Source organism: Artibeus jamaicensis, unplaced genomic scaffold (assembly GCF_021234435.1).
Source record: "Artibeus jamaicensis isolate MK-2021 breed Jamaican fruit bat unplaced genomic scaffold, CSHL_Jam_final scaffold_3151, whole genome shotgun sequence".
NCBI lineage: Eukaryota > Metazoa > Chordata > Mammalia > Chiroptera > Phyllostomidae > Artibeus > Artibeus jamaicensis.
The window spans coordinates 4,515,900-4,587,988 of NW_026522037.1; the positions used below are offsets into that span (position 1 = coordinate 4,515,900).

At 44.9% G+C, this 72,089-nt stretch overlaps 1 protein-coding gene across 2 annotated transcripts; it reads right to left on the reverse strand.

The window, feature by feature from the left end:
• Positions 1-1,185: 1,185 nt before the first annotated feature.
• CPEB4 (cytoplasmic polyadenylation element binding protein 4) lies at positions 1,186-57,846 on the reverse strand. Of its 2 annotated transcripts, XM_037127925.2 has the most exons (9): positions 55,292-57,846; positions 40,759-40,840; positions 21,489-21,539; positions 11,459-11,632; positions 10,390-10,479; positions 9,898-10,016; positions 9,276-9,390; positions 7,946-8,127; positions 1,186-5,555 (listed from the first exon to the last, which is right to left on the reverse strand). In XM_037127925.2, exons 1-9 carry the CDS (start codon positions 56,414-56,416, stop codon positions 5,328-5,330), a joined length of 2,166 nt encoding a protein of 721 aa, XP_036983820.1. In that variant the 5' UTR covers positions 56,417-57,846; the 3' UTR covers positions 1,186-5,327. The 2 variants fall into 2 exon arrangements, with proteins under 2 accessions (XP_036983820.1, XP_036983821.1); XM_037127926.2 differs by lacking the exon at positions 21,489-21,539 and having other exon boundaries at positions 55,292-57,845.
• Positions 57,847-72,089: the final 14,243 nt, after the last annotated feature.

A 72,089-nucleotide genomic window follows, 5' to 3' on the forward strand; every position in this document is an offset into this window, starting at 1 on the left:
GAAGGCTCGACGCAGGGCGCAGGGTCCGTGTCCTGCATCCCTAGCGTTCACTCGAAGCCTGGGGTCACTCTGCTCAGACCACAGGGGTGGGGGCCATTTGCAAAGGGACATTTTTGGAGGAGGGACATGATAAGAATTATCAGGAAGACAGACAGGGTGTCATGGAATGGCAGAGTCGAAGTGCAGGCCGCCGCCCCGCTGGGTGGCTCAGGGCGAGAGCCTTGCACCAACATGCCGAGGTTGTGGATTCGATCACTGGTCAGGGCTCCAATGAACAAGCAAATAAGGGGAACAACAAGTCGGTGTTTCTCTTTCAACCCTCGGGAACCCCTCTAGTCAGAAGGGTTGCATACTGGGAACGACGGTTTGGAAGCAGAAGACCTCTATATCCGTTTGTCTCAGAACTGTTGTTTTTCCTACTCTTGAGAATACCACAATCAGTGTAAAAAAAGAGCAGAAACTCAATTTGACAAAAGGGGATATTCTCCATTGTGATATTCTCTACTGTAATGAATCCTTCGGTTAAAAGTTTGAAAATGCAATTTAAAAATGCAGTACTAACACATCACAGTATTCAGCAGCAGTCCACAATGAATGAACCAAAGGTAAGACTTTCAATGCACACGCTACAGTGACGGCGAACATCCCCAAGACCACGCCCCATGATGTCAGGGCCTAGGGAGCAACCGAAAGCCAAAGGAGCCTCCTTGACTAAGAGCCCTTTGCAGAGTGGCCAGAAGTCCAGCGTCTTCGTCGACAAAGTCCCTCAAGTAAACCTCCAGAGAGTGACTTCCCCCATCCGATACACACCTGCGGCCTCACTCCTATTGGACAGTCAGCTGTCAGCAGACGGCAGAACCAACAGATCCGGGGCTTAGGCCTGGAAAACGTACTACAGACCCCGGGAAAGAGGCCTGCGCAGGGCCGCGTGGAACCGGCCGTGTGGGCCCCAGGCGAGGAGCCCCCACCACCCGGGGGCGCACTTGAGCCACGCGCAGGCGCACTCACCGCCAGTACTCGGGTGACCGGACCTCTCACGGCTTTGTTCTCTCCTGGCCCAGGAATATGTAAGTTCTGGATATTTTTAAAAGGTTATTTTCCCAACTATGGAAACAGAGCCTACTTAATGTTGAAAGTAAATAACTATATTAAAAGAACGCTGAGTTAAAAGTTTTATTCATTCAACATCTCACATTACAAATATTTAAAAATTATATGCATACTGGTATAAATAGTCATTTGCAAACTATTTAATAACATTAATTTTTCACTAGCACTTCAACAAATGAACTCTTTTAAAAAAGGAACTGTGTTATATAACTTAAGAGTAGAACATACAAAAATAAGAACTTAACGTGAAAATGACTTTAATAAAAAATGAATTACCCTTATTTAAAATGCTATAATAAATACTACAACGTCCCCATACACAGTATAAACTATATGGAAATTCAGCCAAGTAGTACAATTAACTGACGTACTTAAATAACTTTTCCTTCTGAAAATATGAGCAATACACTGGGGAAAAAAACATTAGGGATTAGTAAAAACTAGACACCCACTTGCTAAAAGTTTCACTTCCAAAAAATATAACAAAAATCTGATGCAAATTATAAAAACTAATTATACTTTAAATTTTAAAAATATAAAAAATAAAACAGTTGAATACAATATTGTCCCGATTCTTACAATGCTATCAATCACAGTAGCTTTAAAATAAGATAATAAAATAAAGCAAATGACCAAAACCTCTTTTATTCCATTTTTAAAAATAATCTCAAATTTACATTAGTAGAAAGATTGATTTCTGATTCTTTTCTTTAGAAACACCAGCAAGAAAGAGGAGTACTCTTAACAGTAGAAAATGACATTTTTAAATGTCTGCAATTAAAAACAAAGAATCACACTGCAAAGATCTTTCAAAAGTTTGAAATAAGTATTGCACATAACTTGAAGTTAACTTGCCACAATTCATCACATTCAAGTTTTAAATCACCTTTTAACAGAAGAGTCCACTCTTCAAAACAAAAGGGGCGAATGACCAAGTCTTGCCAACAGCACTCTCAAAAAATGCTAATTCACTCACCGCAAGTTTCACTTTGCATTCTGTAGAGGTCTGTGTATGGAGAAGTAGATATATTATACCAAAGCGTGGGGACCAGAGGGGGCAAGGGGTGGGGCCTTTACATAGAAAATAATCAGAAACACTTTATTTTACATTGCAAAAATAACCATGTAATTACTCCGTAACTACATTGTAAGTACATGGCTGGTGCCATGCTAAGTGCACTACAACTACATGCTTGGTAAATTGAAGTGATACCCTAAAATCTGTAAACTAATTACATGTTAATTATGTTTTGAGTTACATGGTAACTCCCAACTACAATCCCATGTAATCTGAAGGACATGTAATCGATAAAGTTCAGAGTAATAGATAATAATTGTTTATGCCCTGTAAATTGAAGTGTAACCAAATAATCTGTAAACACACTTGTCACACAATCACAAGGAAATATTAGTAGAATAGCGATTTCTTACATTAGTCATGCACACTAACATTACATACCCGCCCCACGGCAGGCTGTTTTAATTTTTCCTTATATATAATTTAAAAGAGCAGACATCTCGGAATCAAACACTTAAACATCAATTTATTAATATTAAAAATGGATAAACATTCACCAAAAATGTCTGCGTTATGAATAATTTTAAAAACTGAGTAAGAAGCTGTAGACAATTGTGTTATTTTAAATTTCTAACGTATGCTTAGGCATGTCGTTTTTGAGGAACTACAGTGTTGTCTGTCATTTTCATGCGAATTTTTGCTCATTAATTTGTGACGTTACATAGACTATTCCTTCAATTCTAGGTGCACCAAGGGCCGGTGCTGGGGAAGGATGTTAAAGCAACATGCTTTCTCTTCTCTGCAGACTCTGCAATAGCATCGCCAGTGCACGACACTCATAGTTTAAAATGTATGCAGAGCACTGAAATGTATAAAAAGCAGAATATAAGAAAATAAAATTTATTAAAATTATTTATATTAAAAAATGAAGTATATGAAGATCTCTCAGTAATAAAAGTACAAAAAGCTACTCTTTGCAATATGAAAAATTGAGGTATTGCATAAAGAGATATCCCGTCAGTGAAAAGTGTGCCTAAAAATGCTCACTGCTGGAAAAACAAGATATACAAAAGTAGTGCATGACAAATACACATTATGTGCATGACGAAATAAGTCAGCTACAAAACACTGTACCGAAAGTCAGCAGGTCATGTACAAAGGGGAAAATCATTATTCAAAGCTAGTTCTCAAACAGCGTTATTTCTCGTTAGCTCGTCACACCTGTTTACTGAGTGGGAACAGCACAAGAGCACACCCCAAGCCACCTACAAGCGTCTGAAAGAAGAAAGAGGCAAATGAACATTCCACTTAGAATTATGCAGTTCAGGAGAAAAGAAAAACGAGTCCCTGACCAGCTACACAAGAGCACCCTCCATCCGCATGACCGCTTTCGACCTTTGCAGGGAATTCTGGGAAAGCAGCTCCCGCTCCAGGCTGCACTGTCAAGACAGCAAATGTCTCCATTTTGACCTTTGGAACTTCACACGGACACAGTTCATTAAAGCCTGTATTAGAAATAAAGGACTGCTTTTCCTCAAGATAATCAGTAGGGGGCATCAGCCAGGTGGTTCCACCGTAGCGCTGGGGCAAGTCTTTGGTTTTGCAGGATCCGAGATGGTACTGTTAGGTAGCACGACTAGCAAGATTGCCATTAGATTTCCTTAAACGATGTTTTGCACACCGATAACAATCCTCTTAATGGTGGATCGGGCATTCAATGAGATAAAGTCAATTAAAATAAAAGTTACTTCCATGACCAAGGCTTCAAGAGACTATTTTAAATTTACCCCTGAAGCATACTGTTCAACGCATAATAACGCCTTTCAAAGCTAGATTTTATTTATAATAAAGCATGCATTACTGGATGAAGTTGGCACTTCAAACACTGACTATGTCCCATGCTAAGTTCTGAAACTGTAATGTTATTTTATTTTATAGGAAGAGTAAGATAAACATACGTATCTTTGCACAGATCTACACAGTTACTTAGTTCAACAGTGCAAAACACTTTGCAACTACTTAACTCTTTTAAAACTTTTTCCCCATTTTCTATGTTACAACTAAATTACAGGATACCCAAAGTAACTTTAAATCTAAAAGAAAGCCAATCAGCAGCCAATTTGTATATTGATTTCATCTTCCAGTTTTGGCTACAAGTGTACTGCACAACGCAATCAAAAATGATATCCTTGAGGTAACTCTAGATCCGCTATGTGTGTTTTCTGGACGTCAAAATGGAGAGCAAAGGCCGACACCCGATGAGCGTTAGAAAATTAGGATATAGAGTTTATACAGAACATCAAAAATAAAATCTATACATTAGGTCTTCAGGGGAGGAACTGCTACTTTTCCCGCCAGCTGTCGTTAATTCTAGCTTTGGTAGGTTTCCTGGGGCTGTGACCGGGTAAGTTTAAAAATAAGTAGGTGCACTCCCCTCGGTAGTAAATTTACCCAATTTTTACATCCTAGATTTCACAACTTGTTTGAAAGAAAATAAACCCAGCTCTGCCAACTTGACTCTCTGTTTCTGACGTGGAAGCAACTCGGAGGCAGAGGGAAGGGATATTCGGCCTCTCCACCCTCCTCCAAGTAGGCGATAATGCTGCTCCGATCTTGCTCATGCCTTTGCGTTGGCTTTCACAGACTCTGTCCCGTTAATGATTGTTAACTTCCTCCACTGCTGTTAAAAGTATATAAAGGGGATGGAAACAGAGGCAACCAAGGTGAAAGGAAAGAAAGAAAAAGGCAGAAGCGTCTCCCTGGGGACAACTGTGTCAGGATAGACGGATAGTGTTATTGTTGCATGGTTATTCTAATAAAAGTATTCTTATATATTATTAACAATAATTTAATTAAAAACCCAAAATACTCTATTGTTTCATTTCTCTCTTCATATTTCTCTCTCTCCTCTAGGAACGTGTTGCAGGAAGTTTGCACCCTCTTGCTCTCCAGCAAAACAAGAGAACAAAACTTCCGGGCAACACGGTGGCGATACAAACAAGGAGGTCACCCACACTGTGTTCGGGGACACGGAACCTACAAAACCCCTCTGTCCTAGGCCATTCCTTCCATCACACTACTGGTGAGTTACAGACTGCTAAGAAAGGGCATGCCGGCGTGAAGAGGCTGAGGGAAGGGTCAGAATTAACAGAGGAGTGCACTTATTCTGAGGCCTGAAAATGAGCACTGTAGTTCTCCTTTAGTTCCAGCGGAATGAAATATGTCGGGGACGGTCGCCGCCCTCCTTCACCAGGGGCTTGTGGAACTCCCTGCCAGCACGAGAGTGGATGGCAGCCCAGCAATATTCACAGTAATACTGCAGACAGGTGACGTTAGCGCAGAAGAACGGGGCGAACTTGCCCCCGCAGCGGGCGCCCTGGCACTCGTCACACAGCTGATCGTCCAAGACATATGGCTTGACTTCCACCTGCAACCGAGAACAAGAGAAAGGGGTTTGCGCTCCGCAGTGCCCGGGCCGGCAACTCCTCCAAGAGTGTGGGCACGTGTCCACCGCTGTCTGGGCGGACCTGCGCCGAGATGCCCGAAAGGAAGGGTCAGTAATTCTCTCACTGAACTATCTTTTAAGAACTGGGTCAGGTTTTCATACCCATCGCTTCCCATTTTCGTCTTATTAAATAAACAGTTTTCAAAGGAAAAAAGGCTTCCACCAGAAATACAGAGACGGCAACCGACCACGAGGAGGTGAAAGCCCAGACGCACACCGCAGAGCCTCCGCAGACGCACACCGGCACTTTAATTCGGGGTCTGGGTGTGCACTCCGTGTGGAGTCACAGCTCACACAGCACCGACTCAGCCCCCCGGTTCCACAACACCGCACCTCGGCACTCAGGCCAGAGGGAAGGCGCCTGCCTTCTGCGGCACACGCTCCTGAAATGTCACAGCACGAGGCCGGGGTTTCTATTTACAGCGTTCCATCTTGAGTTATAATCACCGCGCTGGGGCTCTGGGAAAGCCAGACGCCGCCCCAGGCCTCACAGTCCAAACCCCGAGTTCCTCTTTGTCAGTAAGAAGGGTTTACTTGAGTCTAAACGTCAAAGGTGCATTTATAAAACTGGGCCTGTTCCAGTATTCAATCAGCCGACCTGTCATTTGAGCCTCTCGAGTATTAAAAATAACCCAGCTATTAATTCACCGGGGAGAACAGAGTCAGTTGTTTTTAGTCTCGGAGAGACTCACGGTTGAAACTCCCTCATACCAGACTGTCACCACCGCTGGTGCCACCCAGTTCCGACAGGGAAGCCTGGCAAAGGGCAGCCGTGCCCGGAGCAGAAGCGCGATGTGGGAGACAGAGGAACGGGCATAACCAGCGCATCACCAGGCGCCCAGCCCGAGGCCAGCCCGGAACGTCTGCGGCGTGGTGAGAACACACATGGAAGGTTGCGGCTGTAGAGGAGCACCAACTAGGTCTGCGTTTCTGACCACCAACCTCACGACTCCGAAACCTAGGTCGGAGCGAAGCATCGGGCCGGGGGGCTGTTCACACAGATGCACGTCTTCCCCAGTGTGAGCAAAGCGTGAGCAGGCGCGTTTACGTCCCCTGTGGCTGACGAGGCTGCCTTCCTCCACGTTCACAACAGAGTCGACACCTTCCTCCCTGACCTGGTCACAGTACAGCATGATGCCAGCTACAGTCTCACATTTCGCACCACCGCGGACACAAGATACGTGAAATGAGACATCGGCGTCACGTGTGACGCGCTACTGACCTGCCGGTTTCCCATGCTGCACCGAGGGCAGCACAACGCGGTCAGCCAGTCCTTTCTGAGCACGAGGCCCCAGAGCGCTGGACAGCTGACTCGGTCCTACTGAAGGTGCCGGTCTACCACGATCAGAGCTGACACCAGAACAGAAATCAACACACTGCTTCCTTCCTGTCAAGATCTTTCCATGAAAAAACAGTCAGCTGACGGCCACATGTGTCCTCATGTGGCTGATGTACATTCTGCTGTCACTTCCAGTCTCACCACAACAAGGCCCGAACTGTCTTGCCTACTGGCAGCGGGTTCAGAGACCAGACCACAGACTCAGGAGGACGGGGCCTTCTGGTCCCAGGCACGAAAACACTTGTCAGATGCATGGAATGCAAAGGCAAGAAGTAAATCTGTGACTGCAAGACAGTAAGACACCTAGTGGAAGGCAGTGTTTCGAAGTCAACACATTAGGAGACAGAGGGAGGAGCCATCTCTGAGGTTTTCTCCAGCCTTCTGGCTCAGAAGGCAAACCCAACGAGGAGGAATCCGAGGTGCTGAAAACAGCTAACTGGCCACTGCCAAATTCCAGGCTATACACCAGAGTTCATGACTCTTACTTAATTTGCTATAATGAAATACTTCTAAGCCATGCAGTCCTAGGAGTCAATTTGCTCATCATTTGGTACACAGTGCGCTAGAAAACAGGGCTTGCTGAGGTATTCACAAGGTCCCAGGACAAAACACAGGAGAAGTCAGGAGACCTCAAGGGCATTTGTGTTCGCATGCCTGATACAACACAGTAGAAAGAATGTGGTGAATATTAAATGATCGACCAACTGAATGGATGCAGGTGATAGCTTAGGAAAAATTAAACCAACTCAAGGAAACGGATACAGCGTTCTGGATGGGCTACTCAAAAACTAGGAGACAGAAGACATTCCTGGGAAATTCCTAGACATATTACAGAACATACACCTAATTGGTTCTACAGCATAACTGTTCACTGTCAGTTTATTTTCATATAAAATCCCCTCGCTCCAGCCTTGGTAATGACACAGTTAGAGGGCCAGTTCTAGAACTCTCCAGAACGCAGTCCCGGACTCACCCGTTTATCTATCTCTCCGTGCTGCAGCTGAACAAAGCGGGCGCTGATAGCAGCTATGTAACTCTGCTGATTGGAGAAGGCGACTCGCCCCGCCCCTTTCGGGTACTTCAGCTCGGGGTCGGTATCAATCCCCGCATAGCACACACCTCCGTACAGCCGATCCATTATCATGGCGAGTTCCACTGTGTAAGAAAGACGCCAAGAGGGGACTTGAAATGAGGAAAACTCATCTGGCCTCCCAAAGGTTACGTCGAAAGCAGTTCACCTCCACCCTGAGCTCGCATCGTTACAATAATCACTGAAATCAAACATTATTACAGCCAGGTGTCCATTCATGTATTTATTTATTATGTCCTCACCCGAGGACATTTTCTCATTGCTTTTAGAGAGAGATATCCGTTCATCTTTTAACTAAGGGCAGGTGTTTTACTTACATTCTCTTAATCTTCAGAGAAACCCTATGAAATGGGCACAGGGAGGACGACCCATCAGCCCAAGGTCACGGATGGCTGAGCGGTCGGCTAGCCTTGGCACCCTGGCCTGTCTGCTCTGTACCCTGTTGCTGCCACGTACTTCCCAGTTAACAGGGCACGGCTTCATATAAAAAATCATTTGGACACTAGAAAACGTCAGAAGGCTCTTTCAAGGTCCTTCTTGTTTATCTCCATCAAAATCTTGTTACCTTTCCCTGCAGTCCACCTATTTGCCACTTTTTCTTATAAAACCTTGAAATAACGGACGTGTCGTCTTTGCCATTATATGCTACAATTCTGAAACTGCACTCTTGTTCATTTTATGGTCTTTATCTTATACTATTAAATCTCAAATGAGTTGTTTGGGGGTGAAATTTCTTCTGTAAGTGCTATGATGTGCGGCTGAGAACCCCATCATAGTTCAGAGCTCGGCCAGTAGCTGATGAGCAAACGAGCACGTGGGAAACAGACACCGAACGTCTCCACCGTCACCTGGCCCCGAAGTGTTATTTTTTTTTCAGATGACAGAGTTACGATCGCAGGCATCATGAGAAACTGCACAAGCACTTTGCACTGGTTATCATATGTTACCCTCGAAACAATGCCACAGAAAGTAGATACGCTTATTACTCCATTTGACAGATGGGGAAATTGAGAATAAGAAATTAAGTAATTTGTCCACAGTCATTCAACTATTAACTGAGAGCGGAGCACACGAATTCAGAGCCAGACACTGATTCCGGAACTCTCACTCTCAGACATTACCGCAAATGCTTATGGAGGACTTATTCTGAAAAAACCTTTATAAACTATTTCTCGTGCTGAAGGATAGAGAGGGTTTGTTTGCTTAATCATACCAGCTCGTAATGGTCGAGGAACACCACCAACAAATATAGTTTTTCGTGGGTCAAGAGGCTGTGAACCGTCCATCACGAAGTCACTGTCACTGAGATTCCAAGGCCGAATCTGGACCTAGGGAGGGTGCAAACCCAAATGCCTCATTCTCAGTACAATTTATGGGGAAAGAAGTTCAAAAGTGTTGCAGAGTACTTAAAAGCAATAATTCACATCATTACAAAACAATAAAGCTATAAAACTAAAAAAGATTTTAAAAGAGTATATACTCATCATTTCATTTTTAAGAGTACAGTGAACAAAGGTAGCAAGTTCACTGCCTACAATAAGCTAAATCTATTATTAATAGGAAATCCAGCTACTTTATCAAATGCATTACTAAGTGAAATCTTTTAATAGTAAAGATTTACCAGTATTTTAATGAACCAAAAACCTTATGTCAAAATCGCAGGCACAAATCGACAGAATGCCGATGTTGGGAGGCTGACAGCAATGACAAAACCTCGTCCCCAGCCCACTCACACACGTCACTGAACGGAAACATCGCGATGTCTGCGGGTGTTTCAGACCCAGCAGAGGCGGAGGCCGAAACCGGACGCTCCTCTCACGCTAGAGCGCACTTACCGGCTTGTCCTTGATGGTGGGACTTGAGACACACAGGTAGAGTTTTCCGTCTTCTTCGATACAAGCATCGATGAGGGCCTGGACAGAGCTTTCGTCTTGAAACAGCAGGAATGCGTAGCCTGATAAAGAGGGCAAAGGGTTATGTTCCCCTCAATTTTGGCTGTTTTTTTTTTTTTGTAATTCTTCAAGAGAAAGGAAACAAATTAAAATGAACGAAAAAGGAAATAATATTTTTTTCAAAAAATCCACACAATATTCCTACCTAAAGTCTGATAATATCCACATTAAGCTCAGTTTGATATCTTGAAACATCTTTTAGAGTAAAATTACATTTGAATTGGAAGTATATACTGGGTAGAAAGTTTAAAGACGCGTTTGGGAAAACAGAAGTCTAACAACGGAAAATTCTACGTTGAACATTCCTGAAAATGCTAACCGTTAAACGGTGAAAGGATAACAAACTGCTGGCGTGTACGGAGCTGAGGGGATTACCTTTGGGAGGGAAGTAGGACTTGCTCTCCGCCTTGTGAGGCCAATCCACAATCAATGGGCCAAAGCGGCGAAAACTAGCCGTGATCTCGTCTAGTGAATCACAAAGCAAAGAGCAGATTTCAGTATTTTTGTGACCATTCTGGGGGGAGTAGTTAGAAAAACAACAGTTTCAAATGTCCAATTTACAAGAGCAGCAGGAAGAACGCCCGCATCCCTCCGCCTCGCTTCCCCAGCTGTTAATGTTGTGCACGTCTGCCCGGCCCTTCCTCCTCCTCTCCGCACCCTGCACGAGTCACGCCGTCTACCTCTCCCCCTACCACCGATCACCTTTTTCTGACATGATGCTCTCTAACCTGTAACACAACTGTTGTTGACCAGTGACCCTTTGGTCCACAGGCCGGCCCTCAATCCACGGAGCCACACAGCCGGGCTGCGTGCTTCACGGTCCTCACGTACACAGGCCCCTGATTCTGCAGGATGACCCACGACCTCACCTACCTGTCTGCCCACAACCCAGCTGCGGCTGCGCATCCTGCGCAGCACCCAGTCATGCCGCCGTCCTGTCCTTGCTGGGCATGTCGGCCTCCATCACCTGGCCTGGCTGGTACCTGCCAACCCGGTGCCATGCTACCCACCAGTATCACGTTCCCTCATCAGCCTGGGCCTGCACTCCAGGCCCCCGCCTCTACCTGCTACCACGATGCCATGTCACTGCACACCTTTCTGGAATGGTCACTGACTTTGGTCAAGGCGGCATACACAGACAAAAATGCAGTTAGTGCTCATTTTGTCCACACCAGGTCCTTGGGGTGCTTTCCAGCGCAACAGTGTTTGCTCTTCTTCACTTAGTCCAACCGCTGGTTTCAGCTGGCTCCAAGGCCCGCCCTCTCTCCTTCCCTGAACCCATCTCTCAGGCCTTGATAAGAAGATATGAAAAGAGGACAGTGCAAGCAAAACAATCCCCGGAGCCAGATAAGACTGCTGTGATCGTAACCATGACCTCTGTCTGTGAGTTTCCTACTGTGTGCTGCCTCTGGGCACCATGCTCTCGACGCCTTTCTCAACGTACCTTCATCGATGTCGGGAGGCAGTCCGCCCACAAACACCTTGCGAGAGTATCGCTCTACTCTTTCTCCATTCTGGTGAGTGAAGCAGTGAGGTGAGCCCAGGCCACTATGAAGAGGTTGATCCCCACGGCCGTCATCCAAGAATCCATCTTCCATTGGAAACAGCGAAGACTGACCTGGAAGAGAGAGTGGGAAGAAAGCTCACAGCTCCGCTCTTGGCCACTGTGCACAGCAAACAAAGACAGCAGCTGATTCAACACACCTGCGGCCTTTCTTTTCTCACTGAATAACAAACACAATCACTTAGATAAGCTTTTGAATTCCCATCACCTTCAAGTCCCAACTGAGTCCGAGAGAAAGTTCTCGGTTAAATAGAGGGTGGGCCCCCCTCTCCCCCGGGACCGGGCAGTTCAGGAGGGGAGGGGAAGCGCAGCAGCAGGAGAGGGCGCTCCTTTGAGAGCGGCTGGCAGCTGCGGCCCTGCCTTGGCAGGGCCCCGACCCCTGGCAACCTAGACGTGTGCACTGAGTATTAGATGTGACTGTCAGCTCTGGGTCACTAAAACGCTCTTAAAACATCAGGTGACACAGCCCACACAATTTCCTCCAAGAATGTCCTTAAAGTGAACGTGTCAATTTTTAGGCTGGGCACTCATTTTCGTTCACCTTAACGAATGGGCTACAACCGGAACCCATTAAATGCCACTGTCTAACTCCACTGTCTAGGATTTAAGATTTTTAGGCATGCTAAAGACACACTTTTTTTCAGTTGAGTAATAACTAGCTGCTACAGTGCTAATTCTAAATACTAACCACTATAGCCTGATGTTTGAAAACATCTAGAATGGATAAGCAGAAAAGACCAGAGATGCCAATGTAAGTTATATTCTCCCCGCACTGACCAGACAGCAAAATTCAAAGCAAAACACAGAGCTTCAAAGAACTGCAGCCTCTCCCAAGCGCCGGTCACTTTCCAGGTTGCTAGTTTACATCCGGGCAGCGCACAAGGGGCTGCTCCCGGCCCCAGGAAAGGGGCGTGGCCTCGCCTGTTCCACCGGGAGGCCCCTGCGTCCTCCTGTTGTTGCGCTTCTCTTCCTCCCAATTCTCACTACACAAGTCATAACGCTATGGACACCTGTTATGAATTTATCACGTAAAACCACAGCTCAAAAGAGTTAATAGTGAAGATTTTAAAATGACTATAAAAGTGGAGGCTATTTCCTGAATGACTTTCAAAGATCACTTCTATTTCTAAGCTGAGCTATTTAAAACTGTCTAACACACTTTAAGTATTCATGTATAATTGAAACTCTAATGTAATAGAGGTATTTTGAGTTGATTTGGACTATATTTTCCTTTTTAAAGAACCTTAGTTTTTTTTCTAAGAAATTCCTTTCAGAAAAAGAGGAAATAAATCTTTAGATATAAATCAGTTGAACTTACAATATAGGAAAATGATGTTGGTTCAAATCCAAATCCTACCATTCTGACTTCTTCAAATTAGAATGTCTAGAATGTTAACTACAATAGGTAAAGTCCGTAAGAATCAACCTACGTTTCATTCCCCCTCCCAGCCCCCCCTTCCCCATGAGGGTACGAACTGACCAAACTTGGGTCTTCTCCAAATACAACTACACATTCAAAAGTTAGAAACAATGATGTTACCTCTCCTTCGCCCATAAGTCCTTGCTGCATGTCAAATGAGAAAAACAAAAACAACCTTTCAAACATTGTCAAAAGAATCAATTGTGATTTCATCTACCAGCTTTTGAAATTGAAAAAATTTCGCCATATATACTTTGTGTCAAAAACAAAGAATTTGGATAGTGAGAGGTCAATTTACTACTTTCTTTTTTTAAGTTCTTTAAGGACCCTTGTTTTAAAGGAAGCTTTTTGCTGTGACTGTCTGTCACTCAAGGTCCACACTAGCATAAAGGAGTACGTCACATGACCTAAACCAACGACCACGTTAACCTTATTTTTTCCCAGAACCCCCTGCTAACGAGCAGTTCAGTAAATGTCACAATATTTAATTCTTGGCTTTTTCACTCTTACAAGATAAACAGTCATTTTATACTACCTCTCAATTAATCTCTTATAAAGAATATCATAAAAGAAATCGTTAAGCAGTTTACAAACTTCCTTTTGGCCAAAGTTTCTTAGCCCTGATCAAAAGGTTGATCAGGGCTTCCTTTTCCTCCACTCTGTCCCAAATGTTGAAAAGTAAACAGTCTGGAATTTTACCACCAAGTAGGTTGCAGCCAAGAAGAGAAATACATAAGCATATTTATATAATTATACGTATTTCTCTGAATACTCAGAAAATAGCAGTATAAACTGGAAATGAGAAAATGGTTGGGAAAATCTTCCCTGAAACAAACCGTCACTTATTTTTAAGCCCGGCCTGTCCGAACACCTCAGTCCCACCCAACGCACATTTCCTGGACACTCACCTCGTGAGGTGCTGTGGACAGGACAGCTAAGTACCCGTGCCCTGACTGCGTGGCCACAGGGATAAATAATGGTGACGCGGCGTGCCTCTCTGCTGTGACAATTGTGTGGTAGGTACAAAGGGACAGAGCAGGAGGGGCCCCGGTTTCAGTTAAAGCGTCAGGGTAGGGGGTGGCATTTGAGATGGACCTTGAAAGACAAACAGGAAGGGCATCGCAGGGGCAGCGCTGCTGCTGATCGGGTGCCGTCAGGGCAAGGCGCCCGCAGCAGGAGCACAGGGAACCGTGGGTCTGGGCGGGGAGTGGTGTCACGGGGGCGCAGGGACGGCAGAGCTCAGTGGTGACCGAGTTACAGGTGCGACTCGGAGGTGCCCTGTGCACATTTTCCAGTAGTGAGGTTATGTCTTACACCAAAACACATTCTGACCAACGCTAGATAACATGGGACTTTACTAAAGTGCTTAGGAAATGGATTCAAACAAGATGAAACCTCTCTCAACTGCTAAGGTTTTCCTTCCCTGGGTCTTTAGTTTTCAGAAAGGGAAAGGTATTCTTTTCCGTAGTTAATCTGACAGACGCTAGAAAGACAAAGACCCCAGAAAAGCAGAGAGTTGTTTAAAAACATTCTGTCCAGATAACTAAGTGCTCCAAGACATAAGATTTGAGGGAGTGAATGATCTGAAAAGCCTGGTTCCGTCAGCCTTGACGAGTTGCCTGGTGCTGCCTAGCTTTCTAAGAAAACGTATTCAAAAAGAGTGGGCTCTTAGAAGCTACAAAATTAACATAAAACCTCAGAGCTTTCACTATTTCGAAAATAAATATAGTTTCAGGAATACAGGCTACAGATCAAAAGTGAATTCTAATACTCTCAAAGTCTTCAAATGTGTACTTTCAAACTTTGATTTTTATACCACAAAAGTTAAGCTGGTTAATATAAAAACTTCATGGTTAAATTCGGAGAGAATTTCAGGGGAAAAGGGGAAGGATTCACAGGAACAAGTATAAAGGACACATGGACAAAAACTAAGGGGGGTGGAAATGGGAGGGAGGTGGGGAGTATGGGGGGGTGGGATGGGAGTAAAAGACAGAAAACTGTACTTGAACAATAATTAAATTTTTTAAAAATCTGATATTAAATCCTGAAAATTATTTAAAAACATTTTCCCACATTAAGGGAATAGGTATACAGTGTTTATAATTATAAGAAGTGTCCATTCAAATAGGAAAATTAATACAAATGAGAACCAGAAAAATAAGAACAATGATACTCTAGAGCACAGCCAATGTTTGGTTTTCACTTAGTAGAATGCTGTTACCACTACACATTGCTTTCCACGTAGATGTTAACATATGCCACATATACGGGAAAGTGCCCAATGCCTAAGTGCACACGGGTGTGTAACCAGAACCCAGACTCCACCGGAAGCGTAGGGGTGCTGTTCCCCACCCCCCCCCCGTGGAGGAAAGACACCCTGAGCCCCCCGCCCTCGCCCACTCCCAGTTGTGCTTGGCACAAACACATGATGACGGAACTTCTGTAACACACGTCCGTCACCACCTTCCTGAGGAATCTGTCTTCTCAGACGGATTTCCAATCTGGTGATTCGAGTGTTGCACACTTTTGATGTTTCTCAAGCATACAGAAAAGTAGCAAGTAAAAAAAAATTAGGTTAAATATGTTTAAAGAATCATACATTTGGAAAACTTTTAGCTAAGTTGGCAACATAAACTGCTCAGAATTTGCTTTTAATTCCCAGAGTACCCTGTTAAAAGATTCCAAAAATGAATGTTATTATTGAAGAAAAATATTCTAGTCCCCATCAGGGTTAAACTGAATATGATTTATATGTTTATTTACTTTTATTTTTATCCCTCAGTTTTGTTTTATAAAGTCCTCAGTAATTTAATGCTTAGTACAAACATGATTCAAGAGTGTTTTAAATGGGTTGGAGAATTTTGGCTGTAAGTTTTTATAACTTCTGGATGCATGTTGTTATTAGATCTATTAATAAATACTTTACTTCCAAACTGTCTTTACAGGATTGCTTATAAATGTCCTCTGGTCATCATTCAATTCCCTCTAGTGAATGTCCCGCCATGCTTTGGGAGACTACACTTAATGAAGACGGTACAGAAGGATTTGGGTCTTTTTTCAATATACTACATATATATTTCATTAGGTACAAATATACAACATATAAATATACACTATGTATTTCATTATCAAAATAAAGATATCTCTTAAAAAGTATTTTTTCTCATTTGTTACAGTCAAAAAGAAACAAAGTGTCTGCAATAGTGATACACTTATATGAAGAAGTACTTAGTATGTAGCCATTGAAAAAATCCGGCACATATTCATGTGAGATACCTAGGTGGTATATTGTATGATTCGTATTTTTTGAATCTGAAAATCAAGAAAAATAAATAGATGTGGGAATGTGCATAAATCTTTTTTTCTAGAAGCAACCATAAGAATCTCAGGGAGAGAAACTGGGATGGGGGAGAAAGAAGGGTTTTTACTTGTTGTTTTATCTTTGTGCACTATTTAAATTTGTTATTGTGTATACCGTATTACTATATTCCATAATGAACCCTTTTGGGCTTTCTACTTGGTGCTTTTTTAAAAACAAACGACATATTTGAGGAAGATGTCCTTTCCTACACCAAGGCATCTAATCAATTCTACGGAGGACAGGACCACAGGCCACAAGGGACCAAACTGGTTGTCCTGGGTGTGGGCAGGCAGGAAAGGCCGGCCCTGTTCAGGCTGCACTTGGCCTGCCTGCCCCAGGCTCTGCCTCTCTCTCTGCTGTCCCCGTGCTGAGAAGCAAAGCCGTTTGGAAAAACCAGGGGCAAGGGCTCAGGCGAAAAGATGCTATCAAATAACTGATTTTTCCAGTACGACTAGAAAAAAAATATGCAGGAAATTAGTCAAATTAGCAAATCAGTTAAAAAGATACAAATGAAAGGCTGGATGAGGGGAGAAATTCTATGTTAACAAAGAATGAAGATGATGGAACCAACACACAGGCAGACATCACGAAGACCAGGGCGATGATGCAACAAAGATGCAAAGAATCACTCTCAATAATTTTATACATCAACTCCTAATTTCATGGACTCATTGCCACAAAGTTATTTTAGATTGATGATTAATAGCTCGAATTGCCTATCATGTTGACTTACATTCACACTAGCTTGTTGGTACAACATTCACAGAATCTTGACAAGCTATAATTAAGACGTGAGGCTACTGTTTGTAAAAAGCTACCTTAGAAGACAGAGAATATAACTCTGGCTTTTGCATATTCCTATCCTATTGGTCACTTATAAAGTGGGGAGCTGGTGAGAGAGTGAACAATACCAGGTGTATATACGATGGTTGGTGAGACACTCTGTAAACCAAACTGTTCTCCCTACCTCAAAAGCAAACACACACACACACTCAGGTTGGTCTTCAATAATTACCCTTAGGTTTTCATTACTACTCTAAGGCTAACCCTTGTAAAGCACCATTAGAATTTACAATATGTTTCCATATTGTCTTTCTCACTCCTGATTGTAGCAACTAGAACCACATTATATGTATTTGCAGTGACTACAATCCGTACTCCCTGTTCACAGATTTCTCCCCTCCACCCCGGGCCTTCAGAGAATAGTCTCCCTCCTTTCACTCCACAGAACTGTGGTTCAGAGCCCTTCAAGGATCTCTTACTAACCTCCTCTGAGACACGTGACTATTGCAGCTGGCGCTGCTGGGTGAGAGACGTTGCAGAGGAAATCCATGCATGAGCCTGTTAAAACCTAATGTATTTTCTTGTTCTCCTGTGACTCTCTGCCACAAGGTTCTTTTTATTTTTCTTTCAAGGCTCCTTTTGGAGAAACCTAGTCCCAAGGGCTGAAGCAGCAGAACGGGGGTTTGGAGGGAAAAGGACCACGAGTACGTAGGCACTGTCACAGAGGTGCTGCAGCTGCCCATTGGTTTTCCCAGGCAAAATAAGGCTTCGAGCTGGGAAAAGGAAAAATTAATGTTTTAATCTATCTCCTTTCTGACTTAGCTAAAAAAACTGGCTTGGTTTTATAACCCTAGGATGGGTATTCTAACTGTATTCCTATTACATCCAACTTAGGAAACCGTCCTGTTATGTGGGAAAAGGCATCTGTTATGGGATGAATCTGTTCCCCTCCTGAAAGTCCCTGTGCTGAAGCCCCAATTTCCGCCCCCCCCCCCCCAGAATGCGACTCTCCTTGGAGAGAAGGTCTTCACAGAGGTGACTCAGGCTGACCCAGTGTGACTGGTGTCTTTGTAAGAGCCTAGGACACAGGCAGGCACAGGGGACAGTCACGTGAACACACAGAGAAGACGGCCACCTCCACGCCAAGGAAAGAGGCCTCAGAAGAAATGAATTCTGACTCCCAGGCTCCCGGGTTGAAAACAAACTCCTGTGTAGGCCGCCCCGTCTCTGTACCCTATCGTGGTGGCACTAGCAAACCAACATTGTGTCCCCAAAGGATCTAGACAGCTCATGTTTTAAAAAACACACTTGGAATCCAAGGATCCCCCCTCAAAAAAGTATCTGCAACCAAGAAGCGCTCAATGGAATGATCCCCTGGAATGTGCACACACGGCACTCTCTGCATGGCTGGCAGTGATCACTGTCAGGGTTACACTGACGGTGTCTCTAAGGGGCATGAGTGGTCCACGAAGGTCACTGCTCGCTGTGCGGGCTGATGACCAAGGATGGCAAAGAGACCCAACAGTAGCACCTGGGCCCGCGGGATGAGTGAGCCCATCCGTAGATGCAGACGCCACTGACGTCACTCCAGTATAAACTGCCCAGGCCGGGAGACTGCTTGAAAATTTCCAAATAAGCTCGACAATAATTATCATAGTTGAAGTTCAAATGTTCATGCAAGGAAGAGAATAGACAGACAGCTCTTTGACCACTTCATCCAAATACAACGAGACATGGCTTTCAACTCAGAAGAGGCTGGGAAGGAAAAGCTCTGGCAGCTACAGCCAAAACAAAGTAGAGTAGCTATATATAATCCCCTCCTAAAGGTTTCTGAAGCCTGGATAGAGTATTAATGGTGAACAGAGGGCTCCTTGTAGTTCCTCAAGGTCTTAAAACTGAACAATGAGAATAAAGCAACACTAGATGTTAGACTTTTATTTTTAGTTCTAAACTGAAAATGAACTAAGATGGGAAGGGACTGCTTTTAAAAGTGAATATAGTAGGTTTTACGTTATTTACCTTAATAATAGACCAAAAAAAGCATATTCAGCCACAGTCAATTGTTATATATTCTCCTTAGTCCATTGTATTGTGCTTTTTCTTTATAAATCTTTAGCACTAACACTCCTACCGTCCCCCAAAATGACACTCTATTTTAACTTTGCCAGGTGCCATATAAGTGATTTACATGCATTTAATCTTTACCCCAATCCTGGGAGATGGGTAGCATTTGTGATCGTTCAGTTTGCCTTCATTAGGCACAATTACTGTCTTACACTAGCTTTGCAATACAGGTTCTCCCAAATAGGGGTAAAAATGAGGACAAGGCTCCTAAGGATCAATACATGAATGAGATCGATGTATCTGAGCAGCAATCTGCTGTAGAAGGCAAATGTGACCGAGGAGAATGCGCTGTGACGAGGCCTGAATTAAGACGACAAAGACATCGTCTCAACACCCCTCCACTCTGATCTGTTGTAACCGCACACAACATCAGTCTTCCGTCGTAACCTACTTTGCTCCTGGAGAACTATCAGTCGGTCAGTCAACTCCAACATCTGGTCCTACTTGGTTGGCTATTAGGAGCTAACACTTGATCAAATCCGGCAAAATCCAGTTCTGAAGCCCTCAACCACAAACACTAGATCTGTGACCGCGGCAGTCACCTCACACGCTGAGGCCTTGCACGAGGAGCCCGCACGCGTCTTTGACGCTGCTTTGCTCTTTGTCTTCCCATCTTTCAGGTTAAGCGGTTGACCCTCAGCCAGTGGACCTTCACGACAAACACGATTTCCATGAGTCCGGTAAGAAACCTCCAGCCCCCTCTAGGGCCTATGGACCAGTAAAATTTCAAAACATAAATAGTTGGGGGGAAAGATTACCTTTATTTTCTTCTTTGCCAAGTAGGGCTCATTAAAAATGATCTGTTCATCACAGAAAATATTTACGGGGGGAAGAAGGAAAAACAGTCTCATGATAGAGCTTATTAAAAATGAAGCGATTTTAGCTTTAAGGAAAACCCACTAGAGAATGTTTATTTTTCTCACCTCAACCTAGATGGCCCAAGGGGCGACCGGTCTAATTCGGTGCCGTTTCCATCTCGCGGACCTGCCGCGGGGCCTGGTCTGCGGGCAGAGCTCCAGAGGCAACCCCGACACCAGCCCCCGTAGCCCGATGCCCCCGTACCGCTGGGCTTCCCTTTCAGTCCACACACACCAGGGCTGAAATACTATAGTGCAGCCTTATTTCTGGCAGAGCAGCATGAAAAGACCGGAGTCTGGAGAACAAGTAAGGCTTTTATAAACCTCAGAGCCTCCAGAGGAGCGCATGCGCCCGCAGCTACTCTCGCAAGTCAAATCTCCTCACCGCTCCTGGCCCTGCATCCATTGAACAGAGAGCACTGATTCAAACGCTGGCCAGAGAGGGGTTGGCCAGAAAGAAAACTTTTAGTGCCCTGTTCAATGCATCATAGCCAAGGATGCATCATAGAAAAAACCATCCGGGGGTGGTTTTTTGGGGGGTTTGTTTTGCTTTGTTTTTGGAATGGGGAGAATAAAGCTATTTCGGCAACACTTCTCAGAAGTGGTGGGACTTAAAATGAGTTTTTGGAAATGGAAGGCAAAACGAACCCACAAATTTGAAATCCACTCACTAGTCAATGAGTAGAAAAGATGTAAACAAGACCTCTGCAGGCCCCCCAGTTATTTTAACCTACAGCGCTTCCAAACCGACAGACACCCCGGGACTCTCTGATCAGGGCACGGAAACACGCCCTCCTGCCCCCGGAGATGCAGTCCGCTTCAGCAGAAGCTCATAAACACAGATCTGAACAGCACGGTGTCAGCCTCCGAAAGGTGGGGAGAAGACACTGAAGGACAATCAAACTGCATTCTCCTTGTTCTCATTAGAGAGCAAACAGTCAATGACCTTGTGCTTTGCGGCGTCAACCCCTGTGGTTTTCGGCTGCTTTTTCCGCTTTCAGATCTCTGATTACACTGGGACGTTTCTCCAGCTACGTGCAAACGGTTTATGTTGACATTTCAAAGGTCAGTCTGCAGAAGCTAAAGTTAGATGAAGCCGTCCTTTTTATATCATTACGTAATCCTCATTGTGGCCAATTTCAAGACAGAATGGGTTGGCTCTCAGTTTAAAAAGTTCTTGCCACAACCTGACTGAAAAATCATTATTCTTAAAATTCCTGACAGATTAATAGCAACTTTCCATTGTCACTACAGAATGTACTGATGCCATTTCTCCACTTGTTGAACCGTAACTGCTGTATTTGTTCACCTATACTAATTTGTTTTGTCCGTGAACTTGGCCAGGGTAAATCAGTTATCACTTACCATTAATAAGCAGGGAGCTATCGGATCCTGGATAGGAATAGTTTAGACGACCTGAAGGTAAAAGAAGGCCGTTACTAAATTTAGTTTTTTCATGGCTGGTTTAAGCGTATTCAATAACAAAACTGAATTACTTGTTTTAATAGTAAGGTAATTAAAACTCTGTATTATGGGACAAAACTTTGTGGTGCTATTTAATAAACACAATGAGTCAGAGGACATATATACCAATCAGCATGTTCACAAACATTCAAATAGGAAAAGCTGGAAAGTAAAACATCCCTCCGATTTAAATGGTTGGTCATTCTAATTTCTCTCTCCCTCTCCAAAGTAATATTCTTTGTAGCGTTCTGCTCCAACATCAATTCATAATAACAATCTTCACATTTTCTGACCCACAAATGTGAACAATTTTTCAGATGTACAATTTTTGGGTTGCATTTTAGAAGCAGTATTTTTCTACGACTTAGAACAGAGTGACAGACTTATGCCTACAGGGACAGATGTGCTGGTGGGTTGAAGATGCACATTTTGGAGAATAGGCACAGCACGTAAATAAAACACATCCCGTGTTTACAAACAACAGAAAACACCACAGCGCACAGCACACTGCCCAGAGCGCAGCAGGCACTCGAAGCTGCCGCGTTAGTTTCCCTCGAATTGGTAAGTGGTGCAAAAATCCAGTTCTGAACCTAAAATGGGCGCCTGAATGACCACCAGAAAGGTATTTGGGAAAGTACTAAAATTTTTGGAGGATGTGCCCACTTCTGAATTCGTAACCACAAATGAAGGGCGAGAGATGGCGCTGGAAGTGGTTTCTCTATTTCTAAGGAATTACATTTCTGTCTGGGAAGGATTTTACACGTAAGTTGAGGTCCCGAGACCACAGACCCTTACTGAATGCTGTTTTATAGTTTATAGCACAGAATTAGTGCTATAAACTATTAAAATCGTTCTGGCAACATTCTTAAGTCTCCATATTCCACAGGCCCGTTTACACCCACTCTCGTAAGAAAGGTGGAAAACCCTTAACAAAGTCGTGCTCACCTAAGGAATGGACAGGAGAACCCGACTGTGAAGAAGCTCCCACAGCCCAGCACTGTATAAATCGGGAGTAGTGGCAGAGTTTAAAGTCAGCTCAGAATTAACAAACGCTCCGCAGGAAACTGTAGTGTGAACTCCAACCCTACAGATCCACAGTAGTCTCACCAAGGCCATAAAAAAGTGGGTAGGCAGAGCTCCGCCTGTGCCTTAAGGCTGGGAGGGGCAGGCCTTCCAAGGGGCCAGGAAGACGCTACCTGGTTCCGCCGAGCGCAACCGGAAGCAGGGCCAGCGGGCCGGCCCCTCAACCCCACGTACACGGACAACTACAGAACAGAACTTTAGGGTTCGACTAGCCTTGGATGGCTCCAAATCCTGCTTCTCTGAGACAGCCTCCACAGAAATGCACTCATGTCGTGAAAAGAGAAAATTGTTCTTTCTTGCCTACAGCTTTAATGAATCCATATCCAAAATTGGGAGTCTAACATGAAGGAAAACCTGAACTTCATTTTCCTACAATTTAAAATCAAGTACAAGGGTTGTTTTTATTGTTATGACATGGTTGATTGTTCTATTGAAACTTTCAGCTTGTTCCTATTAAGGGAGTGGAGGTAGGGGTGGCGATAAGGAAGGAGGAAATACAAATTCACTTATTTCCATTTCTGCCTGAAAATCAGCTTTGTTACTCAGTGCTCATAGAGACAGCCCAGGACCCAGCTCGGCTGCAACTCCATCTGAACGGCCGGGACAACACGCCCGGACCGTGTGACCCGTCACAGTGTGCTGTTTAAGGAGCACGGACTTGACATGCTGGAACAAGAACACGACCCTCAACCGTTCGAAACTGGGGAGAAGGGCGAGCACTGTGTCCGAATCACTTAACCCGGGGCAGCAGCCGACCTCCCTGAGATGGACCACAGCACACGTTTTCTAACTTGAAACCCCCAGGTAACGAACTAACGAAGCGATCACACATACCACTCTTATTTATCATAAAACACTTTTTAAAAAGATGCTGTGAGTCCATACGAGACCAAATTTATGTAATTACATTAACTGAAGTAAAGAAGAAACATTTTGCTATATTTCCAAGGGGATGTTCATATATCCCCATGGAAGTCCCAGATGGCTGCTCTGTGTCACCTATAATAATCTCCTCTGTGATGCCAAGGAAGGATGACTAAAGACGCGAATCTGCTGACAAATGACCGAACAGCCTGGCCAGTTTACGAAAGCAAGGTCTCCTCCATCAGAAGCTGCTGTTTTGGGTGACTTTTAAGGAGAACAGGAGGAGCGTTTCAGCCATGGGCACCAGAGCGTCCACGCGCTCAGCTCTCAGAGTTCGCCTCCTGGTGCACCTCCTGAGGGGAGCCCACCCTCCGCCCCCAAGGCAGGTGACCTTTGGTGTCGTTTCTGCTCGTCAGACTTCTGAATACAGCCATTCTAGTCTCCAGCTGACACAATAGGGCACTGAAGGATCATTGGCAAGGCTCATGGTTTAACTCTGAAAGGTGATACTTGTTTTTCATTTTTGACCTGGTCTTGTGAGTCTTCTCAAGTTGGACTCAGTTTGGACGTCTGAGTAGCAAATACATCTGTGACATTTCATTAAGTACCAGTAATGCTATCTACTTCAACTTTAAAATATAAACAGTGACATTTTTAAAAAAAACACCTTAAAAAAACCTTTTTTAAAGCCTCCCTAATCTGCTGGCCCTATCCGTCCGTAAATTCTGTAGTTAAAATATCTAGAGCCGTCCACTCGTGACATCTGTCGTGGATCCTACACATCACTTGCTGTGTGGAATGATCTTCTGAAAGCTCCCATCTGAAGGGCCGCGGGCCTGTCGAGTCTCCCACACGCCTGTCCTTTGCTCCCCGCACTCCGTCCGTTCTGCTCCCGGGGCCTGTTCTGCTCCACCCACACCGGCATTCCTGCCACTTCTGTTTCATGGCTACATTATCAACGATGCCCGCCTTCGTCTGGAGGGGATTTCTCAAATCTTGTTTTGTTTCAGTTTCACCTTTTTCACGAAGCCATTCCCAAAAGGGAAACCCCTCTTTCAGACCAACTCGCCCAGTTTCATTTCTAGCCACGTTGCACCAGCAACCTCCTTTGGTGATGGTTTCAGCTACTGCTGAACATTCTCATCTCTCTTACATAAACAACCCCATTTAGGGACGAGAGGGTTTGTTTTGTTTTGCTTTTTAACTAGTACCTTGAGTTTCCTGTTTGGGCACCAGGTAAGCAAGCACTCCGTGAGTTCATTCCACTGAACTTGGAACACCAGCATTTCACACATGAATAAAGTGAAGTGAAACAAAAATAACCGACACATCTAAACCTAAATATAACCCAGTGTTCAGGGTTTTTGTTTCATGGGCTTTTGGGTAACTCATCCCATCTATAAACACAACCCAGGTCCTGGCATGTTTAGAACTTAATTCCTCGAGGGAAAAGGCAGGTACTAGGCTTTCCGGCAGGTGAACCTACTTGGATTGAAGGAAATTCAATCTCTGAATCCTCTTGGTATTGACTGTGTCACAAATAGAAAGAAATATTGCCTCGTCAGCAGCCCCGACCTGAAAGGACACACGAACAGAAAACAACAGTCTCTGGGGGCCGGCGGAGGCGTTTGGAGCCAGAAGCCTGGCCTGCATCACGCAGAAGGCACAGACTATATTTGGCGACATGACTCAACCTGGCCAAATATAGGCAACTGATCCAGTGCGACTCTGGGGACCCACACCACCAAACTCTACCGCCTTGAAAAGATGCAAGCTTCTGTGCTAGGCATCTGCGATTTGGGAGGGAACCAAAATTCACCAACAAGGCTGACAAAGAATTACATGGGGGAAGGTGCTCAGAGAACAGCGTGTACTATCATATTCTTTCAAGACACTAAAGTAACCTACTCAGTGAGGTAAAAGGAGAAAAAACTAGAAGGAAATTGATATATTAGCAGTGTATGTATGTGCTACTTTCAAAGTTAGAGCAAATAAAAGTTTCTAAAAAGTAAGCCAGATGCCATCGCTCCCGATGAGTCAGCGGGGAGCGGTCAGCAAAGGCCGCCCTTTCCAGCACACGGAGACCAAAAAACATCGGGTTCCCTACAGCGCCACTGGATCTCGCGCTGTGACCTTCTCTCTTTCAGAATCACGCTGGCACTGCTGGTGACGTGCTGTAGGCCAAGGAGTGACCATGGGCGACAACCCTCCCGGGGTTGTCAAAATACAGACAGCCATGCAACCCTGCCAAGTGACAGAGTGACATTCTAAGTTAATTTTTTAATTGATTTGCACTGTAAGATCTTAGACACTCCAAAGAGAAGGGAGGGGTCTTCGGGAGACATCACTGCAAATTTCCAATGGGGAAGGATAAGCATGGCCCATGTCTCGGGTAGATCCAAGATCTATGCACACGGCACACTCACGTACACACGCGTACACACACGTTCGCTGTTGTTGCCTCGCTAGCAGTGCCCCGACACCTTGCTGTGCTCACTGTTTTTAGTTCACGCTACGTATGCAGAAGCCGCGCTGCAGTAACTAATTCTTTAAAGGAGGGCTCCACTTGCCCTCCCGGATGGATTTTTTCCAACACTGTCAGAGACCTGCAGCAAGATGGCGCTGTGGGGACCCAGACGCATGGCAAGGCTTAAGAAATGTGTACTCAACGCAGTTTTTGAACACCACTCCATGCTTATACAAATGCATGAACTAACAAAAATGTATTCAATGCGTTCTATGCTGAATGATATAAATATAACTATCTTTAATAATTTATGAAAAATAAATAACTTATTCTATTACCCTAAAAATGATTCCCCAATCAAAATCTGAAATTTTATTCTCCCTCCGGATCCATGCGTGATACAACCAACTTCCAGGGAAGACATCTGCCTGCCACATCATAAAGAGGGGGGCTGGCTGGGGCTCCCATCAATGAAAGAGCTCCCCCATCCTCAGAAAGCTGTTTAACAAACGCCGAGTATAGGCTAAACAAAACCCTTTGCTGGGGCAGAACTGGCTTTCAGTTTACAAGCAAGGGCTTAGAGAAACACGGAATTCCCTCGCCGGTCCCTGCGGGCTCACCTCTCCACACCACCACTTCCCTTCCCGTGCTAAGCACTTCAGACTTTCAGAACCACTGGCCCATCAGTGCTGCTGTTTGCTTCCGAGTTCCTTCCTCTGTCTACTAGGCCCCCCTCTCTCTCTGCCCCAATATCTCACTACTCGAGCCCCGCCCCCTCTGTCCAGGCGGCGTCTCTCCTGGGCCTCACCCGAATGGTCGGCCTTCCTACCACAGGCACCCTGCACGCGGTCAGATAAGCCATGTGCTCCCTATAACACCCCTGACACTTACGACACTGTGTTTGAATGATCTATTTCTAAGCTATCTCTTCCTCTAGGGCAAGATCTTTAAGGACAGATGCTGGGGTCTTACATCCCAGAGCTTGGAGCACAGAAAAGCACTCAAAGCAGCTGCTGAATAAGCAAAGGACACGGAGCAGCAATGTCAGCCCTGTGCTGTGGCACACACAGTGAGCAGGGCGGTGGGTCGGGCCAGCCTGTCTTGTGACCTGGGCCACGTTACTTAGCTTCTCTGAACCTCAGTACAACAGGGAAGTTCCCGTTTATCCTGTAAAGCTGTTGGGAGAAATTCACGAGATAGTTTTTGCAGAATGCCCAGAAAAATCCCCTGAATAGAGGACCCCTGAAATTCCTTTTTCCTTCCCAACTATAAGCCAGAGAGAAGCAACCATTTCCACTTGTCAGGGTCAGAGAGAGGAAGGATTCCTTTTAGTACCTAAGCCCCAAACTGGAGCCTTAGCAAGGGGAGTGGCCATCAGGGGATTTTTCGGCTTCAGAGAACTGAGAAATTTGCTAGTGTTCTTGGTTACAAACAGGAATATAATTCTTCTCTAGAAGAGAAGGGAGGAAAAAAACCGACCTCCTTGCTTTTGCAACAGCCAAGCTGGCAGAGCAGTAGAAGTATTTTAGGAAATGAAAACACTGAAAATCCAACTTAGCATTTTTCCTTTAAATGAAACTCAGGAGGATCTTCCTTTTGTACCCAAAGCTCAAAACACAGGTTGTAATCGTGGCAGAAGAAGAGAGCATTTATCCGTAAGGGAAGCAGAGCTGAAGGCATCGCTCTCCGGGCCGGGAAGGCAGGCCTCCTGGAAAGGAGGGGCCGTGTTGACTCCGACTGGGGGCAGGTGCAGAGCCGCCAGATCTAAAAGCACCTCAGGATTTCAGGCAGGAGGGAATGTCTCCGAGAGGGCCCAGCAAAGAGCTGACCTAATTAAGGAATTCAAAAGATTTCCTACTGCCAGTAAGCCTAACAACAAGCCAGCAAGCAGGAAGGCTATTTTTATCGCTGCCAGAGGACTTCTGACTCTCGATGCTACATTTAGAGGACAGAGCAACAAGATAACTTGCCTTAACAGGATGTTATGATACCAGTGATTAATGGCGATTCCTTTAGCTTTAAAAAACTAGGCACAGTTTTTGCCCAAACTAAACCAGCCAAGGCCGGTTGGTTTGTTGGTTTGTTTGTTTGTTTAAGGATACCATAATGGGAAAAAAAAGTGGAAAAAAACAGACCAACAGATAGTAGAAAAACTTTAATGAGTAATAGAGAAAAAGAGCTACGGCAGTAAATTAAAATTCTCTTACCTTGCAAAAAGGTGGCTAATTAAAAGCAGCACCTGTCATGAGGGGCGTGTTTTAAAAGAACCAGTGAATGACCATCAAGGACTGGGCTCCAAGGTAAAAATGGTTTTCAGAAACGGCTCTCTGTGCTGACAGGAGCAGAAATAAAAGACGATCAAGACAAACTATGAAATCCCTAGGGACCACAGGCTACGTTGTTTGCGAGTGATTGAGACTTTTAGACAGATAAGCCGCTCTAAAGCCTGGCGTCTGAAGTCCAAACCCCGAAAGGCAATCTGCAAAGTCACCAGTTGGCTTTCTTCACACATACCTATCTATTAGTAACTCGAATCACTTATTTAATATGAGTTCTGATGACTTTATGGAACCCTAGAGAAGAATGTGCTTGAATGTCCTACCTGATCCCATTTCACCTTTAGTTATTTCTCAGAAGGCCGGTTCCTATTTTCTGCTATTGATACTCAAGGCATCGAGTCCTCCTCCTCTTATTAGCTTTCAAAACTGAATAATTAACACGCTGTTCAAAGATATCTAATTATTTGGAGGATACGCCGCATGAGGTAGGAGTCTTTGTTTTCTACGCCCCGGCACAGACTGGATGTTCGCCAGTGGGTACTTGTTGGGGGAACGGCCTCCCAGGGCCGTAGACCCTGCACAGACACCCGCCGTGAAGGGGAGGGCCGCAGGGTGGGGCACTTCAGGGGCACACAACACCGTTCTCCTGACCGACCCGGCGAATCAGAACCAGACTCAAGGAAAAGAACGTGCCAGCCTGGCAAAGTCGCCTCAGTGACCAGTCCGCCCCCCACCCCCCAGGAAGGCGCCCATCTTCCAGAAACCAGCAGAGAGCTGAATCTTCCACAGAAGACTGGGATAAAACACCAGTCTTAAATTCTGTACCCAGACTCCTGGTGGAAATTAAGAGATTCAAAGCCCACTCTCTGTCCAAAGCGCACGGAGGCAAAGACGCTCCCACTTCGTGATGCTTGTCTCCCGGATCACTGCTACGCAGCAGGTACCTACGCCAGGGGCCCAGGAGCCGGGACGGTGTGCTCCCTCCTGACCCTCGAGGTCCCAGCGAGTCCATGACTTTACAGAGGCTGTTGCATCTCTCTGAACTCAACTTCCTCAACTATAAAACAGAGACCCAAAACCTCACGTAAAGGGTTGTGGTATGGATTTCAGTTAAGAGTCATTCTCAGAAGGGGCACAGCATAAAAACCAGTAGGAACTGCTTCCTACACAGAGTACCCACGTCCGCCTCAGGAAGACAACGTGGACAGCGTCGGATGCACCCTTGGATCCACCACCCGGAACGTGGAGCACGCACAGACGTGTGTGGGTTGCAATACGGGCAGAAGCTGAGTGTGGAAGACACTTCCACACGCCACGAGGCTTAAAGAAGGCGGCTCCCCCTTCTAACAAGGGCCACCATGTCACCCGACTGCAGGTGTACTCACCCCCTCTCATCAGATGGCTCCCCCGCCCCTTGGCGCTGCTGCCTCTTGGCGCTGCTGCCAGACGTTACCCAAAGAGCCCACACTCTCAGCCTGGCCTCAAAGGGCACAAAGACAGCTTCCGATGTCACAGACAAAGTTCCAAAGTGCTGCGTGGTGGAGAGAATTATCTAGGACAGGGGAGGTGACCTCCTTGCTCCTCTCTGTCCTCCTCCTCACCATCCCCTCTATCAAATTCCTTTCTGCGTTCGGCTCCTCTCCGCAACGGGGACTGTTCTAACGGCAGGGGCTGCACCAGAACAAGAGCAGGGTTCTCTGGAGCAGGGCTTCATAGCTGCTGTGACCAGTACGGCTCGTTGTGATCAAAACATTTCAGAGCGGCTCCCCACCGGGACAACCACCACTCCGGCAAAGCTACAAGTGAAACACCACCCTGGATCACAGAAGGCCACTGTGAATTCATCAGGACCTTTATGTTATAAAGAAACATGTTTTCAATTCATTAGGTCAGCATCCATATGCTTTCAGAAGATAATCACACATACACAAAAGACATCTAACTGGAATGTCCGGTCCTCATGGGCTCACAGGTCCACTGAATAATTCCCACGGCCGAAGAGGCCCGTGATCCACAAACCAAGAGCAGAAACATTTCACGAGGTCAAGTTCAACAACTGCTTCCTAAATGTAATATATTTAGGCCTAGCTGAAAAAGGAAAGATGCAGTCGAGAAGCAAAGCCTTCACTCAGCAGACTAAATTCGATTTTTGGTTAGATCCCTTCTACAGGCTACTCACTGTTAAATACCGCCAACCCAGAATCACGAAGTTTTTACGCTATTTTCAGTCACTAAACCTCTAAAATCTTCCATTTTGTCACTGAGGAATAGCATGCTAGAGAGACTGTATGGAATTGCTAATGATAATTTAGAGATCATAAAGTTCAACCCCTTAGTCTACAGGTGAGGAAACCCACGCCTAGAGAGAAGTGACTGGCCAGAGGCCACGTGACTGTGAATGGCCGAGTCAGCTTCGGACACAGTCCAAAATGTTTCTCTTTTTATTACTTACAATTCGGGAAAGTCTGTTGACAAGCTAACAACTCGTAATCATTTACAATAAAGAGACCCAGTGGCTGACTTAAATATCTCTATGTAATTGACCACACCAGTCATTCATGATTTGAAATATTATAGCCAGTCGAAATTAGATTATTTTTTTAGTTTCTTTATGCTTCACTCAGTCGTGGCTGTTTTTCAGAATCGAGACTTGATTGTTGGTTTCTCAAGAATTAAAAAAGGTCCTCTACTTAGTGGATTCCTCCTCTCCCCCCGTGGATGGCCCCCGGCGCCTGCCCAGGCGGACTCCAGAGAGGCCACAGAACTGCTTTCCCTTCCGAGTTCCGCTGACCTTCCGCACTGACTGGTTACCAGGTAGCCCCCGGCAGAAAACAAAGCCCTCCTTTTAGAATGGAGTGCCCTGGTGCGGGGCTGAAGTCCGCATCCGTCAGTCAGACAAAATGATAAAGCCCAGGGCAGCCTGGCCATGTCCTGATCGGACTCAAAATTTTCTCTCTTGTCCCTCTTGTAACTTTGGTAGTGAGGCTAGTGGCCACAGAAGGGGGAAAATGATGAGCAGAGAAATGCACAAGTCGGGCACGTACAGCTGAGAAGTGAATCAATGGCTACAACATTCAGCTAGAAACGACACGTGTATTGGGAAGAAATGATTTTGCGCACCACTGTGCAACTGTTCCATCCTTCCTGCTGCTAAATTGAAAGCAAAGAGAATCCTGGATACTTTTATGACAGCCACGAACCAGGTGGCACCGCTCCCCTCCCTCACAGTCAACAGAGAACCGGTTCCAGGATCACGGAACAGGATTAAGGAAAGTCCTAGGCCCTTTGCAACAGCACCCTATTGTGTTTCTCCATAACCAGAAGGACCTCCTTTGTGTAGACAGGAGCAGATGGGACTGTGCTGGTAGCTGTTGCCTCTCCACAGAATTTTATAACATGGAAGGAAAAACCCCAAAACAGTAAGTGACAGTATCAAAAGGTACGCAATCTACTATTATTAATTTGGACGCAGAGCATGAACAAAATGGATCTCTACAAATGTCCTAGACCTCTTTTCACTTTTTTATCCTGCAGAGGTCCCTAATATTTAACACCGATGAACTGCGGACAACGTGGGAAAACCTTACTATGTCAGTGTCGCTCCGATTTCATGTCTCAATGTTAAATAACATTGTTCCTGTCTGTCTACATGGTAATACCTGTACCCATTAAGCCAGACATGATACTGAGTGTGAAATGTACAACATTACGGGAAACAATGTGCTACCTGACCGCTGTTAGTTTCCTAATTTGTTATTTCTAAGCGTTAACTGTCGCATATAGTTCGCTGCCCTGAAAGGAAGACAAAATTAAGTCACAACAGCTATAAAATACATTGGCCTTAATAGAATGGTTTAAAAAAAGCTGATAACCTGAACGAATGTTTTAAAGACATGTTTAGGATCTTCAAACCTTCCAGTGACATCAAATGTTCACTGTCACTCTTGCCCCGACCCCCTCGCCTGTCACCCAGGCACCATCAGAGTCCCAACAGTGTTTGAAGATGAGGACTCCATTATCATGGACTCAAAATAAGCCCATGCTCCATGTTCAGGATTAAGAAGATAAGGGGACTGCTTAGGTAATTATGGACCTACATCCTGGAGGACATAAGACAAATCCCCCCTTTGTGACAACTGCTTATGGGATTTTCAGAACAAACCAAAACAAGGGCCATTAGCCCTTCACAAACGTGCAGAGGGCAGGCGATCCCTACACCCACTTCCAGGACGTGGCAGGGAAATAACTGGGGCAGAGGAGGACCTGCCCGAGGCGCAGGAGCACCCAGTGTGCCCCGAGCTGGTTTCGGTTCGGAGGTCACAGTAAGGAAGACTTCAGCCCCGTGTCGTGAGCACGGCGGTGTTCACAGACATCCTACTTTGTTCTCCTAGACATTTCCTTCCCCACCCAGAACTTAAGAATCAAAACAAATAAAACAAAACAAACACCACCCCCAACCTGAAAAGTGTGGTCACACTCTTCAACATGCACACACTCGGAAACTCTGCCCATTATACCGCGCTGTGAGGACTCTAACAAACCCTGATCGACAGAAGGGAGACACGGCGCCCAATTCTGAATACGCCCCGCACCGGCAACACGAAGACAAACCCACTCCTCTGCCCTCTTCTTCCTCACAAAGGAAGTTACCTCAACACTGCAGCCCAGGTCCCATCCTAAGGCACCACTACTCCAGGCAAAAGAGAAAGACTGTTCAGGGCTTTTCCACTTCGGCCGTCAGGACAGGGAGAGCGCAGAAGGGGAGGAGACCATGTCTTTTCTGAACAGCTACACACGAAGTTCATTGTCGCCGAGTTTAAATTACAGTCTTTGCTGGGTGCCTCACGTCATTACTCAGGAGGCTTCTAGAAGTAGGGCAATTTTCTACTCCCCGGGAATCTCAGCAACTCCCCTGCTTGGAATCACTTGGTATCCTCCAAACATACCATTAAAGAACCAGCCAGGGCAGGGGGGCTCTAGCCTGGCTCTGGCAGCTGCCTGGCTGACTCCAAATCTCCAAGATGTGTAACTAGTAAGTAAAGATGGTCCAATACACCAGGAGACAGCTGACACCAAGTAATGGCAATTTACTAGGAAGGAGATATTTGATTATAAATCCAGGTGAAATTAGCTGGTTTGCATTATCCATTTCTTCTTTATGGCACTTCGTATCATGCTCTATTAAATCTGTCTTAAAAGAAAATGTCCATCTAACCCTTTGAAAAGGTGATGGGGACTGGGGTGCACAGTGCACAGCAAGCAGTCTTTTTGATACAGGGTGCAGCCAAGGGGGGTCCCCAGAAAAAGATCTGGAATGGTGTCCAGAACTCAAGGTGCATAGGAATACTAGAGAGACATATAAGATGTCCTCACCCCTTCCCCCCACAGGTGTGAGCTGGGGAAAGGGACACATGGAGCAGGAAGATGCAGGGCTGTTTTGTACAGCCAGAGCCTTGCGGCTAATCCATGGCGTGGTAATTTAACATATCTACAGTCTTTGGCTGGTCACTTAGATATGCTAAATAGCTGTGGCCAGGCTCGGAGCCAGAGAGATGAAGTCACTTCCCCCCAAGATGTAACTGGGGGCAGGTCCCCCAAGTTACAGCACCTGCGTGGGAGCTTGGAGAAGACTGGCTCCATGACATGGGGCTGCACCTGCCCAGACCCACAATGGCAGCCCAGTAAACTTGGAATAATACAGGAGTGCTGGCCGGTGTAACTGATTGTGGGAGGAGTCGGAAATGGGGGTACAGAGGAAGATTGGCACAGGGATTTAAACCCAGACAGAGCAGCCATTGGAGGGGAGCCATGTGGTTGGGGCAGAGTGAGGACCCCCTCTTGCTCATATGAGAGAGCCACATGCTTTTGGTGGAGTGCGGACCCCTGCAGCTTTGGTAGAAGAGACCCACGTGGCTTTGAGGTGCTCCCTTGGGCCACGTGGCCTGGGAAGCAGGAGAGACTTTGCCTGGAAAAATGGGTGCAAAGAACTCTTGCCAGTGGACCATGAGAAGGTGCCGCATGACTTTGGATTAATTGGAGATCCTGCCTGGACGACCACACAGCTGATGGTACCAGTGGCCTAGAAAAATGGACGGACGTGTGCTCTTTTCCTGAGTTACAGTACCCGAAGTTAGGACGGGGGGCAGAAGGGAGTGCTGTGTGCCTAGGTAGATACCCTAAAGGACTTTGATATTTTAATGAAGGCGTTAGGTCTGAATAGCATTAAATAAACATTTCCGTTCCTTTTCACAAATCTCTGGCATTGAGAGATGTCTTTCCCAGCAGGTATTAGTACACCATCCTCTGGAGTCCCGGCCCCAGGGTATCTGTACTGTAACAGTTTTGTTTTTTGTTTTTTTTGGCATCCCTGAGTGGGCCAAATATTGCCCCCCTCAGACCTCTGTTCGGTAGCATTTTCTCAAATCACCGTGGTCACTCTGACTTAACTCGAAATCGGTTAAATATTGGAAGAAATGATGCCCACCACCCCCACGTGAAATACATCATTTTAATATTATAGCAACAAAACTCATTTTAATGAGAGTTCATTTCTTTCCAGAAAACTTTATTGACTCTGAAATTCAAACTTCTAACTGACCGATAGCAGAGTCCTATTTTCAGCAACCCCCGTGGAAGGCGGTTACGGCTACCGCAGCCTCAATGACGCCAGTGTGCCCAGTCTGTTCCGAAACGCCTGTATCGCTATGCGACACCTGTTCTTTCAGACAGAGGGCTACGCGACCGCAACTGGGAATATAGGGATATTAGGAGAATTATACACCGAAGGAAAGTTTCGGGTTTCCTGGTTATCATCTATGGTACCCTTTTGGAGTAAAACTAACTTCCCTCTTCAGGAAAGATACAGAATTTAAATAATTATCCAACAGTCACTCTCTTACAGTGCCATGAAAGAAAAATCTTATGTAAAATTAATGAAACAGACTTTGTGTACAAAACTTTCAACTGAGTTTGATTTTCTTCTAGAGAGATTATTATAAATTCTTTTGCTTAGCAACAAAGAAAAGAGGCACAGATGGAATGATCGCTTACCCACTCGTGTATGCCTTTGTTTCAAGCCCACGGCAATGAAAAATAGGGGGGAAAGGGCCCAATTTAATGTGCAAATAAAGACAGGAAAAGATACCAGAAGAATTTTTCAATGACAGGTCGTAACCTTCGGCAGTCGGGAATTAAATACGTAGCATTTTTGAAGGAGATCCAGCTCTTAAATTCTTACTAAATGGTCGCATGGAGCCAGTGAAGCAGTACCATCAACTGGATAACACACTCCCACTGCTCACGCCACACAGGCCAAAGATCGGCCCTTTAAACAACCTGCATTGCTCAATGCAGTCATTGCTGCTTATGTTCAAATTAAGAATTTAAAAGGTCTGACAATCGGAAGGGTTGGGGCGGGTGTGCTGAGTTCCTCCTTCCGAAACCTGAAAGTGATACATTCTGTGCCAATATGAAGAGCGTAAGACACTCACTTCGCCACACTCTGGGGGGAAATGAGATGATACTCAGACTCAGAATTTTGCAATATCTGAACTATAATGTTTTGACCACGTAGAGATTGCCTTTGCTCTCACAATAATTCTGCTGTCTCATTTGGCTTTCTGGTGAAATGAAGCAAATTGGATATGAAATTGTTCTCGTGCATAGGACATAAAACGCTCAGCCGCGGTCATGAAAGTGTGAGCTGTTCGACTCCATCTGACATCTGATCATTTTCAAGGGCTATTTTTCGGCTCTTTATTCCAGTGCCGTCGCCTGTGCTCCCAGACCACAAACTACTACCCTTTGGTTTACACCCAGATTCCTTTATTCCCTTCACACCCAGGAAAGACAAAAAGAGGCTCCCTGGTTTTCAGAGGGGCTCTCCTTCCACGCACTGAATATAATGCGACTCCGTGAATCTTCATTTCCCTGTGTCCAGCCTCCTTTCCCAGGCCCCATCCTCTGGATGGGCAGCCCGGAAGGCTGCAAACAGATGTGCTCACACGTGGTTTGCATCTAGCTCGTGCAGCTCCCTTTTTAAACAGTAAGTGCCAATTTCCCAGGCACGGGGAAAACCCCAGAAATGACGGCAATATGCAATATTCCCCAAATGTTCGTTTATCCGCACACCAACAACAGTAAAAGATGTTTCTGTCCAGATGAAGAAAGCGCTTGATGAGCCTCGGAACGCGGTAGCAGCACACACACTGCGACCTGGGCGATCAAAACCGGAAGTCGGGCCCTGAGCTTATGAGACTGGTGGGGAGGGAAGAAAATGAAATCACCTCTGGGAAGAGCTTCTGCAGGCTGCCACTAGCTTTGGTTACGGAGAAGGCAATACGCAGTTTCGAAGATAAAAACACCCAGACTGGCCAGCTGATTAGAGTGAGGGCGTGGAGATAAGGTGGAGGAAGGCAAAGAGCTAAACCTCTGTACATGGAGAAAGTGATAGGAGCCTTAAAATTCTTAGAAAAACTATTTTTCAATAAACTGTAAAAAAAAAGTAATATAAATTATGAGAAGAAGGTTAGGTACTGCTTTGGTACATCTGTTAAAATGTTAAAAAGGAAAAAAGATTGTCAACAAGCCAGCTGCAATAATTGACACATTTGCAAAGAAACTCAAACTATATTCGAAGGTTCCGAGGCATAGTAAGCACTTTGCCATCTGTTGATGGCAAAGATAAAAACTTTAAACCCCACTACACAAAGGGAGATTTTCTTTCCCAAAAGGAAAAAGCAAATTCAGTTTCCTGTTTGTTTGCTTTTAATTTAAATAAGTACGAGAGTCACAGCAGCTCACTGGACTTGTAGTTCTTATACCAAATTCGGGCTTTGTTATTTAAACACACACATACAAACTGCATTTCCATGAGGAGCCACAAATGAAGGATAAAAATAAATGAGGTCAACTGTAATATACTTTATTAAATTATTTTTCAAATAAACTCAAATATAAATTTTGCCTCCGTGTGATGGAGTCTCGTTAAAACAACTCTCAAATGAGTTCTTTTAAGTGAATGTTTATACTGTTTTTCTGAGAGGCATATCATTCTCTGCTAACACACAGAACTAATGCCCCTTTTCTGTTCTCTGTTTCTAAGGAAGCTGGACACATGAAAAGGGTATTTATTTTCAAAATGGACATCTAGGTTTTATATACTTATTTTAAAAGGACAATATGTTATTTTGAAAAGATATTCAACTTTCATCATTTCCTTTGAACAAACTGTCACAAAACAAGAGAACCACCAGTTTAAGCAGGCATCCGGTTTCCTAACAAGTATCTAAATCAATAAAGAGAATTTCTAAATAAATAAATCAATAAAGAGAGTTTCACAAGAAATAAAGTATGCCCCCAGGTAAAACTACATTTTGGTAATAATGGACTGTAGTGATATAAAGTTTATCAGCTTGGTTAAAAAATATATATGTTGAGCATAACTATAATCTAGCATTTGAGGACCACGAACTCATCTGTGAATTCTTTATTGCTCTTGAAGGACAATATACAGAAAGTTCACTTACTTTGTGTATATATACTTGATATACTTAAGTCACTTTGCCACTTCAACTGAAACTGGCTTTCTCATTTGATAAGCATAAGAACAGGTGTAATAGATGTTCAGTAATAATTGATACTACTCACTGAGTGTCTTCTATAAACCAGACAGCACACTGGATTTTATAGACACATCACATCGTTGAATCCTCACCAACTGTGGGGGCAGAGCGGCCACCGAAACCCAGACCCGCCTGGCTCCGCTCTGCCATGCTTCCCACAGACCGCATTTCACAAAACCCTTGTGTTCCAGACGGAGACGGTCAGATTTCTTTTTTCTTTCATCAGACTTAACTTTTGATTATCCCTACAGAATCAGCTAAAAGAAACTTAGTTTAGGTAAAAATTGGTTGCAGATTTAAAAAAGGGAATATTGAATAAAGGCAGAATTTGACATAAAAAATTCAACAATGAGAGAGAAGAAATAAACCTGAGAGAGATGTCCTGGCTATATCTGATAAACTAAGAAAATGCTGCTGTGAATCCTCTACGAACAACTTATGCAAACTCTTTTATGCAAACGAAATACTAATCAGAGAGGGTAGCTTCTTAGAGCATCAGGTAATAAACTGTTTATATCTGCTGCTGTTCAAAAACTGTTTTCTCTAATAAAAGAATAGGCACTTACTGTGAAAATGAGTTCTAATTACTTATTATTATCCCTAGTATCTAGTACCTAAGAGGAAGGAAGGAAGGAAGGAAGGAAGGAGGGAGGGAGGGAGGGAGGGAGGGAGGGAGGGAGGGAGGGAAGGAAGGAAGGAAGGAAGGAAGGAAGGAAGGAAGGAAGGAAGGAAGGAAGGAAGGAAGGAAGAGCTGCTGAAGGAATCAAACACATTAAGAATAAACAAATACTCTGTAGCTACTTTTTCTGTACCTAATTTTTAACTTTGAAAAAATTACAGATTTACAGCAAGTTGCAAAAGGTGGAACGGAGAGACCCCAGGGCCCTCGGTGCAGTGTGTCCTAACGGTCACACCTGACATAACTGCAGTACAGAACCAGGTCCCGGACCCTGGTGCAGGCCACAGACCTCATTCGGATTTCCCCTCTGGCTGCTTGCTAATGGTGCGCGGTTTTTCTGGTCTAGAAAGGACCTTAGACTCTCTTCATCTTTCTGATGAAAAAGTGAGAAGAAAGGTCAAAGAAGCTGAAGGACTACCCAAAGTCAGAATGCTAAATAGTGGCAAAAAATAAAGCCAATTCTGGGTGAGAGGTCATCTTTCCTCAGAAGCGGCGTGCACTGGATTAGTCATCTATCAGAATTCCACAAGGACATCTGCAAAGACCTTCAGAATTATCTTATTTCAAAGTTACCTCATCAGATGGATGCGTATTATGTTCATATATTATTTTTCATCTCTGCAGACTTCGAAAAGCTTTCATCATTGAAAAATTGACCATTGTTCACTTGTTGAAAAACATTTAGCTCTACTCATCAGTAATATGATAAATCAAACTCAAAAAACCCCCGGACCAGGCCAGGCTGATCACCACTTAAAGCCACAGGCTACCTTGTCACATCTAACCCTGGTGCACGATGCGTCTGGCACAGAGCAGGCTCGTAACCATTGAATGAATGAATGAATGAATGAGCGAACAGACAGACAAGTGAATAAACAAGTAACTTAAGTGGGATGATCATATATACCAAACCACCTAATTTTTTTTTCTGAAGTGCTTTCAAGTAAAATAGATACACGTACAGAAAAACACAGGGTCCAGCAGAAGGCTTGCTCGGGTGTGGCCAGTAGGGCACACGAATGTCTCACACGAGAGGGACAGCACTTTGAGCATTTCATCTAAAGTGTCATGTGGTGTGCTTGAGTGTGATATTGTTATGTTACTAATTACATGCTTATGGTTTTGTAATAATGAAATTTGTAGTAAGAAAGGGGCGTTACTTGTGCTGGACCCTGTTTTTTATTTCGTAGGACAGTTTTCACAAAATCAGATCTGGAAGGGCCCTTAGAAAACATCTATTCTGGTCATTCTCAACCCTGGCTACACATGAGCATCGACTAGGACATTAAGAAATAGTATGTTGCCTACACCAGTGTGGCTGAGTTGGTTGGGAGTCATCCCACAAAGCAATGGGTCATGGGTTCAGTTCCCGGTCAGGGCACATGGCTGGGTCAGAGGCCTGGTCTCTGGTCGGGGCCACGTGAGAAGCTACTGATTGGGGTTCTCTCTCACCTGGACGCCTCTCCTCCTCTTTCTTCCTACCTTCCCTTCTCTCTAAAAAACTAAATAATATCTTTAAAAAAAATGTTTTTAAAGAAGAAATAATATATCAAGCCCCACCCTCACACAGCAAGGGGCCCGGGTATCTGTACGTTATCTTTAAAGCTCCCCATTTTAAGTTCCTTATTGTAAGGCTGACTTGAGATCTCTCGTTATAAAGACAAAACTGAGCCCCACTCAGACCCGAACGCCTTCCTCGAGATACGGCAGCGATAGAAACAGAACAGAGGCCGGAATCCAAGTGGGAACAGCACCAGTTTTTCTTAACATAATACACAGGAACTATTTCAAGAAAACAAAACATCACTTTTGATTTTGAAACCACTGGCCATTTTAAAAAAATATATGAAACTAGGCTAAAAAGCTGTCAACATCTGAACTCTCCCTCGGGGACAGTCACCGTAGCGAGTGGACAGACACACAGGTTTACGGCACTGCGCCTGAGATATAAAAAACAAGGCGCGTGGTCGGAGCCCTTCCACCTGCCTGCGCCCGCTCAGCGACTCGCCCTCTGGCAGCGCCCTTCTGTGGTCGGCTACCGAGTATTTAACAAAAAGTCAAACAAGCATAAAACTGACTGGACACCAAATAGGAATCCAAAACATGTGCCCCGTTGTTGGTCAGACAGTAGGAATTTTACACCACTGAAATCAAATAGTGACATTTAAAAAATTACCTTTAATCGAATCGTTTTCGGCTCTCATGATGTCGATGAGGGAACTCTCCAGGGAGTGCATGTCGAACGTCCTGGGGCGCTCCTGCAACACAAACAGCCGGAGACCACCTTTACAACAGCATTCAATCGCCACGGAGGGCACGGGGCCGCCCTGGACCCCACGCGGATCGCGAAGTGGCAGTTTCACTCACTGCCTGTGGAACGGGCGTTATTACTACATTTTATTTGGGACGCTTAAAAAACATCAAAACCACAAAAGTTAAGTACCCCTGGCTTAACAAAGAGTGATTTGATGTCTAATAACGATTCCAATAAAAGCATTACTTTCGCTAACAAGGCAAAAACAATTGAAACCAGGTGAGAACATTCAATATGAAAATAAAATTCGTAATCTTTCTCTGCCACTTAAGATCGCAATATGCGACCAAACTTGCCAAACAGGTTCCAGCAGTTACTGAAGAAAGTGGCATCTACACGTGCTATTTACAATCGCTCTGTTTTCTTACAAGCCAAGGTATGAAAACAGTTGTCAAACATCTGCAAGACCACTCAGAGGCAAAGAATTCTTGGTTTTGTTGCCACTGAGTTTAAAGGGCAGGAAGGGTGTGGAGAACACTGCTTGCTGGACTAAACCCTGGCTTAACAAAGTGCATTTCAGAAGTGGGTGAGGAATCCTAAAATACACAACGACCGAACTGCTCTGGCATTCTTCTGCATGGAGAGTACTGCAGATAACTAAAATTAAAGCTTAGCTTGGTAAGTGAAAAGTAGGAGATGAAAACATTTTCAAATTATATTCTGAACGGAGGCAGCAATACACACATCCGACCCACCTTACACACAGCATGCACACGCAAGGACCACAGCCAGAGTATTAAAGAAAAGGAATTTGGCCCTGGCCGGATAACTCAGTTGGTTAGAGCATCACCCCCCATATGCCAAGTTTGTGGGCTGGATCCCCGGTCAGGGAACATACAGGAATCGAACAATAAATGCATAAATAAGTGGAACAACAGATTGATGTTTCTCTCTCTCTCTCAAATCAATCTTTCTTAAAGGAATCTGACAAGCAGGATTTCATAACCTTCTCTTCAGTGATATTTTCTTTTTCCCTTCCATTATTTTCTAACTCACAGATCTCCAGATGCAATGTTTTGAGAAAGGTTTTTAGGCTGTGCATGAATTCAGAAGGAACCAGCCTCAGCAGATCGCTGATGCTAAGAACAAGTGATAAAGTCCAAAGGCACAAGCACCGCGTCCTTGCTGACCTTGACCTAATATGCACTTCTGCCCAGAATCCAACATCATGACCAATTATAATAATGATAAACTATACACTTAACATTTTATTGCTTATGATGCTTTGGTAATTCAAAGAGTGAAAAAGGCACATATTTTGTTAAACATTCTGTTCTCAGAGAGGTTCTAAAGTTTATCATTCTCGATTTACACACTCTCACTGATCTTTTCTGCTCATTTTTTACCTCTAATTTAAAAAAACTAAAATGTAAGTGTCTGTGCCATTGGGAAATGGGTGAAGGAGTAGACACTAATAAACCCCAGAAATGAGAGCAGCACAAAGCTGCTTTTTCTACCTAATGACAAAAAGGTCAAAAACCTAATTAGAATGTTTTGATTTCCATAAATCATTCTTCAGTTTCGTGTTTTCTGATTGCAAGTTGAGCCAAATATCATAACCACTGATCCGTTTTCTAGGATACTTCCCAGAAAGTACACAACTAAAAAGCAGGCTTGCTAAGTGATGGCTCTTCTTGACTGAACTCGATGACCAAGACATGACCATCAATATAAATCAATGGCATGATTTCAGACACCGGGAAGCCCCAGCTCCATTACTGGCATGGCACACAACCTGGGGCACTTTCATCCTCTATAAAATCTATTAAAAAAGGGCCTTGGGCACTTCTAGCCACGTTTTTCCTTCCTGATCTGAGAAAGGAGTCTGATTAGATCTCTGATGTCCCTTTCTCAGCTCCAAAATGCACTGGTAGCCTAGCTTTCTGGGATCTTTATTTCGTGTACTTCCAAGATTCACAGTTTAAATGATGACGATGATGATGATGAGAGCGGGAACCAAAAATGTGAATGAGAATTACTAATCAAAGTTTATCACTTCTGTCCAAAAAAAGGCAAGGGTCAATCAATGACAGATTAATGCAAAATAACAAGCTTTAAAAATCCACTTAAAACAATTCATTGAGCAGGATGTCTTGATTGCAGAAAATAAAAAGGTCAAAGGTTCTAATATGAAACAAAGACCACCAGCAACTGTATCGGCTTCAACCCACCACTGCCAGTTACTCTAGGCAGCCACAGCGAGAAAAGGGAAAAAAGCCAAACTACCATTTATTAAGCATCTACTCGGTCCCTACCTTGTTCTAGGTACTTTATTAACACTGCCTTAATTAATCCTCAAACCTCCATACAAGTATTATTCCCATTTTAACGATAAAAACTGAGACTAAGGAAAGCCACAGTTCGCTGCACAGGCAGGTCATCGCACAGTTTGGCAGCCTCGTCAGGATTCAAGTCCACGTCTCACTCCAGAGCAGACGATGCTTCTGCCGGTAAGGTCATGGCCATGGCAGCCCAAGGCCCACTCCAATTAAGGCATACGCTTGAGGAAATGAGACACTCTGCTGTAAGGGTCCTGGGGGCAGGAATGCTGGCTGGTGCCTGACACACAGTAGGCACTCAACTATTACTCACGAAACAAAATAACGAAATGTATGTATAAGAGTAATAAAGGGTGGTATCAGAGACGCTAAAAACATAGGAGAAAGGGAGGCCGTATCTTCCGTCTCCTGCTGAGATAACAGATGTGCTGCACAAATTCATCACCCATCACCTACGTGCGTCTGGGTCAGCGACTGCACCCACAGGTGTGGAAGGGGGCAGTGGTAACAGTATCTGTAATAATAACAACAGTAATAAAGCCAGCGGCTAACATCTATCTAGCTCTAATGCTTCGCATGTCTCTTATTTATTACTCACAAAAACCCTACACAGTTAGGTATGTTCAGTTATTATCCCATTTCACAGATGAAGAAACTGAAGCTTAGAGGGACTAATAACTTTGTTAATATCAGGTAAGTGGAGGAAGCAGAATCTGAAGGAGGAACCAGGCTTTATGATGCTAGAACATGTAGCTTAATGATCGTGAATGAAAATAAAAGAGCACCAATTATTTCCAAGGCTCAGCAGAGCAAACGTGGTTAACCATGCTTAGAACCCATTTCATTTTGTGATCTTAACTGTTATATTTTCATTATAACAATTTCGATTATAATCTTAATATAATACATCGAGTTGTGCAGCAGTAACTGATTGGTTTGTTTCTACCATTTCTACTTCACAGGACAATTCCTAAAGGAAAAATCGTTCGAGTCACTATAAAAATCAAAACTGATAAAAATAACTTTCTGAAAAACATTTGTATTTCAAAGGGCAGGACCTGTCCTTTTATGTACAGTCTGAGTAGTCCTGTCATGGCAAAGAGAAAGCTGCCTCGCTCGGCACGTGACCGATGACGGGACAGGATGTTCACAGCCTTCCAGACGGAGCCCTGAGAAGCACACGAACCACGTGGTCTACTACCACCAGAAAGGACAACTTGATTCAATTAGGCCACAGGTAAAAATCATCGTTTGTGATTCGGCGTGTTTGTTGTTATTCGTGTTCAGACAGATAATCGAGCCAAGTGTTTCTCATGCTTGAGAGAAAATCAGAATCATCTGGAGGTCTTGTCCTAACACGGATTACTGGGTCTACCCCCAAAGTTTCTCTTTCAGTGGCTCTGGGTAGGGTCCGAGAATTCACATTTCTAACAAGTTTTCAACTGAAGCTGAGGACGATCACATTTGGAAGCCCCCCGAGTTAAGCAGTTCCATTCAACAGGCTGACTTCATTAAGTACTCAGGGGTGTGATTTGTAGCTACTTACATCCTGGCTGGCCAGTCATGACACAGTCGAGCTTAAATATGCCACACAAACCATTTTAAGGTTTCCTTATGAACAAAGGACTTTGCTCTCAAAACCCAAACAAAGCCTTCTGATCCACACTGTAAGGTCGTAACTTGGGGAAAAACATTACAATCAAGTTCAATTTCAACACATCAACCACATGACCATGCTAGTACTGACTTTTGTCCTTTTATACTTGAGTTAATGTGTTTCAGCCTACTAGACTGGGTCTAAAACAAAATATAATTAAATGAATATAGCCACATCATTAAGAACCAAAGCCAAAATCCAGCTCCTCCCTCTACTTATTCTGTTCCTGTAAAGACCAACATTACTGTGATCGGCACTTCTCAGATCACTACGTGTCTGTACCAGCCTATGGAAGTTTCCCTTTCTGGCTTAAATTTTGCCCAGTGAACAAAGGAAAGGAAAATACTTTGTTTTGAAGGTGAAGTCTATGCCAGTGTGCCAAAGAGGTGCCTAAATAAATAGGAAGTTTGAGATGCCAGCAGACCTGTAATTCATCAAAGGTCACTAACTATAAGCGTTTTTATCCAAGATTTTCCAAAATGTAAATATTCTTCTTGGATTGAATATTTAAGCCCGTAGACGTTAAAGGCTGACCACATGGTAGACTTTCAAGATGCCACTCCCAGGTGACCCTCACATTCTTGCATGGGCACAAGTCCCTTTCCCCCCGCATGTCCCCCTAGCATGCTGACATCCTACGTGATATTGACAAGCTCCTTTTTGGCTATCTCCCCATTGGACCCTGACCTCCACTCATCCCAGCAGTCACGGATTGTAGCATACAAACAGCATACAGTCAGTCCATGATCACCATCACCACCGATACACAGCAGCTAACACGTTCCTTCTGACCTGGTGTCGTGCATCTCACGTGAGTTATATATCATTTACATAAATTAGCTCCTCACAAGCATCAGGTGAGGTGGGTACTATAACCATCCCCATTTTAGGCAAGCGAAGCTGAGAGAAGTTAACTAATTGCCATCGAAGTCACGCAATAAGCGGTAGAGTCTGACTTCAGGGCAGAAGCTCAGAGAAGTGGTCCATTTGGATGAGTCTTGTCTAACCTAGAAATTTCAGTCTATTGACACCTGCAAGACATGTAATCCTTCACTACATACAGGGCCTGAATTCTAAGAACAAGTGTTAGAGGTTAAAGTCAAAGAGGTAAGTATCTGCACATTTAGTAACATCTCACGCTTCTCATTATGACCATTTTTAAATGAAGGCAAAGAGTCTTAACAGACCTTAGGCTACCAGATGCTCCCTAAGAGAGTGATAAACTACAACCAAAGGAATGAATATCTTCCGTGTATCACCCTGATTGGGCCGGTAGCCCCATTCACTCCCATGGAAACTGACAAACCCGATCTCTTTAGAAAGGCTGAGAAAATTTGTTCTTAGTCCACCTCGACTAAAGAAACCACACTCATTTTGAGAACCAGAAATCTTTCAAATGGTAAATAAACATATTTTGTCACCACTTAATTGTATTCAAAAAACAAACTGGCATTCTAGACTTGATTACCAGTTCCTGGATCAACAGTCCCCTTCTTGCGTTGACTATTTCTTCATTCTCACCTTGCCTGGCAGAGAGAAATCATTCAAATCTACTCCAAGACCCGTGTTTAAATCATCACTTACTAGACAGGTGATCTTTACAGGGTGGCATCTCTGAACCTTGATTTCATCAGCAAAATGAGGATAACGCCTTCCTTGTAAGGGTGTGGCGAGGACAAATGAGGTGAGGTATGTGTCAACCTGGGAACAGTGCCCCGAAGTTAATGACCTTTTCAGTAAATACTCCCTCTGCCCCTTATCTCTGGTGCAAAGGCAAAGAAATCGAAACTAGCATTTTCAATTCAGTGTGCTTTGCAGCTAACTAATTCAGCTGTTTTGTGATATTTCCCAGAGGCCATTTTCATAGAGATCGGCCACGTGAGCCAAAAATCTATAAACCCAAAAATATCAGTCTAGGATTTAGCCTACCTACTAAACTATTCAGGCTGAGGAAGTAGGTAGGTAACTACTACGATTCATCCCTAAGGAACGAAGGAATGTCCACTATTCTGGCCAGTCCCCCTCTCTGGCCCCTCCTGGCTGTCCAACTGCGTCCACTCCGTGTCTACCAGGCCTGATCGGGTCCAGAGTCAGTTGGAAAGAATGGCCCTCACATGTACACTCTTTATTCCTAAGTTGGGGTGCATGTCCTACAGGGCTTCTAATCCATGTCACGACTTCTCTTCTATGAGCCCTGGCAGTAACTGTCCAAAAGCGGCGCATGCCCAGAGCCAGCCCCTCCGGGCCCTCACGGCTCCCACCCCCACATCCTTAGCTCTCCTGAGTCTCTTAAGCAGAAGGTACTTCTCAACATTCAGGCAACAGTACATTTCATAAGGAGAAACAGCACCCTTGCCTTGCTCATGCGACCCCACCCAGGGACCACTGGCCTGGTCAAATGTTTGTGGGTTGAAACAGAGTAAGAGATGAGAAGGTTTGACGCAGTCCAAAGGCCTGCAAGAGACCCCGGACCTCTAAATTCCTCTTAAGAAACAGAAATAGTCACCCCAAAAGCTCTCAGTCACGGCCTGCTCAGTCTCCTTCCAGGGACCCTCCGACAAGACCACAGAAGACGAGCCTCGGGAAAGGCTGACTCGGCGGAGAGAGGAAAACAGGCCGATCTCCTCTGAAAGGTTTGGTCCCCGGCTGATGTTTTGGTGTTTTTTTTCTGTGATGCCCGCATGACCACCTGCACCCTTCTCCGCCCAGAAGGCGGCTTCCTGAAAGACGGGCGCCACGTGATTGCTGAGACTGGCCGAGCACATTCAGCAGAAATGGGGGCCTTGCTTCAATTTCTTTATCTTGAAAACAGCTAAAGAGAACATGTTTTTGTTTTTAAGGGCAAAAACTCCTTATGTTTTAGAAACATAGACTAAACCATTTACAAATGAAATCGATACAAAATCTGGGAATTTCTTCAAAATAACATGAAAGGGAGGGAGAGGATTAGGAGGACAGGTGAAAGAGGACCGTCCGGGAGCTGACCATTGGTGAGACCAGGTGACAGGCACACAGGGTTGGCTCTATTCTGTCTCCTGTTGAATATGCTAAAACTTTTCCATATTTAATCAACTGGAAAGACACAGGGGTAAAAACTTTTACCCAAAGAGGAAAAAAAAAACCAAAACATTTGGCCACTAAACGTTTCAACATGAAAGCATCATCTAGGCTGATTCCCCTTCATATTTAACTACAGCGCCTTTATTTTTTAAAATTAGAGTTCAGTTCATAGAATTCTTCTTTAAAATTACCATACACCCAGTATTCGATGGTTTCCACATTTGATGAAATTGTGCTATTTGCAAGAGATTGAATCTTTCTATTTGACAATTTGCTTTCTTATAACACCAAAACCTTTTGGAAGCTAAATATTAGACGTCGTTCATTTTACCCTCAGGAAGACAAGACAAAAGACATGAGAAAGCGGAGGGTCAGGGGGGCGGGGCAGTCTGCCCGAGGTCACGCAGCTAGTGCACGGCAGAGCCGCGTCTGGAACCAGGGTCTGACTCCCAGACTGTAATCAGGAGATTCTTCTGAGTAGCAACGTTCTTCTGTTGGGTTTTGTTTGGGGTTTTTTAAGGATCTCACAGACTGTCAAGATGACAGCTGCTATTTCACTGACTAGCATTTGATGCAATCCTCAAAAACAACTGGAAGGATATTTAAATATAAATATGGCTTTCAAATATAGAATACTGCCCTGGCCAGGTGGCTTAGTTGATTGGGGCATCATCCCACACACCAAAAGGCTGAGGGTTTGTTTGGTTCCCAGTCAGGGCACGGGCCTGGGTTGTGGATCTGACACCTGGCTGGGGTGCATGGGAGGCAGGTGACAGCTGTTTCACATCAGTGTTTCTCCCTCTTTCTCTCTCCCTTCCTCTCTCTCTAAAATCAAAAAACATGTTTTTGGGTAAGGATTAACATAAGTAAATAAACAGGTTATAATACTGAGGGATTATGATTGGGATGCAGCTGGTAAACATTTAGCAAATAGAAACTGCCCGAACAATATGGAAAGTACTTGTCCAGCTTAAGGTTGTAAACTTTAATCACTCGGTTTGTAAACATCAGTGTGGCCGATGGAGTTCTTGTCAGACAGATAACGGGACCCACTCTCTGACACCCGAGGGTCCCCATGTGCTTTTTGTGGTGCCATTTTGTCACCAAACTTAAATAAGCACATCTGTTTACAAGGAAGCTTGTGCAAGTATATATTTGTAAATGTGACCATTAATAAAATATTTACAAATGCCATTTACACAATGGGGGTTTTTTATACCTAAAGCTGAATATGTTAGTTTACTTTAAGTTTAAACAGCTCATGAACAAAAATAAAAGGAACCTATTTGGGCCAGTTACTAATTTGCTTATAATGAGAAAAAAATGCATGTTTGGTATCGCTCAAAGATTAGCACAGGTCAGAAATACACTGAATAAACCAAATCAAACCGGTTTTTCTGAGATGTCTGGTCCTATGCTTAGCCATAACAAAGCAGGTGCGCAATATGTATGTGATAACTAAATTAATTAAAATATGAAAAACAAAACTCAATTTCAGGATAAAAGCCAAAATATACCCAAATCTATGCTATCTTTTCCTGGCTTTATCAAAAAGAATCACAAATTTTCCATTAAAATGTAATTTTCTTTAATATATGCAAATGTTTTAAGTTTCTGAAAATAATAAATATAGGCAAAATCTTTCAAAATACTGAAAGGCTACCAGTGCTAAGGAAAGTTTAGGGACATCTACAACTATAAAACTTCGCTTTGAGAACGTTAATAATTCTGCTAAAGGTTTATCTGTCCTGGTTGCTTCTAGCTTATTCAAAAGTAGTTCTCTGAGAGGCAAAATGCATGTAATACAATCCTAAGGCCTGTTCAAACTGTTCACAGATGTCCAAGCTACATTTGTAATTATTTTAATTTCATGGTTTTATTCAATATTAGCAATCCATACTTTAAATTAAAAAAAATAAGCCATCTAATATGGCCGTATACTCAAGGCACCTCGCAATAACCCTTCACTGTCAGGTGTTATTATCCTGATGAGGCACTGTCTTCCTGGATTTAAGCAATTTGCTCAAGGTCACAGAGCTAATTAAGTTCAGAGTCAAACTTATGTCTGGATCCAGAGCCTGCGCTTCACTCTCCTACATTTCTGGACTCACAACATAGCCTTTCTCGGTAATTATCCAAGCTTCACCCTGAGAAACTGATTAAAAATAGGGTTTACACTTTTATCTTTCTATCTACTAAGAATTTTCTGAAAACCTCAAAGTGGAACTCCTTCTGTTTTAATAATATAAAACGTGATGAGAATCAACACTTGAAGTTAAAAAAATAAATATTGCTATAAATGTATCATGGTAACATATACCTTAATTTCTGCAAGAACAATTTTCTTTGAACAATTAAAACAGAAAATAAAATGAGTTTTGTCAGGAAAAATTAAAATAAAGGCTAAGGTTACGGGCTCCGTGGGCCCTGAAGAGAAAACAGCTGACACACAGATTCTTCTCTGCCCCCGGCACCAAAACCCAAGGTGCAACGGCCAAGGGCTAAAACAATGTGTTAATGGATCTCCAAGCTGATGTTCCTTAGAGCCAGACTGAGAAAAGTCCTAAGCAAAATAACCTTAGACTTTAAAATTCAAAGTAGATGTATGTTAATATTAAAGATTGGTTTTCTATGTCTTTCTCCTGAACACCAACGAGGATTACTCTCAAAAGTTTACACTCATGAACTAAGTAAGTAGCATCTTTCCCGTTGCAAGTAGCAAAACACACATTCAGCAGGCTTGCAACAAACACGCTTTTCCTGAAAGATGCTAAGCAATGTGTTGATCATTTTCCATGGCTTCTCTGAAGACGGCAACCAAACATAATCGAAAAAACTCTACCCCACCCACAGTCTATTCCACCAGAAAACCAATTAAACCTGGTTAAAAGGCTTTCTAGAAAAAGGTGTAAAACTGAATCTGGCAGGCTTTTTCCGAAGTTTTTCCAGTATCTCAATTCTGCCAGAGCCAGATGATCCAGCCTATACTTTTCAGTAGAAAAAAAAAAATTGTTTCCCCTTTTCTAATATAAATAAATACAAAGTCAAAGACAATGTTTCCTATGCAAGAATCTCTTTTGGAACTATATTAAAAACAAAAAATGTAATGAGGTTGCACTTCAGACAATGGAATACTTTACCATGACTTTGGAAACTAAAGCAACGCGGTCAACTTTGCTTTAAAAGGTAAAACGGCACATCCAACTTTGAGGACCAGTAAACTGACAACACAAGGAGAAGTACTGAGGAGACATGAATTACTTGCCCAGTTGGGACAACAAATCCACGGTGACAGTGTCCTAAAGTAAGAGCAAATGATCCCCAGTCCTGACATGTCTCCCCATCCACCCAGTGTGAGTGCTGTCCATGCGACAAATTTTGTCCCCTCTTCTTCCGCCTACTTCCTGGTTCGTAGCTGACAGAGGTGAGAACACAGCCGAGCTGAGGACAGAGAGAGTACCAGAATAGACGGTACCAATTCCCCTTTCCTTTCCCAGAAGGACAGAAGATCTAGGCTCCCCTCCAAAGAAATGCCGTATCCAAACATAATAACTGTCTGGTGCCTCAACCCACTATCTGGTCCGGACCACAGAATTCCAGGATGTGCTTGACAGGATGGGGCAGATTTTGTCCCTGCTTCATGCAAAGGTCAAATCATGTCCGCAGTCACATGAACACAGACCTTGTTTCTTCATTTTGAAATGGGGACAATAAAACCAGACCTCACGGGACTGAGGAATCTTACATAAGAAGTACATGTGAAAGCACCTAGCTAGCTCAGTGCCTGGCATGTGATATGTGCTGAAAACACAGGAAAAAAATTCACTTGAATGCTGTCTAAGTTTAACATTTAAAAGCTGGTAAGTAAATGTGTTCTATAATTTTCTACTTGCAAAATGTTATCTATAATCAGCTTTTGACCATCATGTAGCCATTATTCTCTAAAACTTTTCCTCTAACTTACAAGCTCTGGGAAGCGTTTCTTTCCCCGTTCAGCCCCATCCTCCCCACCTGTATTACCTCCGTGTAAAGAGGCACTTCGGCAAAATGTTGGAGCCAAATCTTGTGTGTGAATAGTAATAATAATTCCTACCTGTGTGATTGTTGAATGAATTAAATGAGTAAATAAATGTAAAACACTTAGAATATCATAGGTGTGTTATTTTATTAAATATCTAATAGTTTAGGTGTATCTGAAACCTGGATTTGAGATGTATTATCTGAATTCACACAATGAAATATTTAAGTTAAATGAGTATAACTTAGAAACAGATTTTAATACCAAAAAATCCCCAAATATAATGCCTTGTCATATGATGTATTTAGAGGATTATTCAGATATTTGGGATCTTTGTTCCTGCTCCAAAACATGGAAACAAAGAGGTCAGGACTGGCCAGAAGGACCAATTAAAAATGTTACCACTCATCTTAATTCACTGCATGTGTTCAAACCTACACTAAAAAACATAAAACCCATTCTGATTCATTTCAAATTAAAATGAACAGTGCCTACTATTAGTTACATTTCAGGTAACTGATTTCCTTTTGATATAACACTATCATGCTAGCCTTTGCTTGAATACCAGTATTATATGTAAACTCTATTCTGTAATGTTTGTGAGCAATTTAAAGATCTCTTACACCTAAGGAAGTTTTTTCTAATAGCAATTGAAATTGAATGACTGATTTCTATAAAAGATCTTTCCAAAAATTAATAGCGTTCAAGGTAATAGGTTTAAATAAGATAGCAGTGAGTTTTTGTTTTTGTTTTTTTTTTTAAGAGTGGATTGTGGTAGCAGGAGTTCAAATTTCGCAGTAGCTTGTTTTAGGATGGAGAGGGATTTAGGAATCTCCCAGGTCACCTCCACATTTTATGAGGAAACCAAATCCTCCCAATGCTCCGATACTCATAGGGTCAGAACACAGGCCACGGCTCCTGACTCCCAGGCACATAAATGTTCCTTCAAGTTTTGTCATATCAAAGTTAACCAATTGGTATCAACGCCAAACAATTTTTTGTCCCAAATAATTCAAAAGAATAATTGTTAATACATACACACACATACACACACACACATAGAACTGCATTCATTCAAGTAAGTAGGCACCACAGCCTCCAATTACTAACTTATGCTATTTCCCAAACCCAACTGGGGATTTCATGCCATCAGGATTTTCTCAAATCACTTATGTTGATTACGACTTTCAAATTGCCCCAATGCTGGAGCTCACACGCGCATGCACACGAGTGTGAACGCCATCTCTGGCTCTCCCTCTCCCCCGATCTCTCTAAAAAAACTGTGAGCAGAAATCGGCAGCATTTTTTAGAATCCTACTATCTTTCAGCCAGGTGTACTGACTCACCCTGGCCATCCTCAGCATTATAGACAACAATTCTGAGGGAAGAGTTCGTTTCTAACAGTATCTTTTAGTATCCATCTTATTCTATTTTATTATTATTTCATAAGCCAGCTTAATCTCTCAAGAAACCAACTGATTGAAAAATGTCACTTTTTAATCACGTTCTATTAGTGCCATAAAAATATTAGTCAGGTACATACATGTACAGTTTGTTCATTTTCTGAAATTTTTACTTTTCCCAAAGCAAACCTTTACCAAAATCAGTAAACGGAGAAGGGAAAATAAACCATGAAGTTGTTCCATCAGTGAATAGTAGCAAATAAGAAAGGATAGTAACAGTACATTCAATATTCAATTCTGAGCCACTTAATCCAGTTAAAATGTATAAAATGCTATCTTAGATTTTTTAAATTAGCAATATATAATTCATAAAAGTTGCCTTTGCATTAAATTCCCCTTAAATTTATGCTCAAAGAAATAGCAAAACCAACTTTTAAAAAATTGACTTCATGGGCTTGTCAATGTTTTAAACAGTCTTTGACCACTAACACGCAGTAATTTCTCTCTTCAATTTGAGTGAAATCCCTTTCTAAAAGCAGAAGCCAACAGCTTTTTCATACTTATGCAAAAAAATTACTTTAAAAAAATCTAAAACTAAATGTAACCAAATACTTTAAGTTACATCTTAACCACTACACCTGAATCCTTACAGGGGGGGATATTTACTTCCTTGGAATGACACAGTGTTTTCTTGGCAAACTTCCCCCACCACTAGGTAAACTATTAAGACAAATTCTGCATTTAATCTGTGGTAGCCCTTGCAGAAAGATCTCTAAAATAACACTCCAGCTATAGCATTATGTATGTGTACTCATACGTGTACATAGATGTATTTTTAATTTTTGTTTTTTAACCTAGAGTTTGTACTCTTACCAGCTATGCGCTGCTGGGGAAGTTATTATAGCTTTCTGATTCTCAATTTTCTCATCTGTAAAATGGGATAATCACTGAACTTACCTTGTGGGCTTGTGAGGACTGATTCAATGTTAGCTTACCACCTCACAGAAATTTCCTAAACACATATAAATGATCATACTCTCAAAATACACAAATTCAGTGGGGCATTTGATGTTCAGTTAACTATGAAATTCCCTGTGTCCCATAGCTCTCGACTGGACTGGCTGCTCATTAATTCAGAAACATCAAACAAATGTGACTCTTGCAGAACAAGGATACACTGGTGGCGAGAAAGACAAGTGATCTTGGCCTGGATCTATTATTAGGCATGGTTAATTATCTACACCCCTAGTGTTAACACTGGAAAAGAAACAAATGGGTGAAAAGGCATCAGTAGAAGAGTCACTCTGAGATCTACAGTTTCACAGTATTCAAAAATAAATGGGCATGAAGGAGAGACTTAGATAATTTCTCTAGTCGCCCTTGCTGACACTCGGCAGGTCAGAAATTGCAAAGAGGTTTCAAAGGAAATTACCGAGTTCAGACTGCCTGGTTCAGAGTGGTCCCAGGTTTAAAATACAAGCAGTGAGAGAACTGCAATTTAAGAGCTGGTTTTCAGTAACTCACCGCCTTACAGCAGAGAAAAAGGAATTTTTTGGTTGTAGAGTTACTGCATTTGGGTAGAAAATGCTCATCAGTTTCCACAGACGAAAGAGTTTGTATCCCTGTCGTATTTACTCCCATATAAATAAGCAGGGAAAAACCAACCCTGATTCTCTAGAATCAGAGGTATTCCAGGTATTCCAGTTCATAATTACGACATCACTAAACTACCTGGTATGAATTATACCAAGTCACACAATTATCCATTGGGAAGATTACAATGAGAAATTTAGCAAAGAAACAGCTGAGCGTTTTGTTCCAAATCACACTCCTCCCCTGCCCGAACACTGGCTGGTAACTAACTCATATTCTAAGAAGAGCTCTGATATGAACACGGACAAGTCAAACGCTCTTAGTCAGACACCACACCACGCTCTTTCCTTATTCATCTTAATCTCTTGGTGGAACACAATCTTACCGGAAAAGGAAAAATGTTGTCAGCCCTGTTCAAGCTATCCTCCATCCAGGACTTAGGAGCAAAGGCAGAGCTGGGGCGAGCGTACTTCTGGAGCTGAATATGATTGCTTGCAAAATTTTTCTTCAAAGGCGAGATGGAATTCAGGGGCGTTATTCCTCCATTCAGCCCCCTGCGGTGGTCGCGGCCTTGGGAACCTCCCCAGCCACCATATCCACCACCTCCTGGGCTCCAGGAGGAGGAGGGTGTAGGAGAGGGGCTCTGGTAGCTGCTCCACGGAGAGGGGGGTTTGTTAAGATTATTCGCCAGATGCGGCAGCTGGTTAAAAGCAGCATTTCTGTGTGTGAAAGGTGGCGGGTGGGGACTGGCAGGAGACCTCCTTTGCTGCTGATGCTGGCTGTGATGATGCTGGAAGTGAGGATGATGAGGGTGGTGCTGTGAGAGAGGCCCGATTTGAGGGGAGAAGCTGCCCCCGAAGCCAGGGCTGACGTGATGGGGGAAATTTTGAAACAACAGAGCACCGTTATTAGCTGAAGCAGCTGGGACCCCTCCCTGGTGAAAGAAACTGGCATCTTCGTTGATGATTGTAGAGGAGGAAGGCGCGATGGCGGCTGACCAGTTACTGAAACCGGTAAGAGACGATGCACTGGATGTCAGAGGTTGGGTGGAAGTACCTAGCCCTGCGGCTTCTTGATAATCAAACCCTGTCAACACTGGTGACTCGATTCTGATTTTCTCCTTCCCGCTACCGCTTTCTGAAGAGCTGTCCCCTTGGTTTTCTTCCGATTTCGCCTTCTCGGTTTCCGGCAGTATTCCAGCTTCCTGACCTGGACTGGGGGAGAGCTGCTGCTTGTCCAAAGGGTCTTGCTGTTCTGGCTGCTGACTTTTTGCCTTTTCTGACCCCAAGATCTCATCCTGAATGTTGTGGGCGGCAGGAGCAGGAAAGAGCCAAGCTGAGCCGGCGCTGCTGCCATTGGCAGCTGTGTTATTATTTATAAAAGCAGCAGGGCTGGGGGTGGCATTTTGGTGATGGTGTGGAGGCTGTAGGTGCGGATGGAACCGGACCGGAAAAGCAGATTTATTCCCAGTGTTGCTTTGCACTAGCACTCCAAACCCGTAATCCCCCATTTATTATTTTTAGGAGCAGAATTTTACAACAACAACAAAAAAAACTCCCGACAACCTGATGTCTCACGCCTTTGTAGCCTCTACCCCAAATGTGTTTGTTTGAAATGTCTTATTTATAGCTAGCTCAAAGATCCGCAGCTTGTCACCCTAAATAGTTCTGATTTGGAATTCTGGTCTCGGAAAGGGGGGAAAAAAAAACCACTGAAAAATCAAAATCTCTTAAAACATTGACATGAATCCAACTGGGCTTATTTCTAGGAGGGAATAAAAACGAAGAGGGTAAAAATCAAGTCTTTGGTTAGTAAAATAGGCGCTTTCTTTTTCCAAAGGAAAATGCACATGAATGACAAAAACACAGCTTCTCAAGCATCTATACACGTAGAAGAATAAGCATTGCGCGGAGTAAAAATATATAGATATAATTTAACAATCACATAGGGTCTTCCTCAGCAGTTTAGATTCACTCACATAAAAATTAGAATAGGGCTAGAAGGGAGAATACGTTTCTTTTCTTGGCAGCTTGGTTAAAAAAATCAGGAATAATTTAAGGACATTATATATTATATATTTATATATATAGATAGATTATATTAGATTATCTGGGGCGGGAGGTGAGTTCCTGGTGGCCGGCGAGGAAAGCGGCATCGACTAATGGGAAGATGATCGCAGGGAGGCTTCTGCGGCTCCTGGCCCTGTTTCTGCTCGTTCACGGTGTGCAGTTTGGGCCTCGGGGGCTGTTCCTGAGGCTCTGGGTGCAGATCTCGCTGCGGTCGCTGCTCCTGGGCTCCCCCCCGGCTTCCTCTCCCCCATGAAATGGGTTGGAAACACCCGTTTCTCCCTCCGAGGGGGGTCGCGATGGAGAAGGATTAGCAAGACTGGATGAGGACGAGCCGGCGGCCCGGGCGTGCGGGCACCGAGGGGGCGACCTGGAAGGTCCGGCGGTTTCGGCCTCTTCCCCTCTCTGCGGCTCCGGGGTTTTTTCCCCTCATGGGACCCAGGGGCGGTTTGTTCGGTTCTCTCAGTTCGATTCTCCGCAGCGGGGGGAAGAAAGAGGGAAGAAAAGGAAAACCCCACTAGTGTAGTTATCCTAAAAGAGAAGGGCCTCCCCGCTTTGCTCTCTCTTTTTCCCCCAAGACTTTTTTTTAACTATAATTTAGAAGGCTTTTGTTTCTCCTCACGGTTGCTGGGCCGTCGTCGTCGTCGTCGTCGTCGCCGCCGCCTCCGTCGCTTTACCCCGGTCCCGCAGTCCCCGCGGTTGTTGTTGCGGACTCCGCCTGGCTCGTCTTCTCTCCTTTTTCCTCCTCTTTCTCCTCTGCCGTCTCCGCTGCCACCGCCGCCGCCGCCGGCACCACCGCCTCCCGGTGCCCGGTCCCGCAGCCGCGGCTGAGTCCTTCTCCTAAGGACCGAGCCGAGTGAAATGACAACCAGCTGGAAAGACCGAGAGACACTTCCGGTTCGAAGAGGGAGGGGTGGGGCACCGCAGACACACCGCCCACCTGCCTGGGGACCAATCAACTGTTAACATTTAGACTAGGCCACGCCCCTCCACTCGTGTCCCCGCCCAGGAAGGTCGAAAAGGTACCTCGAGAGACGCCCCTTCCGCTGTGCCTCTCCCAGTGAAGCCGACTGCCGGGAGCCAGCACTCCGAAGCAGAGAGAGCGCAGCAGGTCGCCATCTTTAGTGTGGGCAAAGGCCTCCTTCGCTGTTCGTCTTCCCTAACCACACTTTGCTAGGGTAGCATGCAGAGACGCGCGGAAGACAACAGATTCCTTGAGCACCACAAAAAAGAGTCAAGGTGTTGGGGATCGGTGTTGGGGATCGGAGTGGCGACCCTCGAAAACAGGGATGAACGGAAGGACTGCCCACAGTAAAGGTGGTTCTCCAGGCGTTACTTGCTTTGGCCCGAGCTCCGCCCCAGAAGGAGTCTTCCCAGCAGCTAGGTGGTGCTTAGAACTGCGTACTACGTCCCTCTCCTGGATTTAGACCTCACGCGTGACTCTCCCTTCACCTCCCATTCCCCCACCCCCACCCCATCCCCACCCCCACCCTGGCTCAGCTCTGGTGTGCCTTCAGGCGCAGAGATACAGCTGCCCGAGGCGCCGGTGGCTGATCCCTCATCCCCACCCCCTTCTAGTGCACTTTACGTGCTGTAGCAGAGGGACATTTTCAAAACGAAAATCTTGCAGTTTTGGAAATCCTTACCTGCTCAGATCTCTTCTATGGCTACCCATTGCCTTGCCTAAGTTCGGTATTCAAGGCTTCTGCACTTCTGTGGGCCATCATAAATCATAACGTCTCACCTCCCTCCAAACACACCACACCCTTCCTGTCTTCTGCACCTGGCAAACCTCTATTTAGTTTTAGAAATCAGTTCAAAATCTACCCACTCTGTCTTCTGAATTCTCTCTAAGCATCCATGCCCCTGTATACATCTCATGGTTTTTTGGTTTTTTATCACAATACATTGTAATGGTTGCTTACGTTGGCCAGACCTGTGCTCAACTGTGAGCTCTTTGCAGAGCGGACCTTGTCTTTCCTGAATGACAGTCCCCTTTGTGAGTCTGAATGATGGCATTCCTTCTGCCTTTTGTTTTGGAGCTCACATCTCTCAAACTTTCTTATTTAGCTTGGCTTCTTTTATTCCCACTTGCTGCTGCTCAAGGTCTTGTTCGTCTTGGTACATTCCCACACTACGACTGCCATGAGGGTGTGGGTTAGTACCTTGCTTCAGCACCAGCCTTAAAGATGCAGAGTAAGTGAGTGTTTTCCTTTAGCAGGAAATAAAAAAAATGGAAAAAAAAGAAGTCAGAGTAGTGCCAGAAGTGGCTATGACGAGAGTAGGGATAAAAGAGAGATCATAGACCTTCAAGGAGACTCTTATGAACAAAGATGGCTTCTACTTCATTTCTGTAGCCTTTGCTCAACGGCTGCTACTTCTGCCGCCTGTTTTTCAATCCCCCAGCACTTCCAGGTACAGCACCTGTTAGAGCCTTAGTAATTTTATTCCCTTGCATCGTGTCACAGTGCATCTCATCTCTGCGACTCGACTGCGTGTGTTCATACCCACAGCGCAGGGACAGGGGCTTACTCTGCTCTTTATTGCCCAGACTTAGCTTGGTTAGGTTAGGTGTCTTTTCCTCCAGGTTGGTTACTGACTTGCCCCCTTCTCTAGCATCTGATAGATTTCCCTTTGTAAATACTGCTGGTGGTCAGTGGGTTCGTTTCCTGAGGGCAAAGTTTGTGTCTGATTTATCTTTCTGTCTCTGGTAGCCAGCAGAAGGGCTGGGACAGAGCAGACTCAGGACATGTTTATTGAATGAATGAATGAATGAATGCTCAGTGCCCAGTAGATGGCTGAGAGTCTTTGGAGCTACCAATTCTCAGTGGCTAAAATGGCAGCCACGGCTTGGAGCAAAGAGGACTGACTAACTGACTATCTCTGGAATCTACGCACCTGAATTTGAATCCCAGCTCTGCCACTTCCTGTTGTACAGCCTCAGGCATCCCCTCTACAAGCCCCTGGCTCCTCAGAGATAAAGTGCGAATGATATTTCCTCCCGCACGAGGTTGGTAAATTACATGAGATACATGCAAAGTGCTGGGCTCATAGGAGGTTTTCAGAAATGTCGGTTCCTTATTAATCTATTAAATGCAGAGAACTGCTCACAGATGTCTTTTGCTGAGAAGCAGCTGCATGCATGAGTGAATCCAGGAACCTGTGTGGGTTTGCAGGGGGAGGAGGCACTCCGGAGCCACAGTCAGGGTGCTGCTAGGGCAGCCTGATCCTGTAAAACTGTAACAGTCGTGGGCAGCAGGGTTGGGCTGGGCTTATTAAGCTGGAGTGATCAGTGTAGATACCACGCTCCTGGTTAGGAACTAGGAGCGTGGGAGAAGGAAGGGGGAAGCAATTCTCTTGGCTCCGTTGCCTACTCAGAAACCCAGGATACCCAGCTCAGGGCTGCCCTCCTTCAAAACATTCTGGCCTCAGAAACGGTCCCGGGTAACCATGACAACAATTCAGCAGCTCCATTTAGGATCTCCAAAGGGATCTAGTGTTGCAGAGGACTGCTGGCTTGAACACTGCTGGCAGGAGAGGGCCCCTCCCGAGAAGCAATCTCACTGGGAAGCTTTTGGGTTGAAGAGAAAGCAACCTCTGCCCAACCATGAAGGTGCTACTAGATTTTTAAAAAGGAAACAAAGCAAAACAAAACCTCCCTGCTTGTCCAGCGAGGGCTGACACACCTTTGGAGGACCTGCAGGTCGGGAAATGCATGTACCCTGCTGGCTATTGCCCAGCCCCACTCTGGGGTTTGAGGTCAACCACACCCCAAACCCGGAGCCTCCCAGAAAGCACAGCCCTAATATCTCCTCCACCAGTCACTCTCAAAGCTTGGCAGACAATATAAATCTCACCCCATAATCACACAGAGTGAACTCAGCCCTACTCCAGCTCTGAGGTCCTCCACCACTGCCCTCCATGCCGACGTTGCCAGCCTTGTCGCACCACACACACCCAAGTTCTCCAAGAGGCCCGTCTGATGACTTTGGCCATCAGGGCTGCCCCTGTGGGCCGCCCAGGCTGTGTGCTGTGTGTCACCGCCCAGCACCAAAGACTCAGTGGTGTGCACACCGACCCCTGGTGCCACACAACGCGTCAGCCCTGCTTTGGTTCATTTCCATGAGACACAGAGCACACTGTGGAATTATGACACCCGTCCCAACAAAGCCACCAGATACTACCATAAATTATACATGAGCACATGCTCATCACAGGCAGAAATATTGGAAACAATGAATCCTTTTAGAGGTGGTGGCCCAGGAGCTCTCCGTGATGGAGCTGAAGGGCACGGTGTCCTTGGTGCTGTTTTGGGCAGTGAGCACAGTGAGAACACAAGTCCAGGCAGGTACACGGTCCAGTCCCCTAAGACATTAATACCCAGCAGCCTTTGCCTGGCAGTGTTAATAGGCCTTCTAAGGTAGTGGTGGAATATATATCTTAGTGAAACAAACAAAAAAAGTAATGATGCCCAAAGCAAGTTCTGTGGAGGCAGGGGAAGAGAGAAGAGTGGAGTTACTGTGGGAACAGTACCTGCGAGCTCACTACCAGAGGGCAGAAGGAACACCGAGTTCCTGAAGCAGGTTTCATTACACCCCACCTCCGCTCTTCGCCCTGGTTCAATATTGGAAAGTGTGTATGTTTACTTAGAAAGCACCATTGTTTTTTCAGCAGTTAATTGCTAGGTTACATTTTCTCTTTTTGTTTGTTGTTTTGTAACCCTCTGCATTTTAAACAGTGTTTTCCTCCTGCTTTCCCATTTAATATGTTACCATTAACACAGCATCCATAGTGGACGTGCCATTTGGATGGGGAGTGGCAAAGCCAGTTCCTCCAATGCATTGTTACTGAATGAATGGCTTGGAAAGGTCCCGGACACAGATGCGCTTTGCCTGGGATTGCTATATGCTGGCAAAGACTTAGGTGAGGTGGAACAGGGGGCTGGCCTTCCAGGGACGTACCTCATGTGGCATGACTTGGATTCTTTTGAGGCTCCAGCCACCTTGGTGGATGGGCTGCTGCCCCAGACCACCCCTTGTGGCTTTGACCGGACACACATCACTTCTCTGCATCAAGGCCCTAGCAGTGCCACCCCACAGCTGCACACACATGCACACCCTGTGGCTGGGCTGAAGGACTGCAATGCTGCAAACCAAATAGCTGTTTGGAGCTCGCAGGAAGATGCAGGGCCCAGGGCCCAGAGAGCTGGGAGTCCGAGACCAAAACTGTGGCCCCAACATAGCCATAGACTCAGTCCCTGGTCCAGTTTGTCCAGTTGGATGATTTCCTTTTGGCCGGAAATTTTACGACCAAAAGAGTTTCATTTCAGAAACCTTTAGCAATGAAGGTTCAAAGAAAGTCATCTACGAAAAAGACAAAACACTAAACCCGGTCCTTTCTTTTTATGTCCACGTTGTCTGTTCCCTATTCTCGGAGTACATATATTACTAATGAGCAGTTGTAAGGGTTGATTTGTAAACATCCAGCCTCAAACTCTAGTGCACGTTAGTTCCCGTGGGAGTCCATCAGCTGCACGTTCCCAGGCACGGCCCCCACGAATTCTGATTACGTTTTCTCATGGTATTTTCTAGAAAAGTTAGAAGGTACAAGAGACTTTCTCATCATAATGTGAAAGCACAGAAAAACCGAAAGAAGAATGGCTGGAACAAAGGAGTTCCCCTCTCGCCTAAGAGAGAGATCGGGAGGGTCAGCAGAGGGCCGCTGACGAGGTTGCAGGAAGTCATCGGAAACCAGCTTCCTTCCAGCTCACTGTCTCTCCCACCTCAAAATGTAACTTCTGCCTTTTGATCTAAGATAGCTGATCAGGCTCCAGCCCTCATGTCTGCATTCCAGGTGGAAGGCAGGAGGAAAAGACAAAGCTGGACACAGCCCTTGTCCTTGAGGACACTTGTCAGAAGACATACACATCACTTTCATTCTTCTCCTCTTGGCCAGACCTTGGCAAAGAGGTTTGGAAGTGTGGTCTTTATTTCACACTCACGTACATATATAAAAATTGATATTCTATGGCCACAGAGTAAAACAGAGGTGGACATCAGAGGGTGGGGTCCTTAGACCCAGAGATGTTTCATGACTAATCTGAAGTCTTGTAGCCAACTCCCTCATTGTGTCATTGATGAAATTGAGACCCAGGGAAGGGCCTTGTCTAAATAACTCAGTTCTTTTCCCCAGGTATCTCAGCTCAGAACTCTCCTCTGCCCAGTGGTCCTTAGATTTTAGTGCATCAGAATCCTCTGGAAGACTAGTTAAAACAACCCAAAATTTCTGATGGGAAAGGTATGGGATCCAAGAACCCGCATCTCTAACAAGCTTCCCATTGATGCTGGTGCTGCTGGCTTGGTGACCAGGCTGGGAGAGCCAGTGGTCCGCCGGCCACGCCGCCTGGGTTTAACAAGGGACCTTCAATTCAGTGTGGCCAACGGAACCCATCACCTCCCTCCCAGCCTTAGTCCCCCTCCCATTCATTATTCCCTCCAGCTCACCCACTGGGGCTGTGGCTCGTTTTCTGAGTTTCCCGTGGGGGCCCACGTGGGAGTCATCCTAAACCCCTCCCTCTCCTTCTCACGCCTCTAACCGGACCACAGGTTTGCCTCCTACGCTGGCCTCGGCAGCTCCTCCTTCTCTCCATCTCTGCTTTGGTTCAAGCCCGGTCATTCCTCACCCGGATTTTTTTTTTTTTAACAAGGGCTGCCGTCAGGCCTGCTACTTCTTAGCCTTGCTCACCGACTCCTCCTAAATGGAAAGTCTAATCACACGTTATCCATCATTTAAGCACTTTCAGTGGCTTCCTGGTGTAATGCTGATATATTTTTCAAACTTCAGTGATTCTCCCCCCAGCATCACAATTTTTTCTCTTTCTTTTCCTTTTTTTTTTTTTGCCATATTGGTGTAGCTCCTGCACTATCATTCATTTCATAGTTTTTTATTATAAGCTGGCTTACCTTTAAGGAAAAAAATTTAAACACACATTCAAGGAGCTTTTGATTGACCAACCAAAGTAAAAAGCCAGTATCTCTAGCTATAACCAAAAAGAAATGATCACCTTGAAAACAATGAGAACAAAATAACGTATTGCGTTCTCCTACATCTTGTAGGCATTGAAGTCTGCACCTTCTTTGCCTTTGTTAAAGGGGAACATCTGTAAGGTTGGAGAGGTGCCAAAGGCAGGCTACCAGTCTGGGAAGGTCATCTTCATGTTATTGGAAGGACTGACAGAAAAGGAACCAAATTTCTTATCTCGCGATTCAAGGTTGCGCCCTGTCTTGTCTGGGTGCCACCCACAGTGGTCTCCTCTGCTCCCCTGTTGCCTGCACCCCGCCCGATCCCTAACGTGACATCCTGTGCACTCAGCGCCCTGACACAGGCACAGCAGGTCAGTATCACCTCTCACCACTCTCCCAGGGCGCTGTTCCGAGCCCTGATACTCTTGAGGTCCCACGATCTTTCAACCAGTCAATACCGTTTGCTGCAAGGAACAGAATGCATGAGGAATAGCGACATGAACGATAAGGGGTTCTTTTTCTCAGGCATCAAGAAGCCCAGAGGGTGCTGCTGCTGGCCAGCCGGTGACGGCAGGCCCTGGGTGGATCTCTGCATGTTCTCAGCCTTCCCCTCCTTTCGGGGCCCTAAGATGTCTCCGGCAGCTCCAGCCATCAGGCAGGGCGTTTGAGGCAAGAAGCCGAGGGCTTCCAGGAGCTGAGAGTTTCAGGTCATGAGCTTTCCTGTGACCTGAGAGAAAAGCGCTTTCCCAAGGGCCCTCTGACACACTTCCTGTCATATCGTTTTGGTTAGAACTGGGCCCAGTGCCTTGATCTAGACCAGACCTGGGCCTAGCTTCTCTGAGACCAAGGGACCCCAGCATGAAACATGAAACAAGACCAGGATTCTGCTGGAAAGGAGAAGCGGAAGTCTTTGGAGGGGTCAGTGAGAGGCTGCTCTGCTCCACACGCCATTGCCTCAGGCCTCCCCACGTGAATCTGATTGCCAAGGACACTGACCGCGTTGGCCGGCCGGGCTCCTGCCCCTCCTCCTCACGTGCCCTCACTGGCCTGCCCGAGCCCCAGGCAGAGGTGGTATTTTCTTGGGTGGCACAGACACTGGGCCACATAATTGACCTCTAATTGAGTCTTCGGATCCCATTAGAGTTCCTCCTCCAGGTCAGGACCCTTTACTTGGTCTTTTGTATCCTCTGGACCCGGCATTACGCCAGCAGAGGGTAGGCCTTTAACGAGTGTTGGTTGAATTACAGTTGAATTAATCAATGTTTTTTCTTCCCCCCTCACAAGTCACAAGGAAGTCCAAAAGTAATAAATGTTTGGTTGAACTCAGCTAACAAGCACACTTTGGAAAAGTCTTAGAACTTCCTACATTTTGTTGTTGGCATTTGGGGGCGAATCTCCCCAAATGCGGTCTCCCGATAGCAGACATCAAGTCTCTAGCAGCGTAACACTTGTGCCACATGGTCGCTCTTCTGGCAAATCTACCACCATGCGTCCTGGCGAGTGCGTTTACCAACTGAGCACACCATTCCCGCCTCGCGTGAGACACATTAAACAGGGTGATGTCTCCATTCAGCGGAGCTGCCTTCGGTCCAGTCCCTGAAGTGTGTTTAGCCGCTCTTTACGGATACACCCTCAGCGCTAAACAGCTCCTTAATGAAGTGGGTTGCCTCAAAGCGACTGGATAATGCCCGTGCACACACACGCACACACACACGCACACACAGAGTTCGCCACCCCACACACCTGCAGAGGCAGTAATTATCTAATATTAATGGATACCATCGCCTACCACTGGGTCGCCAGTTTCAAATGCAGCTGAGTTCATTCTCAGTAATGGGTTTCTTGAAATGGCCCGGTCCCTACAGAGGTACCTCAGGTTCAGCAGCCCATGTAAAATATAATAAACACATAAATAATTTAGCAGGGGAAATAGGTAGTATTATGGCCACACTCCTGGGCCGCTGTTATTTCAAAGCCTGGCAGCTGGGCAGCTCAAAACCACCGTGGCCTGGGGTGCCCGTAACTCTCCATTTGCTGACAGTGGAAATGAACAGAGGAGTGCTCCAGGCCCCTGGCTCATTTTTTATTTACAGCCCCCTTTTTAAAATCCCCTCAGCCATTTATGTTCCGAAAATAGAAGGAGGAAAAAGAAATAAACACACTACAAATTTAGAAGTTTCAAGGCTGCTCGGAGTCCTTGTTAAGCAAGGTCCGGGGAGCGTTTTCTGAGCAACTTTCTACGAACTTGTAAATGCCATGGTGAGAGTTGAAAAATCAGTGTCATTGAGTGAGTGGGTTTTCCTTTTAATCCACACACGGTGGCTTACAAGGGAATGTTTCTTCAAGTTCCAGCCTCTTGTGTACCCTAGGACACGTCATTTTGGTTGTACTTCTGCATTATTTATGGTGCGCCCAACGTGACTTGTAAATGGACTCAACTTTTTAGGACTTCCTAAGTTGAAAAGGAAATTTTTGTGCGACTAATGGAAATAGAAGTGTCGGTATGTCATGCCGGCTAACTATAATAAGAGTTCCTCTGTGAACTACCACAGAGCATCTCAAGGGCCGTCTGCGGCACTTTGAAGGAGCCCTGGCTTATTGGTTGAGAACACAGACCTTTTGAATGAGGCAAGATTGGTTCAAGTCCCGCCTCTGCCGTTTGCCAGCTGAATGGCTCATGAGCAACTCTTTCTGTCTACCGGAGCCTCAGTTTCTGCATCTGGGAAATGGGGGTAAAATGTTGAGCAGTCAGTTGAGAGGATTCTATTAAATATCCCAGCAAATGGCCAAGAAATGGCATCTCTGATTATTATCAATTTGCAATGGGGAAGATGCCAGTCATCACAGAGAACCAGCCACCAACAAATTCGGTTCAGAACAAGCAGAGTGTGTTGGGCATCGGCTATAAGACAGGCTCGGTGGCAGGGCCTGGTGACATGAAGAGAGTCTCGGAGGGACAGACACGACAGCAGTCACTGTGTGGGAAGTGCAGTGAGAGGTGTTTGCCTAGGTTTTCTCGGCCAGAGGAGGACGTGATACAGGTCAGCACCAGGGAAGAAAAATATGCAAATCTGTACCTCACATCCCGATGGCTCACGGGACACAGTACGTCAGTGCTGAAAGGGACCCAGTACATTGCATTTGTGATGCGAACAGAAGATGCATGGAATTCAAACCTATACACAGCAGTGGGGACATATCATCCCTTACCAATGGGCTTAAATGACAGGATGAATTGGCATACATGTGAGTATCATTTTCAAAACCAAACAGTGACCCAACAACATGGAAATGGAATTTTAATTTTCTTTCCTTCCATAAAAATCGCAGGCAGGTGGTCACGGATATTTTAGGTTTGGCCAACAGAGTAACTCACTTGTTCTTTAAAAATTATTATTTTTTGATAACATGCATAAGTCATACAATTCCATACGAAAACCCAGATTTGTGTCTTCTCCTCAAAGAGTGGAAGATGTATTTACCTAGATTTTTACACGCGGCAGGCTGTTCAGGGCAGGAGTTGAGTAGCCGCTGCTCTTGCGGACGGGACATTGGTCCTCTGGCTCACCAAAGTCCCTGCCGGCCCAGAGGATAATGCTGCCCTAAGACCCAAGTAAAGGGCTGGCGGTGGGGGGGGGGGGGCAGTCTGCTTTTGGCCACATGCTTCGGAGGCCCCACTCTGCCTCCTCTCCAGCTTGTCAGGAGTCTGCGGAACCACGATGTTTTGGAGAAGAAGGGAAAGGAATGAACTTGGATGTGCTGGCCAAGGTGTCCACCCGCCTGTACAGAGCCCCGTGTGAGCGGGACTCAGCTGTGGGAGAAGAGCAGATGGTGTTTGTGGGGGGTGGGCGGATGTTGGGCTGGGGACCAGCTCTCCTGGTATCATCATTTGTAGGTAAGGACATCTGAAGTCATTGCAAAGGTATATTTGTCAAGTTAGGAGACTGGCAGGTACTTCAGTTTATTAACTCGATTTATAATTGGTAAGTACTTAGACACATGGCAAATGGACTTCCATTTATTCACTTCCCCTGGGTCTGCAAATATTAGCAGAGGGTTGGCCTGGGCCTACTGGTCGATTTCACGCCTTTCTCCTGGCCTGGCCCCCATTAGCACTTGAGTTTGGGGCTCCCACCAGACTGGGAGTCCATGAGAGTGGGAAGTGTACCCACACTGACCTCCCTGTCCCCAGTCCCGTCCTTGGCACGTCCCAGGGCCTTCAATTAACATTCAGTGAGCAACTATTCAATCTGAGAGTTACTATTTCTGGTCAGTCCTTTTGGAATTATTTTCTCCAGTTATACATGTACAAACATCACAGATGATTTTAAATGTCTCTCTTACAAACTTCATTAGTAGCTAGACTATTTTTTTATTTTTATTTTTCTGATCTAAAATGCATTTATATACATGGTAAAATAATCTGAAAGTTTCAAAAAATATTAAGAAAATCACCTATCACTCTTTCACTCTTCCGGTACAAACCATTATTAACATTTTGATATATTTATTTCCAGTCTTTTTTTTTCCAGACATTTCTTTCATAGCTAAGATCCTACCCAGAGATTTATGGTGACCAGCTGCCATATTCCAACTCTTTGGGCAGCTTCCTTCCTGCTGTTTGTCATTCCCGGTGATACATTTTAAAAAAATAAATTGCCCAGGAAACTTCTAGATTTCAGAGAAATTCTGATGTGAGGAGAAGTGAATGAAGAGCATCTACATTCGTGTGTGTGACAGTTTCTGATCTACCCTGGCGACCAACTGTTCACCATTTTCATCAGCAGCGCCATCACCATCATGGGTCCGTTAATAGCCACCTAGTTTTTTTTTTTTTTTACGTCCTTTCTCTGTTTAGCTCCATGCAGGGAACACTGCACACACTCAGCCCATTTCCCTTTGAAGGCGCCGACCGCTGTGCGCATGCGCTGCCAGTGAAGTCAACAGTCCGCAAATACAATCGGGAGATGCCCCAAAGCCAAGCACCTCTGAGACCCCGAGACTATCCAGTGGAACAGGGCAGAGGTGACTAAATTCCAAGTTGCAGCAAGTATGACAAACCAGTACGTAAGGGTGCCGTGGGGACACGGAAGATAGGCTTCCTTACTCAGTCTGAGCTCCCGGGAGGGCTTCCAAGAAGAGGTGATATATGAGAGCAGTTTAGAAAGCTGAGCTGGGATTGGCAGGTGGGGAAAGGAACCCAGTGTCAGGTTGAGGCCCCCTGAGGATGTGGCTGGCCCAGGGGACAGCACCCCATATTCACCGACTGTGTGCTCTGAATCCGGGCCATGCCGGGTCCTCGGAGATGGAGGCGGGTGGGCCAATGAGCAAACACGTGAACAGACCTCCGGGTGAATCCTGGCTAGGACCGCACTTCAGAACCACGTCCTGATAAGCTGAAATCCAGAACAGTCTAGACCACTGCTAATGAAAGTAACTGAAAATGTCTTCTACAATTTGGTGGTATCCATTAAAATTTTTTTAAAAAATTGTGCATCTCCCATAACCTGGAAAGTCTATTTCTTGATTTCTACTGTAGGGAAAAAAAAATTTCAAATCACTTGCTTGAGTGACAGTATATGCATTTGCAAAAAGGGGGAAAATTAAGATGAACCCACGTATCTATGCCTAGGCGATGGCTGTCAGAACTAGGCTGGGCCTGATGTAGATTTATACACACACATATATACACACATGTGTATATACATATGTAAATGTGTACATGTATGCATACATATATACGTGTGTGTTTGTTTATTAAAGTTTCTAAGACAGATACAATATGATACTATTCATGTAAAGAAATCCGCACACAAAAATACCATGTTTTCTGCAGTGACAGGGACACACATGGTTTTATAAGTTGATAAATATCAATTTCATGCAAGTGCACAGAGAACTAACGAAATGTATTGGTAGCTTCTGCTGAACTGAAAACCATCGCTACCTCTGAGGAATCCAGAGATTGGAGGAGTTGGTTAAAGGAGATTTAGGCCTTAACTTGTAAAATCTTTAACAAGGACTGTGTATTCTGTGAATTGCTTCTGCCATTCAAGATGAATCAAAACAATGAAAATGTCCTAACTTTCGGGGTAACCCAGAACCCCCTATTTAGAAGCCAGTCGAGCAAGAAAGAACAAGACACTACGGCCTCCCTGCCCCATGAGCCAGTGATTTTCCTTTTAGGAATCTGTCCAACAGAAATAACCCCTGAGAGGCACAGAGATTTTCACATAAAGATGTTCTATGAGGCATTGTTTATTGTCAGGGAAAGGAAAGGAATCCTCTGAAATGCTCAAGAATGGGTGGAAAATTAAACGGCCAGTTTACATACGGACTGCCGGGTAGCCATCCAAACCCTGTGGAGGCTGCATTTCTACTGACTTGGGAAAATCTTAACAGGACAATATTGTCAGCAAAGAGAAATGTGAAGGTCGTAGGGTCTCTTCCACGAGACCCCTGGGGACGGCGCAGGGCACCCAGGAGAGCCTCCTGTTCTCCCAAAGTCTCAGATTTAGACTCTGACATGACCTCTCAGTGCAGTTATAGAAAGAATTACAGGGACACCCTGAGTACTCACACACGCACGGGCTCTTGCTGTTTATGTGACTCTGATTGCCGCCAGGACTGCCGAGTGTAAACACTGAGAACACAGCGCCATTCTTCCCCACCCTGCTTTGGTACTGGCACAAAGGGTCAGCAGGAAGTACCCCACGTGGGGGTGCTTGTGCTGGTGGGGTTACAGGTTGTTTTTTTAATGGATAGTTTTCTGCTTTTCCTAAATTTCCTACAATGAGCATGGATATCGTTTTCATAATTTAAAAGTAGCTGCTAGAGTAAGATGTAAGTAATAAAACAGAAGAGGGAATGTCCTCCTTGAAAACACAGAAGCAGAGCCCGGCTCTAGAATGTGCCCCATCAGGCTGGCCCCAGGCAGAGACCTGGGCAGGCTGGCACCAGGGCTGGACAGAAAGAATGCAGCTGGACCCTGATCCAGTGTCATGCACAGGCCAGCAGGGACTTCTGCCCCCGCCCCGCCCCTTGTTCTAGGTGAGCCAGAGTGGCGAGATGATTCTGGTTCAAAGCCGGACCTGGTGGTTGCCGGGGGTGGAGATGTAATTCAGGCTCCAGTTCAGCCAGGTGAACCTGGGGCCCTGGGGCCCTGGCTCCAAGTCAGAGCCGGAGAGCAAGGAGGAGCCGCTCCCAGGCAGGAACAAAGAGGGCACCCAGGTCGACTTGATAAATGAATCCCTTTATCAGGGGACTGCAGGACAGAGGATTTATTAGCGAGGCAGACACGCTGTGCATGGCTTGGTCCAATAGAACGAGGGGAGGCCAGAACCACTAGTTTACGGGGGATCTCTTATTAATGGATCTGGACCCTACTCCCCACAGGTTCCATGTGTATGTGTGTGTGTCCGTGTGTCCATCCGATAGTGAACACTCCTTCCCACCCCCTCCACCCCCATCTGACAAAGCGAGTGGAACTGGTTCTATCAGTAGAACGAACACGAGGCGTCCAGCTTTTCCCCCGATGAGGAAATCACTCTTGCCTCTTTGCCCATCCCAAGGGCACAGGGCCCTGGCATGGAGCAGTCGGGGGCGGGGGGCGCACAGGGTGCCTGCTGCTGGCGAACAGCTGGCCTGGCAGCCAGCACCCTCTGTGCAGGAAGCAGCTCCTCTCTGCAGCTGGCCTCTGCTCAGTACAAGCAGGTCATTACAGACGTGGTGCGTTTTTGCATATTAACCGAATTAAAATAATAATATGTTCTCTCCTTTCATGTGCTCTACTGATAAGGCCCAATGTATGATTGAAGCATGCTGATTAGTTGGTTAAAAAATAATTAGTCCCAGAATGTGCTTCGGAGCTGGGGACTTAATTGAATGCACGAAAATACGTCCTTATCCAGCTCTCGGTGCAGGAGTCTCTTCAAGAAAAATCTTCATAAGGCGTGTTGATAAGAGACAAACGATGGAGCTGCCGGATTTTATTTTTCTTTTCTTCTCCCCGGGCGGGGTGGAATTTGGATGTTATTTCGTGTCTGCCAGGCTGGGTCACTTCAGAAACACAGATCCAAGCAACAGCTCTTGTATT

Excerpts from the sequence above, each read along its gene's own strand:
- CPEB4 (XM_037127925.2), bottom strand. The coding sequence starts at position 56,416 with ATGGGGGATTACGGGTTTGGAGTGCTAGTGCAAAGCAACACTGGGAAT. Across the intron at positions 40,841-55,291 it reads ACAACATTTTTCCTTTTCCG|GAGCGCCCCAGGACGTTCGA; the intron begins GTAAGATTGTGT and ends TTTGTGTTGCAG. Across the intron at positions 5,556-7,945 it reads ACGGAGAGATAGATAAACGG|GTGGAAGTCAAGCCATATGT; the intron begins GTGAGTCCGGGA and ends TCTCGGTTGCAG.